We start from the raw sequence: 55,867 nt of genomic DNA, 5'->3' as shown, positions 1-55,867 counted from the left end.
CTGTTATTTTAAAGGGTTTGAGTGGGTGTATATCCTAGTCTAGCAAATTGATGTATAATGGTATACTTCTAGCATTTGAGGTTTGGGGAGAGCTCCAGTTTTACCGTTGTGAAGAATGACACTAAAATGCTCTTTGCAGTGTAATGTGGTTCAACCCAGAGTCTCAGAGACTGGGCGGATCCTGCTAGTGTATGGGCTGTGTTAGTTTGCCCCTAGATGAACTTACCAGATGAAATCCACGATGACCTGAAATGTGATTTCGGAGAAACAACGTTTTCGTATAAGTAGGTTCCGTGGAATATGTGAAATACAGCAAAATGTTGCGTATCCGTAATTCAAATGTCAAATACAGAGCATCCTGCATTTTTATTTGCTAACACTGGCAACCCAACCCTGGACAAATCTTTGGTTTTCTCGTCTATGAAATGGGAATGACAATAGGGCCTATTTTACAAAGCTGTGTGAGTGAAATGAGATAATCAAGGAAGAGTACTTACCACAGAGTATGGAACATAATGGGAGCTCAATTTTCACGCAGGTGTATGTTAGGATAAACTCCTAGATGTATGCTTTAGCTACAGAACTCCCAGGCTTACTTTAGGGCTTGTCTGAGCATTTGATCATACCAAAAACTGTGTTTTGAGAAAAGCTTTGAGAGGGTTAGCAAATATTCCTCAATTAGCTCCAGAACATAAATCAGATTTTTAAGTTTCCACCTGAAATAAAAAGTTGCCACCTACAGGCTAATGTAGATTTCCTTTCAATCACACCAAATACTTCGATGTTGGGTTGTTTTTTGGTTTTGTTGTTTTGAGAGAATGCGCGCGCGCGCGAGAGAGAGCGCACAAGTGGAGAAGGGGCAGAGGAAGAGGGACAGTGAGACATGTGAGCAGGGTCCATGCCCATGGTGGAGCCCAATCTGGGGCTCGATCTCACAACCGTGAGATCACGACTTGAGCCTAAATCCAAGAGTCAGATACTTAACCAACTGAGCCACCCATGGGCCCTTGGATGTTGGTTCTGGTTTCTATTCCAGAGTCAACTGAAACAGTATTCAAAAGAACTTGTTTAAGCAACACACTACATCATTTCTAAGACCAGTCCCCATTATGTAGTACCTGAACCAACATTTAAATTAGAAAACTAAGACAATATTAGTTTTGTGACTCTAAGAACATTTTTTTTGGCAAAGATGGAATTTATAGCATCCTCTGTTATGCTTACCAAAGAAAACAATTATTCTCAAATTTCAAAACTAGAAAAAGTTATTTCAAGATAATACTCTTGTATTTACTCTCTAGTATTTATACTAGAATTCTTTTCTCCTGTTAAAGATTTCTGTTTTGTACTTTACACTAATTTTAATAGACTCATGGGTTTATTATAATCATTTCTATTGCTTTCTAGAGGCAGAGATGGTATAAAAATGGGCCAAGAACAAAATCATAATGTGGTGCTTATTTTGTATTGCCAGATTGACTTTTCAAAGTCTCAATCAAGATACCCTGGCCATCTGTAATATCTGAGCCCAGGTCTCCCGATGTCTATCTATCAATAGATTTTATAGAGTATCTTGCTAAAATACATATGTATAAAGAGATTATACGCTGGTTCTTTCATCTTCACATTATATAGATTATCCCAAAGAATACAAGTTCCATGAAGGGAGAGATGTTTTCCTGCTCCCTCACTTAGAAGGATACCTAGCCCTAGATAACCAACTACTCAATTATTGATTGAGCACAATAGATAAGTTGTTTCCTGCTGTAAAAACTAGCTTCTATTTTCTTCAACGTAGGCTAGGTTTAGTGATCCCACCCTAAGTCTCCCCCAGTCCTTTTATTCCTTTCAGTGTGTTCTTCCCCTCATTTTCTCCTTGTCTTTGTGAATCAAATACGTTTCCCCTCTCTAGCCACCTTCACCAGGGTGAACACAACAGCCATCCCTCTAACCCAAGAGAAGTACTTTAGACATTCGGGAGTGTGTTCACACAGGGTAGATAGGGAGCCTATCCACTCCTTCCCCCAATCCCAGCTAAACAGGTCTGAGTCAGAAAATCAATCATCAACAAAGTGCAGAATGCAAGAAGTGATAGGACACTATAGGCCAGAGCCATAGGAGAGGAGAAATATGAACAAGGCAAAACCAGAAGCAAGGCAGGGGGACTGTCTCCAAGTGACAAAGGGACTGACAGCCACAGACAACAAGGCTGGTCTACAGGACCGGACTGGGCCACCAAGGCAAGTGGACGGGACATCTGGAACTCAGGAACCCAAGCAAGCAAGAAATCAGCACCAAAATCGACGCTAGCAGCAAGAAAAGGATCTAGACACAGTTGAGCCAACGTTGGCACGTGTCAACCAAGGCTCTCTGTGAACGTCTTTCTGAGTTCTAGAGTAGGAATGGACAAAGCCTCCCAGAGTGGAGCATCCCCTGTGGTCTAACGGGACCAAGCGAGTTGGGCAAATTCTAGAGACAATACACTTCACCTCAATCAATGGTGTGATAGTTTGCACTGTGTGACAGCGTATCTTTCTAATGTTCACGGTTTTGCCACCCCAGAAATTCAGTGACGTGTAACGAAGGGTTAAGAACTATCATCAAAGCAAGACAGAAAGGCACTCTTATTCTAGAGCACTCTGGTTGTATTTCTTACTGCATTTCACACAATTTCTTGATGTTCCGGACTTTTCTCCTCTATGTTGAAGACATAGGGGTTTTTTAACCCTTTTTTATTTTTTTTTTTTTAATTTTTTTTTAACGTTTATTTATTTTTGAGACAGAGAGAGACAGAGCATGAATGGGGGAGGGTCAGAGAGAGGGGAGACACAGAATCGGAAGCACGCTCCAGGCTCTGAGCCATCAGCCCAGAGCCCAACGTGGGGCTCGAACTCATGGACCGCAAGATCGTGACCTGAGCTGAAGTCGGACGCTTAACCGACTGAGCCACCCAGGCGCCCCAACCCTTTTTTAATGAAAATGATTTATTTGTGTTTCATCTGCTGCCCTCAGATGCCTCCAGTTCTGGGAAGACATTATCCAAATACCACTGAAATGATTTGCAACCCAATCGTTTCCTTAACTCAACACGCTCGCTAATGTTTCCATAGGCAACAGATTTCAGGCCAGGTCTTCGTAAAAAAAACTGCTCCTAAATGGAAATAGAGAGTAATTTCATTAAAACCAAACAAATCTTTGGTAATCAAATCGTATCTAACATAGCAGTGTATATTTTCATCACCTGAACTAAAAAAAAAAAAAAAAAACCCAAAAACAGAACAAAATATCTTCCAATTTCATCCATATGGTGTGGGCAGAGACCCACGTGGTACCTGGAATTCACTCACTCTGCGCATATTTGCAGGATGTGCTGTGATGAACCACAACACGGAGGTGGTGTAGTGGGATCTAGGAAGGTTGGGTCCTGCTTCTTAGGAGCCCAAGAATCACAGCCACCTATGTTGTATGTCTCCTTTCTCTTGCTCTCTCAATACTCAAGGAAAACCCTCCCTCCCTGGTCCCAATCAACACTTCCGTGGTTTCAGAAATGAGAGATGGTGTAGTGGCTTAGGGCAAATGGACTGTGGGGGGGAGACAGCCCGGGTTCGAATTCTTGCTCTGTCATTTATTATGTGACCTTTGCCCTTACCCTCATGAGGTTGTCCTGAGGACGGAACAGTGTAATATGTACGGAGCACTGGGTAAACGCAGGCTGACACAGGGTGTCACATCAGCACTGGCCATTGTTATCACCTGGTTAGTCTTCTACGCGCTCTGGATTTAAGATAGTACTGAGCACAAAAGTCTAATGGATTCAGTCTGCCCTATATTCAAAGAGCTATCCTAAAGAGACCAACGCCTCCTTGAAAGCAGAACTCTGTTCTGTGTCTCCCTCTCTCTCTGCCCCTCCCCTGCTTGCACTGTGTCTCTCTTTCTCTCTCTCAAAAATAAGTAAACATTAAGAAAAAAATTTTTTTAAACATGAAAAAACTTTAAATGTTATCATGATTATGTATTCACGTCTTTGCTCTTCCTTTTAGCTTTGCTATCTAATTATGAATACATAAATTGTATGCCTTAATTTTACTCACTTTTAACATAGAGACATGGAATAAATCAGTATATTGCGTTGGGCTGCTTTTGTTCACCATGATGTCTGTTTTTATTTATTTAAAAACATTTTTTTTAATGTTGTATTTATTTTTGACACAGAGAGAGACAGAGAATAGCGGGGAGGGGCAGAGAGAGAGGGAGACACAGGATCCGAAGCAGGCTCCAGGCTCCGAGCCGTCAGCACAGAGCCCGACGCGGGGCTCGAACTCACAGACCGTGAGATCACGACCTGAGCCGAAGTCGGACGCTCAACCGACTGAGCCACCCAGGCGCCCCTGTAGGCCTCACGCCCAGTCCAGTGCAGGGCTCGAACTCACGACTATGAGATCGAGATCTGAGTCAAGGTCAAGAGTTGGATGCTTTACCGACTGAGACACTCAGGTACCCCCAGCAAGATTTAAGATTTACTGTACCGTTGTGTGTGTATCTCCAGTTGGGTAATTTTCATGGCTGTATAGAATTATATCAGCTAAATATAACCCATTTATCCATTCTGCTTTTGATGAGCAGCTGGGCTGTGTTTTGTTTGGGCTCACATCCACCATGCTGTTTCTAAACATTCTTGTTCATGTCTTCTGGTTGCCCAAAGGCATGCCTTTCTGTGGTGTGCACACAGAATGGAATTGCTGGATCATGGGATACTCATGATCTTTACTTGACTTTGCCAAACTGTTTTCCAAAGTGAGTTTGTAATAATACGCCTACCAGCCGTGTCTGGGAATTCCTGTGTTTGCCAATACTTGGTCCTACCAGACGTTTGACATTTTTGCCAATCGAAACGGCCATGTAGAAATATTGACGTTTTCAAAAAAGACTATTATTCCTTTTATAATTTAAAACAATAAAGAAATATTAGATTGAAACCAGGACATATAATATCACAGCAAGTTCTCCCATTTTTCTCCCCATATATCTGAAAGGAGGTCTTGGGGCTACTGCTGTCTATGTTTGTGCGTGGATCCTGCAGGGACACCTTTCAAGTTCAAATGGGGCCATGGCTACATGTTCTCTGTGTGTGCACCCTTTTAGGTCCTGGCCAGGGGCTGCAGCCTTGGGGAGACGTGCAGATGAAGGGGTCTGGCTTTGATAGAGAAATCGACTGTCGGTAGAAGAGAGGTAGTGAAGTCTCTCGCGTGGTCTCCAGACCACAGTAGCTACACCCTTGGGAACTTGGTACCAGAGGAAGAGAATCTAAATTATTGCCTGTGGGGATGGGAACAGCGGGAGATGTTTGCTTCAGAGGGGGGATCCCACAGGGTGGGGGGCGGGAGGGACATAGATCTGGGCCAAACAAACCAAACTTCCTGGGTTGATGAATTTACTTCTGAGAAACTTGAGTTTCCCCAGCAATTGAAATAAAAAGGAACGTTCAAGTGTAGTGGGTTCGAATGAACTAATTGCGAATAGGGTCTGGGGAAGGTGGATGAGGGGTTGAAGGTGTGCCAAAAATTTAAGGAAACTTGTTATCTGGAAAGGCAGGAATGGGTTCCTGGGTGCCAAGCCCCGTTCTGTATTCTTGCTCGTCTTTCCAAATCAGAGACATTTCCCTCACCTTGTATTCATCCAGCCAAACGTGCGCCAGTCTGAGACTGTTATATGTCATGGCTTCTGCAAACTCAGGTTGATTTGGAAAGCGCTGCTTACTGATGTGTCCTACCCGCGAGCAGGGGAGTACAAAGAGTTGGCCTCCACACATCCAGATCTAGATGAAAACAGACAACATTGACGCATGTGTGCTGGTACGAAGCAACTGCTGAATTTTTTTTCACAACCATAGCAATAGCTAACATTTCTTAAGTTGTTTATTTAATCCTAACAGCCCTATAATATAGGTCCGGTGACTATCCCCATTTTACGGATAAAGAAATGAATACGTATATTGGCGAAGAAGCTTGCCCAGTGACACCGAGCAGAGTTTAAGGTCGGGAGGTCTGGCCTCAGAGCCAACACTCCGAATGCTAAGTGATTCTGTCTCCCTCATACGTGACCAGTTCCGAGGCTGCTTACGTAGGAAAAGTGGCGGGCTATTTTGTCCTAAGGTATCCTCAAGAATACTCTGAGAATAATTAAGTATCGCCGGATGTCAACAGGTAATGAGAGAAATGGCTAAATTCGATGATTCACGTGTTCTGTACTTAACACACTTTGTAATGCTTATTTTTAACAAAGTCTTTACTACACAAAAGTAAACTATGACCATTGAAAAATCAGCAAACGGGGGCGCCTGGGTGGCGCAGTCGGTTAAGCATCCGACTTCAGCCAGGTCACGATCTCGTGGTCCGTGAGTTCGAGCCCTGCGTCGGGCTCTGGGCTGATGGCTCGGAGCCTGGAGCCTGTTTCCGATTCTGTGTCTCCCTCTCTCTCTGCCCCTCCCCCGTTCACGCTCTGTCTCTCTCTGTCCCAAAAATAAACGTTGAAGAAAAAAAAAAAAAAAAAAAGAAAAAAAAAAGAAAAAAAAAAAAGAAAAATCAGCAAACGTAGAAAAGCACAGAGAAGAAAATAAAGATCACTTCTTGTCCTAACGCTTGGTAGGTCACTATTTAACCCAGGTCCCCTGTTCTTACACACATGTATACACAACATTGAGATAACTTGTGGTTTTTTCATTTAAAGCTATGTGAAGTTATGGGGCGCCTGGGTGGCTCAGTCGGTTAAGCATCCGACTCTGGATTTCCGGTCAGGTCATGATCTCACAGTTCATGGGTTCAAGCCCCACATCGGGCTCTGCAATATCAGTATGGAGCCTGCTTGGGATTCTCTCTTTCTCTGCCCCTCCCTCGCTCTCTCTCTCTCAAAAATAAACATTTTTAAAAAGTTACGTGAAGTTATTTTAAAAGTTTTGTATTGTTTGGCTATTTTGGTAGTTTCCAATTTTTAGTATTATAACTAATAACACAAAGAATGTGCTTATAGTATAAATCACGTGCACGCCGCTTACCTATCTCACAGTATATTAGCCATGACTTCCTAGTTTACTCTAATTCAGTGATTCTTGCATGGTTCGCCAACTAAAAGCATCCTATCACTCGGGAACTTCAAAATGCAAAAGCCTCGGGCCCATCCAGCCCTAATGAATCAGGAACTGTGGGGCTGGGCCCAGTGATTTGCGTTTTAACCTGGTCTTCAGGTGATTTTGGTCACCTTAAAATGAGAATCACTGTTCTGACTGATCAAGATCATACATCCCAGCTTTATAGCCACTTTTTAATAAAATCCATCTAATCATTTAGGAAATAAGGCTTTCACTGAAACAAATACTCAGACTTGCTTATGAGAGCAATACTTAAGGTGACGCATATCAATTGAGTAGTCAGAAGGGATTCTGTTTAAGAAAATGAAACTTCTGGGGCGCCTGGGTGGCTCAGTCGGTTGGGCATCCAACTTTGGCTCAGGTCATGATCTCGTGGCTCGTGGGTTCGAGCTCTGCGTTGGGCTCTGTGCTGACAGCTCAGAGCCTGGAGCCTACTTGGGATTCTGTGTCTCCCTCTCTCTCTGTCCCTCCCCCGCTCACACTTTGTCTCTCAAAAATAAATATTTAAAAAATTTTTAAGAAAATGAAACTTCTGACATAACATGAGACGTAATGACTCCCTCACCTCTAGAGTTCGTTAGAAATAGCCGGAAATAGCCCCTCAGAATGTCGAGAAAAAAATATCGATGGAACTCGTTTTCCTTAGGAAAACCCTTAGATCAGAACTCTGAAGAATTAGGTTCTTTTATCATATCTGCCCCATGTTTATGATCAGACCCTTCCTCTCTGGATCTCATTTTCATCTGAAGCTGAGAACTACATAGTTGCTCATTTAAGCTACTGTTTGGGGGTGCTTTGTTATACAGCCAAAGTCAACCGCTACTGGCTATAATGTCCTATTCTTTTTTTTCAAGTGAGAACCTAATGAAATTTGGAAAATCATGAATATCTGTTCAATAACTAGACTGCAGACAGCACTGTTTATTATTTTTGGTATATTCTTACATGTTTGAAATGTTTACAAAAATTTTTTTAATGTTTACTTTTGAGAGAGAGCGAGAGCATGAGAGAAAGAGACACTGAGCAGGGAAGGGGCAGAGAGAGACGGAGACACAGAATCCAGGCTCCGAGCTGTCAGCACAGAGCTCGACGCGGGGCTTGAACCCACGAACCACGAGATCACAACCTGATCCGAAGTCGAACACTCAACCGATTGAACCACCCAGGCGCCCCGAAATGTCTCTTTATTGGAAAAGAAATCTGGCCATGAGTGCAGAATAGAAAATCAAAGTAATCAAAGTGATAAAAGAGGTACAAGAGTAAAAATTTTATCAAAAACCTTTCTTGAAAGTCAAATTGAAGGAAGCTATAGCAATGTTGCCTAACCTTCATAGGGCTCATGTGTTTGTTCTTCTACTCAATGCATTTGTGTCTCAGTTTCCTCATCCAGAAAGTGAGAATAACAGTACCTACCTCACGGGGTTGTTATGAGCATCACATAACTTGATACCTGTAAAGTGTTTAGAGTTTTTATTTTTCATATTGTTTTTAATTTAAATTTTAGTTAACATCCAGTGCAGTATCGATTTCAGTAATTCATCACTCACGTACAACACCCAGTGCTCATCCCAACAAGTGCCCTCCTGAGTACCTATCACCATCTAGCCCATCTCCAACCTACCTCCCTCCGTCAACCCACGGTTTGTTCTCTATCATTAAGAGTCTCTTGTGATTTATTTCCCTCTCTTCTCTTCCCCCCCTTCCCCATATGTCCATCTGTTTTGTTTCTTAAATTCCACATGAGTGAAATCATATGGTATTTGTCTTTCTCTCATTGACTTATTTTGCTTAGCATAATACATTCTAGCTCCATCCATGTGATTGCAAATGGTAAAATTTCATTACTTTTGATGGCTGAGTAATATTCCATCGTGTGTGTGTGTGTGTGTGAGAGAGAGAGAGAGAGAGAGAGAAAGAGCATGAGCAGGGGAGGGGCAGAGAGAGAGAGAGAGAGAGAGAGAGAAAGACAGAGACAGAATTCCAAACAGGCTCCAGGCTCCGAGTTGTCAGCACAGAGCCCGATGCAGGGCTCGAATGCACGAACCATGAGATCATGACCTGAGTCCAAGTAGATGCTTAACTGAATGAGCCACCCAGGCGCCTCTAGAATAGTTCTATTTTTAGTTTCTTGAGGAGTCTCCACACTGTTCTCCAGAGTGGCTGCACCAGCTTGAATTCCCACCAATAGGGCAAGAGGGTTCCCCTTTCTCCACATCCTCACCAACACCTGTTATTTCTTGTGTTATTAATTTTAGCCATTCTGACAGGCGTGAGGTGGTGTCCCATCATGGTTTTGATTTGTATTTCACTGATGAGTGATACTGAACATCTTTTCATGTGTCTGTTAGCCATCTAGATGTCTTTTTTGGGAAACCGTCTATCCATGTCTCCTGCCCATTTATTAACTGGGTTATTTGTTTTTTGGGTGTTGAGTTCGATAAGTTCTTTATTTTGGATACTAACCCTTTTTCCAATATGTCATTTGCAAATATCTCCTCCCATTCTGTAGGCTGCCTTTTAGTTTTGTTCATTGTTTCCTTCACTGTGCAGAAGCTTTTTGATCTTGATGAGGTCCCAGTAGTTCACGTCTGCTTTTTTTCCCCTTGCCTTTGGTGACGTGTCTAGCAAGAAGTTACTCCAGCCAACGTCAAAGAGGTTGCTGCCTGTGTTCTCCTCTAGGATTTTGATGGTTTCTGGTCTCACATTTAGGTCTTTCATCATTTTGTTTGGTATTTTTATTTAATATGTTTTTTTAAATTTACATCCAAGTTAGTTAGCATACAGTGCAACAATGATCTCAGGAGTAGATTCCTTAATGCCCCTTACCCATTTAGACCATCCCCCCTCCCACAATCCCTCCAGCAACCCTCTGTTTGTTCTCTATATTTAAGAGTCTTTTATGTTTTGTCCCCCTCCCTGTTTTTATATTATTTTTGCTTCCCTTCCCTTATGTTCACCTGTTTTGGATCTTAAAGTCTTCGTATGAGAGAAGTCACATGATATTTGTCTTTCTCTGACTAATTTCGCTTAGCATAAAACCCCCTAGTTCCATCCACGTAGTTGGAAATGGCAAGATTTCATTCTTTTTGATTGCCTAGTAATACTCTATTGTATATATATACCACATCTTCTTTATCCATTCATCCATCGATGGACATTTGGGCTCTTTCCATACTTTGGCTATTGTGGATAGTGCTGCTATAAACATGGGGGTGCATGTGTCCCTTCGAAACAGCACACCTGTATCCCGTGGATAAATACCTAGTAGTGCAATTGCTGGGTCATAGGATAGTTCTATTTTTAATTTTTTGAGGAACCTCCATACTATTTTCCAGAGTTGGCTGCACCACTTTGCATTCACCAGCAGTGCCAAAGAGATCCTCTTTCTCCGCATCCTTGCCAACATCTGTTGTTGCCCGAGTTGTTAACATTAGCCATTCTGACAGGTGTGAGGCAGTATCTCAGTGTGTTTTTGATTTGTATTTCCCTTATGATGAGTGATGTTGAGCATTTTTTGTGTTGGTTGGCCATCTGGATGTCTTCTTTGGAGAAGTATCTATTCATGTCTTTCGCCTATTTCTTCACTGGATTGTTTGTTTTTTGGGTGTTGAGTTTGATCTTTCATCCGTTTTGAATTTAATTTTTGTGTATGGTGTAAGGAAGTGGTCCAGGTTCACTCTTCTGCACATTGCCGTCCAGTTTTCCCAACACCATTTGTCAAAGAGACTGTCTTTTATCATTGGATATTCTTTCCTGTTTTGTCTAATATTAGTTGATCATATAGTTGTGGGTCCATTTCTAGGTTTTCTATTCTGTTCCATTGATCTATGTGTCTGTTTTTGTGCCAGTAACATACTGTCTTGATGACTACATCTTTGTAATGTTGCTTGAAATCTGGAATTGTGATGCCTCCAGTTTTTTCTTTTTCAGGATCGCTTTGACTCTTCAAGGTCTTTTGTGAGCCCATACAAATTTTGGGGTTGTTTGTTGGAGCCCTGAAAGACATCACTGGTGGTATTTTGATGGGAATTGAATTAAATATGTAGATTGCTTAGACATTGTATCGACATTTTAACAACGTTTGTTCTTCCAATCCATGAGCATGGGATGCTTTTCCATTTATTTGTGTCTCTTCAATTTCTTTCCTAAGTGTTCTATGGTTTTCAGAGTATAGATCTTTTCTCTCTTTAGTTAGGTATATTCCTACGTCTCCCGTGGTTTTTGGTGCAAATGGAATCTATTCCTTAATTTCTTGTTCTGCTGCTTTATTATTGGTGTATAGAAATGCAACAGATTTCTGCACATTCATTTTATATCCTGACACTTAGCTCAATTGGTGTATTCTAGAAATTTTTTGGTGGAGTCTTTTGGGTTTTCTACAGCGAGTATCATGTTGCCTGCAAATAGTGAAGGTTTGACTTCTTCCTTGCTGATTTGGATGCCTTTTATTTCTTTTTGTTGTCTGGTTGCTGAGGGTAAGACTTTCAGTACTATCTTAAATAGTAATAGTGAGAGTGGACATCCTTGTCTTGTTCTTCACTGTAGGGGAAAGGCTCTGTTTTTCCCCATTGAGGATGATATGAGCTGTGGGTCTTTCATATATGGCTTTATGATGTTGAGGTACATTCCCTCTACCTCTATTTGGTTGAGGGTTTTTATCAAGACTGGATGCTGTATTTTGTCAAATGCTTTGTCTGCATCTATTGATGGATCATATAGTTCTTATCCTATCCTTTCTTCTTTTTTTTTTTTTTTTTACGATTTATTTTGGAAAGAAAGAGAGTGGGCACGAGTGGGGAAGGGACAGAGAGAGAGAGAGGGAGACACAGAATCTGAAGTGGCTCCAAGCTCTGAGCCGTCAGCACAGAGCCTGATGTGGGGCTCAAACTCATAGGCTGTGAGATCATGACCTGAGCCGAAGTTGGATGCTCAACCTACTGAGACCCCCAGTGCCCCTCCTTTCTTTTATTAATGTGGTGTATCATGTTGATTGATTTGTGGATATTGAACCAGCCCTGCGTCCCAGGAATAAATCCCACTTGATCATGGTGAATAATAATTTTAATGTACTGTTAAATTCAATTTGCTAATATCATTGAGAATTTCTGTATCCATGTTCATCAGGGGTGTTGGCCTGTAATGCTCCTTTTCAGTGAGGTCTTTGTCTGGTTTTGGAGTCAAGGCAATGCTGGCTTCATAGAATGAGTTTGGAAGTTTCCTTCCATTTCTATTTTTTTGTTTGTGTTTTTGGAACAGTTTGAGAAGAATGGGTATTAACTCTTCTTTAAATGTCTGGTAGAATTCTCCTGGGAAGCCATCCGGCCCAGGACTCTTGTTTGTTGGGAGACTTTTGATTACTGATTCAGTTTCTTTGCTGGTTTTGGGTCTGTTCAAAATTTCTATTTCTTCTTGTTTCAGTTTTGGTGGTTTGTGAGTTTCTAGGGTTTTGCCCTGCGTTGGACTCTGCTGACAGCTCGGAGCCCAGAGCCTGCTTGGGATTCTGTGTCTCCCTCTCTCTTTGCCCCTCCCCTGCTCACGCTCTGTTCCTCTCTCTCTGCCCCTCCCCTGGCTCACACTCTGTCTCTGTCTCTCAAAAATGAATAAACGTTTAAAAAAAAAAAAGCCTTTCTGAATAATTACATCAAAGCTGTAACTATGGACTGTGCTGGTAGGAAGGAGCAAAGTGGACAGAGATGAATGATGGTTTAGACCTAGATCTAACCACACATGATGAAGGAAAGTGGGGCATGAAAGGGAGATTGGAGTCCAAGAAAGTACTCCCGGGGGCTGGATGGTTGCGGGCGGGTAGAGGGCATCACATTATCCACCCGAAGAGGAAAGGACCATGGGAGGAAGAATGGGTTCGAGGGAGTAGAAAGAGCTCTCTTTTTGAAACGTTGGGGTTAGGATGCCTATGGGACACTCATCCTATAGGAGAGTAACCTGTAGGCAGTGAGATGCGCAAGCTTCTGGCACAGAAGGACCTGGGAAGGAGCTAGAACTGTGTCACTGGCATGTAGTCATTGAGGTACGATGCGGATGAGGCTACTGAGAAGGGGAAGGGAGAAAAGAAACAGGGCCTTGGGGAAACCCATGGAGTCAATGGCAGGGTCCCAGGTCTAGAGCAGTGTACCTTGCCCGTATCTGGGGCCACCAGGATGGAGTGCCAAGCGACGCAGGCTGTTGGGGACAATTGGAGGCCAGCCTCCAGTCCACCAGGAAACCAAAGTGCAGATCTGAAGCCTGGTTAGTACCATCCCGAGGCTGGGGGTCAAGCTGCAGCTCCGTGGGCACCCAGCCAATCCCCACTTTCCCGAGTGACGGTAACACTGAGGTCAGGGCAGCTAAAACAAATTCAGAGCTTTGGAGGCTTCCAGAAATGACTTAGAATAGAACCGAGCTGGTGAGGTCTCCAGGCCTGCCGTTCAGTAGACAGTGGAAAGCAGGACAGAATAGGCTTGGGTCATATACCTCCGGTTCTGCGAATTGAGCCAAGTTGCTGGAGCGCTCAGAGCCCCAGTTTCCCCCTGTAAGTAGGAGATCCTGGTGGCACCCACCTCACAGGTTTATTATGAAGACTGAGTTGATATTTGCAAGATTTCAGAGCCGTGCGTGTCACACAGATGAGCACTTGTTAAACAAAGGAAACGTATTTTTCTCCTTTACCCCGTGACTTAAACATGCCATTTCTGCAGGGAAGGCCATCTAAGACACACACCTCCCTCAACACAAGTCTAGATTCCCCTCTCATATGATCTCTTGGTACCCTGTACTTCTCCTCCACTGTATGTATCAAAAATACCTAATCATCGGGGCGCCTGGGTGGCTCAGTCAGTTGAGCGTCTGACTTCGGCTCAGGTCATGATCTCACGGCTCGTGGGTTCGAGCCCCGCGTCAGGCTCTGTGCTGACAGCTCGGAGCCTGGGGCCGGCTTCGGATTCTGGGTCTCCCTCTCTCTCTCTCTGCCCTCTCCTGCTCATGCTGTCTCTCTCTGTCTCTCAAAAATAAATAAACATTAAAAAAATAAAAAAAAAACCTAATCATCTCTCTCTACTTCAACAGAATGGAAGCTCCAAGCCATCGGAAGCCACGTTTGCACTGCATGAGGCTGCACTGCACACAAGGCACAGCCCTTTGCGCATAACGGGTTCTCAGTATTGTTGAGTGAATGAACGAACGAACGAATGAATGAACGGGCGAGGGTTGTGCCTTCTTCCGAATGCCCAGCATGTGGCAGAGCCTCACATAGGAGGTGTCCCTTAAATGATGGCTACGTTGACCCCAACCAGAACTCCCGAGAGAGTCTAACCTAGCAAAATACAGATCTGGGTACTGTCACCATACAGGCGTTAGCTACGGCCTCGGGAGTAGATACAGGTATGCCACAGCCCCTGGCCGGTCAGCACGGAGGTGCTACACCCAGTCCTGGTGACCTGTCCTGCCAGGTGCTGTCTCTTTAGTCTCTGGATCATGGGAAGCCCACAGGTCTCCCCGGGAGCAGGTGCACTTCCTGTGGGAGGCTATCAGTTCAGAATTGAGGTTCTTGCCCACCAGATAAGGAAATACTGCACTATATTAAGTCAGCCCAGAGGAGCACATGGGGGGAGAAGGGACAGCTGATAAGATAACAGTCCTGGGAATACCCACGCTTCAGAGATAGATGCACAGAAGAAATTCCTGCAGAGGAAACTGAGAGCAACAGAGCTATGGAGGAGGAACCAGAACACTGTTCTACAGTGCCAAATGTTGCAGCCACCTCCAGTACATAGAAGAACAAAGCCGTCCACTAGGAACATCAATATTAAATGGGTGACAGTTCCCCGAGGGATGTCCCCGAGTGCCGAGGGCCGCCAGGATGCTGATTTATTGGAAAGGAGTGAGGAACAGAGACGAACGTACAGGTGTCAATGGTCTCGTATCAGGAAAGACAGGGCCCCTTATCTCGGTTAGAGACCGCTGCTGATGTCAAGAGAGCTCTCTAGCTATTTATTAACTTACGTGTTTGTGAAAAGAGAGACTCACACATACTTAAAAAAAATATGAAGGGGCCATTAGGAACGGAGCAGTCGACAATACTGAAGCAAGGATAATTAGTACCTTTGAATAATAAGGTAGCTGCTATTGGCTATCTGGAGGGAAGAGAGAGCCAGAAAAAGGAAGACACCCCCTCTTCAAATATGTACGTATCATTCACGAAATTGATTTTATTCTGAGACAAACAATGTGCTCATTAAGATATTAGGTCCTGAAAGGGGGAAACCCCATATACCATATTCACAAAGAGCGATGTAATAAAACAGGGAGTAATCAACCAAACAATGAAAAGCACTAAAGGCCTGGATATTCTAAAATAATGCCTGCATCAAAAGGGAACATATGATTGGGGCTGGGGCGGGGGGTTGCGGGGGAGAAGCAATAAAAAATAATCAGCTCACAACATACTGCCGAAGTATGTTATGTATTGCTCTAGATATGTTTATATTCAGAATAAAGTGTCTGAAGCGTTACGAAAGAAGTCTGTGCTTAAAAGAACACTAAGCCAGTGAACAAAGCCAAAAGAAGGAAGTGGGAGAGAAAAAGTCAGAAAAAGAAAACACAAAAAAGCAATTACAGTAAACATTTTAATGCATCCTAAGAAAATATATGCAGTTCCAAGTATGATCTCCGCAGATGATTTCAGAATGTAAAGAACAGATGGCAACATTTAAAGAATAATTATAGCTGTCACTTATTAAGTAGCTCCCATAAATTATCTGTCTTTACAGCTTTGTAATAAAGATCTTTTTCTTTTTCTGTCTTTTTTTTTTTTTTCATTTTACCCGCAAGGAAACTAAAGCTCAACCAGAATTTTTTTTTTTATAATTTTTAAAAAAAATTTTTTTTTCAACGTTTATTTATTTTTGGGACAGAGAGAGACAGAGCAGGAACGGGGGAGGGGCAGAGAGAGAGGGAGACACAGAATCAGAAACAGCATCAGCCATCAGCCCAGAGCCTGACGCGGGGCTCGAACTCACGGACCACGAGATCGTGACCTGGCTGAAGTCGGACGCTTAACCGACTGTGCCACCCAGGCGCCCCTGGAATTTGAATTTAGTCATTGATTAAGCTGTTTCCTCTACACCAGGTTGTCTCTGTTGGGAAGAGACAAACAAGGCAGAGAAAAGTGAGAAAAAATTAAGGGTGATAAGGTGAGCGCACAGCCCAGATTTTCATGCACAGTTCAAAGTGGCCGTTATAAAAATCTATTAGAATTTAGTCAAAAGCCAAAACTTATCTATGATAAACACACAGTAAATATCTGAACAGTACCTTAGTGTTTTCTTCAGACTCTCTCTCCAGGAATATTTACCTTGTACTTTATTCTCTACCCCAATTATTTCATTAAATCTTCACAAAATTGGAATTTAAGAAACCAAATGAGCAAAGGAAAAAAAAAAAAGAAAAGAAAGAGAGAGACAAACCAAGAAACAGACTCTTAACTCTAGAGAACAAATTTCTGGTCATCAGAGGGGAGGTGGGCCAAGGGGTGGGTTGAACAGGTGACAGGGTTCAAGGAGTGCACCTGTTGTGATGAGCACAGGGTGAAGCATGGACTTGGTGAATCACTATATTGTACACCTGAAACTAACATAACGCTGTGTGTTAACTATACTGGGATTAAAACAAAACAAACAAACGGGCGCCTGGGTGTCTCAGTCGGTTAAGCAACCTCCTTCGATCTCACAGTTTGTGAGTTCAGGCCCCGTGCTGGGTTCTGTGCTGACAGCTCAGAGCCTGGAGCCTGCCTCAGATTCTGTGTCTCCCTCTCTCTGCCCCTCTCTCACTCGTGCGCGCACGCGCGCTCTCTCTCTCTCAAAAATATATTTATTTTTGGGGCGCCTGGGTGGCGCAGTCGGTTAAGCGTCCGACTTCAGCCAGGTCACGATCTCACGGTCCGCGAGTTCGAGCCCCGCGTCGGGCTCTGGGCTGATGGCTCAGAGCCTGGAGCCTGTTTCCGATTCTGTGTCTCCCTCTCTCTCTGCCCCTCCCCCGTTCATGCTCTGTCTCTCTCTGTCCCAAAAATAAATAAACGTTGAAAAAAAAAATTAAAAAAATATATATATATATTTATTTTTAATTTTTAAAAATTAACTTTAATTAAAAAAAAACCCAATATTCACAAAATCCTGAGAATGGCATTTACATTTATTCCTATTTACTGGGTGAGGAAATGGGAAATTCGAAAAATTAATGGCTGACCAAAGATCCTACAGAGCTGGGACCCATTCTGACGTCTAACGTCCACTGATCTAATATCACGGGAATATTTACAAGCCAAATCTACGTTTACATTTGAGATATAGTTCACATTCCACAAGAAATTCACCCTTTTACAGTATACAATGAGTATTTTCACGAGGTTGCCCGATGATCACCACTCTCTCATTCTGGAACATTCTCACCACCTCACAAAGAGCCCTGGGACCTATCAGCACTCACTCACCTACCTTCTGTTTCTATGGATTTGCTTAGGCTGCACCTTTCCTAGGACCGGACTTAGTCATATAAATGTGTGGCCTTTTGTGTCTGACTTCTTTCACTCACCATTCTGTTTTCAAGGTCCACCATGCTGTAGCAGGTATCCCGGGATTCAAGAGTTGAAAGACCAACCCAGACATCCCCTACCAAGTCCTCTCAACTTGCAGATAGAGAAACCGAGGCCTAAGATAGCCCACAGATTTAGTGGCACCCAAGTCCTCCACTGTCTAATTCTGTTATTTCTACCGCACCACGACCGCCAAGAAAATCGGTGTAACAAAAAAGAGTTTTCACAAATAAATAAAAATATTGCATTAGGTCAACACCTCATACGTTAGAAATAAAACAGCATACAGTAATATAAGCTGATATTTTACTACTGTCAAATTTTGCAAGGAGCCCCCTAGATCCTTTATTTCATGTGATGCGGGAACGGTACGGGATGTTCAGGCAGGAAAACGGGGCATAAATACCACGGCACGCCTCTGGACTTGACGTCAGCTCTCACTCTCTCTGTACAAAGCGAACTATTTAGAAAGCAGAGTCTGAATTACCCTTAACGAAAGCTCCAAATTTTCTGCTCCCCAGAGGTTCATGCCCTTGTCATACTGTCCGATCTCACGAAAGTAATGCCTATTTATAGCAAAAATTCCCCCAGCCATTGCAGGTGACCTAAAAAGGATACATAAATATTAAATCACAGGTTCAGCCATTATGGATTTTTGCCAAAATTACGGTGAATGTTAGCAATAACATGAAAACTAGAAAACGACGATATTAATACCAAAATCGTTAACTTAATGTGTATTTAACTTGATGGATATACATTACATTGAATGTAAAATTAGTAAATGGAAGCCATAACTACCTAAAAGTAGGCAGTAACTTTCCACTTAGCTCTCACCAAATTGTGTAAGCTATATATTCTAAATGTTTTTTTCTTTTCCTTTTTTTTTTTTTTAAGTTTATTTAGTTTTGAAAGAGAGAGAGAGAAAGAGAGAGGGCATGAGCAGGGGAGGGGCAGAGAGAGAGGGAGACACAGAATCCGAAGCAGGCTCCAGGCTCCGAGCTGTCAGCACAGAGCCTGACATGGGGCTCGAACTCATGACCTGTGAGATCACGACCTGAGCCAAAGTCGAATGCTTAACTGACTGAGCCACTCAGGCGCCCCAAATGTCGTCTTGTTCTTAAAAGGGAACATCATCTTTAGAATGTGAGTTTCCCCTGGAGATAACTACTTGACTTGGGGAGCAGAGCTTACAGATCTCGCTTTCTAAGCACGTTAAGTGAATATACTATTTACTTCTGGGAAAACCATGAAGTTACAAAGCATCTTTTTTGTTTTGTTTTGTTTTGTTGTCCCACGACAGCAAGGCCCAATAACACCGAACTGAGTAGTAGGAAAATAATTTCAAGTTCATTTATTCATTCGTGTTTGAAAAAGTACACATGAAGCACCTGTGATGTGTTAGGGAGAAGTTAGTGCATCAACGGGCCAAGATCCCAGCTCGTGCGGGGGACCAGGGTGGAGGGAGGGACACTAGTCGCTGCAGTGGTGCCAGAAAAAGAAGATGGAACCGTGGCTAAGGTAGCGGGACGCGGCCCAGTGTCTGATGTATTTTGAGGACGGGAGCCAGCAGGTTTGCTTACAGGTGGGGGGTGGGGTGAAGGAGGAAGAGAAGAGTGAAGGCTCACTCCAGCGTGTTGGCCCAGGGACCTCACATCTGCACTGAGATGGAGACACCGAGTGGGCAGGTTTTGGGGGGAAGATTCAGCTGGGGACATGAGTGAGCTCTCCATTCACTCTAGTGGAGACGCCAGTAGGCAGGTGCATGGAAGCGTCTGGCACTCTGAGAGTGGCCAGGGCCAGAGACATAACTTCGGGAGTCCTCAAAATAGGGCGGATACACAGCACTCTGGCAGCGAGGGGGGGGGGGTGGAGGAGACCACGAAGAACTGTCCCCGGGCACCGTGACAGCAAGAGATCGGAGGGAAGAGAGGGAAAGGGGAGCCACCGGTGCAGGAGGAAGACCGGAAAACCGTCTGCCGATGGGCCCCGAAGTGAGGACTGAGAACCAGCGCGGCACCGACACGGGAAGACCACTGGCGCGTTCTAGCGGGTGGGGGCACAGAGCCAGATTCAAGCGAGTCTGAGACACCAGAGTTCAGAGTTGGAGATCGTGACACAGCCAGCTTTTTCTAAGAGGCTTTAATGCAAAGGAGAGCAGAGGAAAGGAGAGGCGGCCGATAAACGAAGATTGTTTTTTGTAATTGGGAGAGGTGACGGTGGGCCTCGAGAGGAGCGGTTCTCATCGGGTGGGCCAGATGCGACCCGCCCCGTCTGCGCCCTGGGTCACCGTGGTCCTGGCCAAGCCAGGGGGCCCCGCTGCCACAGCGTTGCATTGAAATTACATCTCTACCCGACATCCTTCGCACTGGACTCTACACCCTCGAGGGCAAAGGCCACGTTTTCTGTTGTGACCACAGTGTCTGGCAGCAAAGAGTTGTTAAACTCATAACTGAAGCAGGTTCACAAACCGGTCTTTAAAGTTAGGCCGTAGGTTCTGTTGAAAATAGGGTAAAAAAATACTTACAGCTCAGAGAACCCAAGTTACACCCTCTCAAAAGGGAAAGCTTTTATTCTAAAAAAAAAAAAAAAATCTCGAAACCGCTGGGAAGTGTGTGCATGTGTGTGTGTGTGTGTGTGTGTGCACGTGCGTGTGTCTTACCGGAGAAACGTTGAGTCGTGGTGCTAACTCGGGCACGTCTGAGACACCGGGAGAAAGGATAAAACGTCATGATGCGCCCTTGAAGAGGCCCCGGGTGGAGTACAGGGGGCACGTCCCTTGGTAGCAGTGATCTCCCCCCACCCCTGCACGTCCCCTCCCTGGGGAAGCTGCGGGGGGAGCCACTGGTGTGAGCTCAACGCCACAATTCTCCTTGCTTGCTCTAAGTTTGCCAAAATTCCCTGCATCTACATTTTTTTTTTTGAGCTGTTGCAAATGTGAAGAAATGTATCTTCAGATGTGAATGCTAATTAATGCCATGGATAATACCTAAAATTCATTTTTCCTTTTAACCCTTTAAAACTACCGACTTTTTCTTACGTTATCATACATTATCCTTATGATATAACAGTCGAGCGTTGAATCACATGAGTTTGAACTGTGTGGGTCCACTTACATGTGGATTTTTAGATAAATACAGCACAGTACTGTAAGTGTATTTTCTCTTCCTTCTGATATTAACTTTTTTTTTTTGCTCTAGCTTATTGTAAGAATACAGTATGTGATACACATGGCATTTAAAACGTGTTAATCAACTGTTTATATTTATCAGTAAGACTTCAGTCAACAGTAGGCTCTTAGTTAAGTTTTTGGGGAGTCAAAAGTTAGTATGTACAATATACATTCTATAAATAATTAGTATCATACTGTTTTTTATGGCCTGAGTTTTTATTTAGCCTATTGTGAGAATTTTCCTTTTACATTAATTAGCTTTCAAAACCTTTGTATAATATTCTGCAGAGTATGAATATAGTTTTTAACCATTTTAATATTGAACGTTTATGTTGTTTTTATTTTCTAACTGATACGAATGTTGATACAATGTGTGTCTCTGATTTACTTCTCCTTAACTCCTTAGGGAAACATTTCAAGAAGTGGGAGTGTTGCGTTAAAGAATAACATAAGATTTTTAATGTATATTGTCAGATTGTTTTCAAAAAGCACATGTGATTATGTGTATACTAACAGTGTATTAGAATTCAAAAAACGTTACTACTCAGCGACTATCAGGAATATAATTTCCCTAGTAAAATTTTTAGAGCCTAAAGCATGCCTGATGTGTGAAATATGGAAACATTACAAAATTATGTAGATCTTTTTTGTAAATGGAATACTTCATTTTAAATTAAATAAGTTCATTTTGAGATGAACTCCAAAGATCGATGGTTTATTATTTTTTTTTTTTTTAGTAAATTAAGATGTCTACGCACGACCTTTTATTTATTTATTTAATTTCAAAATTTTTTGAGTTTATTTATTTTGAGAGAGAAAGAGAGAGAGTGAGCAGACAGAGGGGCAGAGAGAGAATCCCAAGCAGGCTCCACGCTGTCAGCACAGAGCCTGACGCGGGGCTCGAACTCACGAACCGCGAGATCATGACCTGAGCCGAAACCAAGAGTTGGATGCTCAACCGACTTGAGCCACACAGGCGCCCCACGTTACCTTTTATTTAAATACAATGTGTCTTTGTCCCTTTTCATTTCGAAGTCTCTAACAGTAACAACAGGAAGTATGTATACTGATCACTTCCCCTGTGTCAGGCCTTGAGCTATGTTCTTTCCAAGTGGCGTCTCACTTAATCTCCTCACTAAAGCAGAGAGGCATGTCTTTAATATCATCACCATTTCACAGGTGAAGGTACTGAAACTGAGAGAAGTAACAGACCCAGCAGAGGCTACCTTACTGCACAACTCCATGGATGCCAATCACCTCTAATCTTTATGAACAGTACCTTCTGGAGATGAGCAGTACACAGCCTATACAGCTGTACACAGCAGCCCTGAACAGCTAACAAGTGATGGCTGGAGCAGAGCAAAGATCGGAGTTATACACAGTGGAAGGCGCGTGAAGGGATTATCCTAAAAGCAATGGAAAGACATTGGGTGACACGGGCAAAGTGGAGTTTTAAGAACCATGAATGTAGCCAGAGAGAGATTGGCCTGAGGGAGGACAGCCTGCAGGCCAGACTGTTCCTTACAGTGAGGGCCTGGACCATGGGGACAAGCAGAGAGATGGACAGATGTGGTCGCGAGTCGTCACAATGGATGGGGCACCCGGAGCGGGTTAATCACTGGATTAGAGTAGGCAGTGGGAGACTGCAGGTGTGGTCATGCTTATGGCTGTGTAGCATTCCATTATGGTTCCAGAGTAAGGTACTAAATAATTCCCCAGTTATTCCTCCCGACTCTTAGTCCTTATCTCATCCTCGAATTAGGAGGCCAGGTTGCGTCACCAAGGGCAGGGGCTCAGGGTGAGGATAGGTACTGGGATCAAGGGAAGTGATAAGGTTTGGAAAACCCACTTGGAGCAGTGAGTAAAGGGACTGTGGAGAAGCACGAGACTGAAACTATCAACGTGTAGAAGCGTTAAGTTCATGTCTCTTAAAGGAACAAAAAACAGATGGCGGGCTTGGTCCAGAGTTGGAGATTCGCAGGGCTACTGTGGCAGAAGGGGAGAGGGATGTGGCAGTCGAAGGTGTTGGCAAGAAGAACCGTGAATTTCTAGATCAGAAAGTCTAGGCCACAGAAGAAGAAAGAAACCGTGAACAGTAAAAGCAGAAATCAAAGAACTGGGGACCCTGATGATGTCCAGGGGGAGGTGTGGGCAGAGCAGAGCAGGAAAAAGTTAGGAACACCCCAGGCTGTGGCCAAAGAGACGATATCCGGTAATTTAGAAGAGAAGGTGCAGGATATGGCTGTAGGAATAATAGTAGCTAACAGGTATGAAATAGCTAACATATATGTAGTACTTACTATGATGGACAGATACTGCTCTAAGCTTTGATATACACTGAGTCATTTAATTCTCCAACAACCCTGTAACATATTGTCATTATCCAGACTTTACACATAAGGAAATAAGGTGCAAAGAGGTTAAGCAACTTGCATAAGGTCAACAGCTCTAGTTAGAGACAAAGATCAAGGACTTGCTAAGCTATAGTGTTAGAAAATTGACTCATGTGGTTTGTGAAATGGAGAGGCTAGTAGTAAAAGAAGAGAAGGAGCCTGGCGTCAGAGTTTTCAGGAAATGTGGGGAGTGACCTGGAGGAAGTCTCCAGCAATAGCCTCACAGATGCAGTTAAAAGTCCCAACATCAAATTGTTCTCACATGTAGAAATACATTTTCCCAGACCAATAATCAAGGAAAATCATATTCATCTGTATAAAATTACTGACGAAAGCACTGAGATAAATATTTTATATATGAATTTAGCAAAGACATCTACTTTTGCTGAGCTATCCACAGCACTAGCATTTGGTTCATTGACCACATACAACTTGCTCCTGAGAACCATGGCCACCTTCTAAAGACGGACACCTGAAACCAGAGGGACACTATCCATGGCGGTGTTTTCTTTCTCTCTCTCTCTCTCTTTCTTTCTTTCTCTTTCTTTCTCTTCTTTCTTTCTTTCCTTTCCTTTCCTTTCCTTTCCTTTCCTTTCCTTTCCTTCCTTCCTTTTCTTCCTTCCTTCCTTCCTTCTTTCCTTCCTTCCTTCCTTCCTTCCATCTTCCTTCCATCTTCTTTCCTTCCTTCCTTCCTTCCTTCCTTCCTTCCTTCTTTCCTTCCTTCCATCTTCCTTCCTTCCTTCCTTCCTTCCTTCCTTCCTTCCTTCCTTTTAAGTAGGCTCCACGCCCAACGTGGGGCTCAAGCTCACCACCTGTGATCAAGAGTCACATGCTCTACTGACCGAGCCAGCTAGGCGCCCCCATGGCAGTGTTCCTAACCAGGGTGAGATGCTCATTTCCAATCAGAGAAACTGAAAATCTACCAAATTCTATTATTATAGATTTTTAGAGACAACGTAAATGACAAAATATTTCTCTTCATTAAGCCCAAGAGATGGAAAAAATAATCTCTGAAAGCTTCTCCCGGCCCCCACCCCCCAACCAGGTCTCAATACATATAGGATATTTCCCTGTCACCTGAAGGAATCTCACCGAATGGGTAGAGTGGGTCCTTCTGGTCCATCCATCTCATAAGAGAAGACATTATCCCATTTAAATTGTAGGTGCCAGTTGAAAGCACCCCTTACAACAGGAGAGGGCCAGTATTCTAGGGTCATAGAATCAATGACATCTATCAGAGGACACACCACCATTTTGGGGTCCTTGGCAATGGCATGCAGCAGGGGCTCCAGCCACACTTTATTCACCTCGCAGTGGCTATCCAGGAACACCAGAACGTCCCCTGGGGAGGCAAGAATAGGCTAGTGTTAGTGCATATGGACGAAACATCCAATGACCCAGATCGAAGTTCAATGCAAGGAGTACCTGTTGAGCGTTTACTATGTGTTTGGCTTTTTTTTTTTTCTTTTTTCAACGTTTTTTTTATTTATTTTGGGGACAGAGAGAGACAGAGCATGAACGGGGGAGGGGCAGAGAGAGAGGGAGACACAGAATCGGAAACAGGCTCCAGGCTCCGAGCCATCAGCCCAGAGCCTGACGCGGGGCTCGAACTCACGGACCGCGAGATCGTGACCTGGCTGAAGTCGGCCGCTTAACCGACTGCGCCACCCAGGCGCCCCTATGTGTTTGGCTTTTATGGTGCATTCCATTTCATTGGCGGTGGGTTGGGACTAGAAACTAATATTTTATTTTGTGCAAAAATGTGGGCCATGATGTGTCATAGAAGTTCAGAAGAAGTTGGTGAACTGTGGGTTAGAGAGTAGTTTGAAGATTCTAAAGAAGCAGGTGGGGGGCACCTGGGTGGCTCAGTTGGTCAAGTGAACGGCTCTTGGTTTCAGCTCAGGTCATGATCTCACAGTTTATGAGTTCAAGCCCCGCATCAGGCTCTGCGCTGATGGCTTGGAACCTGCTTGGGATTCTCTCTCTCTCTCTCTCTCTCTCTCTCCCCCTCCCTCCTTCCCACTCTCTCTGCCCCTCCTCTGCTCACACACACACACAGTCTCTCTCTCAATATAAATGAAACTTATAAAAAAGGTTTTTCTCAAGCTGTCATCACAGAGCCCAACGTGGGGCTCGAACCCATGGACCACGAGATCATGACCTGAGCTGAAGTCAGACACTCAACCCACTGAGCCACCCAGGGGTCCCGATGCATAACCATTTTTGTTCTTGAGTTCAAGCTTTAATGAGTGTCTGCTTAGAGAACATGGGGAAAATTGGCATGGCCAAAGTAAAGAAAACATGTTGCTAAAGTACATTAGGTGGACTCAGATTGGAAGGGACCTCAAAATTCAGGTGCAGAATTCAGACTTTTTCTTGCAGCCAACATAAAATCATAGGAAGTTATGAGAAATAGCCCATGTTTGATGAGAAGAGTTAATATTGTTCATATGGTAATAATCTCTAAATTGATCTATAGATTCATACAATCCTTATCAAAATCATACCTGGTTCTTTTTGCAGAAACTGATCCCAAAATTCGTGGAGAAAGGCAAGGACCCAAATTAGCTAAAACAATCTTGAAAAAAGAACAAAGCTGAAGGACTTCTGGGTTTCAAAACTTACTACAAAGCTATAATAATAAAACAATATGATACTGTCAGAAGGAAAGACAGAAAGGCCAAAGGATAGAATTGAGGTCATAGACATAAACCAAATATCTGTGGTCAACTGATTTTTGACAAGGGTGCCTAGACAATTCAATGGGGGAAAAACAGTTTCTTCAATAAACAGCCCTGACCCAAATGGACACCCAAGTGACAAAGAATGAAGTTGGACCCCCTACCTCCTAGAAAACACAAAAATTAAGTCAAATCAATCACAGACCTAAAAAGGTCAGAGCTGAAACTATAAAACTTTTAGAAGAAAATATAGACATACATTTCTGACCTCAGGTTAGATGTGACACCAAAAGTAGAAGTGACAAAACAAAAAATAAGTAAGACTTCATCAAAATCAAAACCCTTTGTGCTTAAACAGACACCATAAAAAAGTTGAAAAAAGTCCACAGAATGGGAGAAATTGTTTGAAAATCACATATCTGATAAAGAACTTGCGTCCAGAATATATGAGGAACCCTTCCAAGTCAATAACAAAATGACAACTTAATTAAAACATGGGCAAAGGATTTGAATACAGGCGCCTGGGTGGCTCTGTCGGTTAAGCATTCAACTCTTGATTTCAGCTCAGATCATGATCTCACAGTAGTGGGATCGAGTCCTGCATCGGGCTCTGTGCTGAACATGGAGCCTGCTTGGGATTCTCCCTCTCCTTCTCTCTCTTCCCCTTCCCACCTCAAAAATAAAATAAAAGTCTTAAAAAAAAAAAAGGATTCGAATAGACATTTCTCCAAAGAAGATGGACAGATGCCTGATAAACGTACGAAAAGGTACTCAACATCATTAACCATTAGGAAAATGCTAACTAAAATCACAGTGAAAGAATACTTCACATCCACTAGGATAGCTAAAATCAGAAAGGCAGAGGATAACAAGTGTGGATGAGATTGTGGAGGAATTAGAACCCTGTCCTTCGCTGATAGCAATGTAAAATGTTGCAATCTCTTTCAAAACTTACCTGGTCGTTCCTCAAAGTTACACATACACTTGCTATACAGCCCAACAATTCCACATCTAGGTACACACATACCCAAGAGAAAAGAAACAGGTTTATACAAAGTCTTGCGCATGAATGTTCATAGCAGCATTCTTCCTAAGAGTAAAAAAGTCATAACTTAGGGGCACTTGGGTGGCTCATTTGGTTAAGTGTCCAACTCTTGATTTCTGTTAAGGTCATGATCTCATGGTTTGTGGGTTTGAAGCCTGAGTCGTGCTCTGCACTGACAGCACAGAGCCTGTTTAGGATTCTCTCTCTCCCTCTCTCTCTCATGCTCTGGAAGGAAGGAAGGAAGGAAGGAAAAAAGAGAAAGAAGAAAGTTAAAAAAAAAGTCATAACTCAAATGTCCAACAATGGGTGAACAGATAAACAAAATGTGAGATATCCAGGGGCGCCTGGGTGGCTCAGTTGGTTAAGCATCCAACTCCTGATTTTGGCTCAGGTCATGATCTCATGGTTGTGGGATCGAACCCTGTGTTGGGTCCCTTGCTGAACATGGAGCCTGCTTAAGATTCTGTCTCCTTCTTGGGGGGCCTGGGTGACTCAGTCAGTTGAGCATCCAACTTTGGCTCAGGTCATGATCTCATGGTTCATGGGTTCAAGCCCCACGTCAGGCTCTGTGCTGACAGCTCAGAACCTGGAGCCCATTTCAGATTCTGTGTCTCCCTCTCTCTCTGCCCCTTCCTCGCTCATGCTCTGTCTCTCTCTCAAAACTGAATAAACATAAACAAACAAAAATCTCACTCCTCTCTGCCCCTCTCCCTCACTTACATTCTCTCTCTCTTTCTCAAAATAAATAAACATTTTTTTAAAGAGTCCCATTTTGGGGTACCTGGGTGGCTCAGTTGGTTAAGTGTCCGACTCTTGGTTTCAGCTCAGCTCATGATTTCACCGTTTTGTGAGTTCAAGCCCCATGATAGGCTCCGTGCTGACAGTGCGGAGCCTGCCTGGGATTATCTCTCTCTCTCTCTCTCTCTCTCTCTCTCTCCCCCTCCTCCACTCACGCTGTCTCTGTTTCTCTCAAAATAAATAAATAAACTTATAAAGAGTCCCATTTTGAACACATCTAATTTTTTCATACTATTGGAAGTACACACAGTGTTCAACACTTTGCATTTTTCACTTCAAATAGCTTCTATAATATTACCCAACATTAACATTTTCAAAGCATGTCTGCTAATTTGACAGGTGAAAAATTAACATCCAGTTCTCAAGAGGCCATCTACAAATGGCCAACAAGCACATGAAAAGATTCTCAACATCATTAGTCGTTAAGGAAATGCAAATTAAAACCATAGTGAGATACCAATTCATCTCTACTAGGATGGCTGGAATTTTTTTAAAAATTTTTTTAACGTTTATTTATTTTTGAGAGACAGAGACAGAGACCTAGCATGAGCGGGGGAGGGGCAGAGAGAGAGGGAGACACAGAATCTGAAACGGGCTCCAGGCTCTGAGCTATCAACAAAGAGCCTGACGCAGGGCTCGAACCCACGGACTATGAGATCATGACCCGAGCTGAAGTCAGACGCTTAACCAACTGAGCCATCCAGGCGCCCCTAGAATTTTTTTCAAATCTTTTTTTAACTTTTATTTATTTTTGAGAGACAGAGAGAGACAGAGCATGAGCGGGGGACGGGCAGAGAGAGAGGGAGACACAGAATCTGAAATGGGCTCCAGGCCCCGAGCTGTCAGCACAGAGCCTGACGTGGGACTCGAACCCACGGACCACGAGATCATGACCTGAGCTGAAGTCAGAGGCTCTACCCTCTGAGCCACGCAGGCGTCCCTAGAATTTTTTTTTTAAGACAGAAAATAACAAGTATTGGCAAGGATGTGGAAAAATGGCAACTCTTCTCCCTGGCTGGTAGGAATGTAAATGGTACGGCTGCTGTAGAAACATTTAGCGCTTCCTCAAAACGTAGACTTCCTGTGCGACCCAGTAATTCCACTCCTAAGTACACACTCAAAAGAATTCAACTACACGTATGACTGTGTTCCTAGAAGTACTCCTTACAACAGTGAAAAGGTAAAAACAGCCCAAATGTTCAGCCACAGATAAATGGAGAACCAAACTAAGGTATATTTATCCGACGGAATATGATTCGGCCATAAAAAAGAATGAAGGGCAGATACATGCTACCTGTAGAAGAATCCCCAAAACGTTGTTGGATGAAAAAGCCAGACACAAAAGGTATGACTCTATTTACATGAAGTATCCAGAATAAGTAAATCTAAAGACAGAAATGAGATTACTAATCTACCAGGGGCCGAGAGAAGGAAACGTGGGGAGAACCTGCTGAATGGGGTTTTCTTTCGGGGGTGATGCAAATGTTTTGGGACAGGACAGAGGGTGTGCTTACAGATCACTATGAATGTACTAAGTGCTGTTGAACTGTTCACTTCAACATGGTTAATATCACGTAATGCAAATCTCACAACATTGAAAAAAATGACGTCGGCCAAAGAAGACCTACAAATGGCCAACCGGTACGTGAGAAGGGGTTCAACATCACTCATCATCAGGGAAACGCAAGTCCAACCCACAACGAGCTGTCGCTTCACCCCGGTTAGAATGACCGTTATTAAAAAAGAGAGGAAACGAGTAGTGTTGGTGAGGATACGGAGAAAAGGGAATCCCTGTGCCCTGTTCGTGCGGATGTAAATGGGTGCGGCCAGTGCAGAAGATAGTGCGGAGGCTCCTCAAAAAATTACAGACAGAACTAGCACGTGATCCAGCAATCCCACTTTTGGGCATGTATCACAAGAAAATGAAATCACTATCTTGAAGAGATATCCACACCCCCGTGTTCATTGCAGCATATTTACGATGGCCAAGACATAGAAACAAGCTAAGGTGTCCATCGGCGGATGAAAGGATGAAGAAGTTACAGTATGTACATGATGGGGTATTATTTTCATGCCAGCTATAAAAAAAGAAGAAAATCCCACCACTGGTGACGTGGATGGACATCGAGGGCATTATGCTCAGTGAACTAAGTCAGAGAAAGACGAATACCGTATGATCTTCCTTATGTGTAAAATCTAAAAAAGACCCTGAACTCTTAGAGTCAGAGAACAGATGGGTAGTTGCCAGAGGTAGGGGGTGAGTGATATAGGTGAAGGTGGTCAACACGTACAAATTTCCAGTTATAAGATAAATAAGTCCCCGGGACGTAAAGAACAGCATGTTGACTATCAACAACACTGTGTTGGTATTTGAAAACCGCTGAGAGAGTAAATCTTAAAAGTTCTTGCATCACAAGAAAAAAATTGTAACTCCGCGAGGTAATGGACGTTAACTAGACCAGGTGGTGACCATTTCACAATATATACGTGTATCGAATCGTTACGGGATATGCCTAACATGGATTCGATGTCATATGTCGATTATATCTCAGTTAAAACAATAAAAAATCTTGTTAAAATTATAGCTAGTGAGGTTCAGCTCTTTTCAGGTGATTGGCGATCTGTAAACGAAATGCTTATATTCTTTGTCCATTCAGGTTTTGGAACCATAGATTGTTTCGTTTTTTAACGGCTTTGTAGATACATTTTACGTACTGAGAATATTAACTGTTTTCCTGTGAACGTGGTACTAAGTCTCCTAGCCTCGAGCTACGTCATTGTATCATTCTTTGTCCACAACCGTGTGACTGTTTGGGGAGTCAGCTCTGTCCTTTCCCTCAGGTTTAAGCTTCGAAATGTCTACTTTATTCATAGAACAGATGAGTACTGGTTGAGGGTTTGTTTTTTTTTTTAATTCTTATCACGATTTAATGGTTTGATTTTAAAAACTAAAATTAACGATAGAACTGGAACTTAAATTTGAGTTATGGTATGAGACGAAGATGAAAATTTTTCCCAAATTACTAATTGCCTCCCAAATAACTGCCCCATCATGGCAGGGACAACGGAAAGGGCTTCCTTCCCATGCTGACTTGTGGTGTCCCATTTTTCAAATGCAGTGTACCCTTGGCACGGAAAGATTTAAATATTTTCAACTTTGGCAATTTTTTTATGGTTTTACTCAAAATTTTTTTTAATTTTGTTATTTATTTCTTTAAATTTACGTCCAAATTAGTTAGTATATCGCGCAACAATGATTTCAGGAGTCAATTCCTTAGTGCCGCTTACCCATTTAGCCCCTCCCCCCTAAACTTTGACAATGTTAATGTCCCAGAAAGACAGCAAATGCAAAATAATTTGAAATTACTCAGTGTGCCGTACCGAGCTTCTCTTCGTTCTGAGTTAAACTGGGAAGCATGTGGGAATCAGCTACTGACACCTACATTCCAATGAACTTCACGGTTTTTACACTCATCACAAAGCATTTTATGGGGAAATTTACACACCATAACGAGGGCGAAGGGGCATGGGGTGCCTCTTGGCTGAGTCCTACACTCACAAGAATATTCTGTGGGGATCTTCAGCTTCTGTTGGTTCAGTTAAAGAAAGGAGAATACTCTTTAGTGCTTACAGGGACAGCCTGTTCGACTATCTGAATCCCATCTAATCCCAGATTGGTATCTTCCCAGATTAAGCCAACTTCTCCGCAGGGTCTAGAGTGAGTGAAGGGCGTGAGGTCAAATCCACCTGATAAGGACCTTGCCCAGCTCCCTCCCAGAGAATGTGTGTGGGCTGTACTAACAACCCCTGATAGCTCAATCCATCTTCCTGGGGAGAGGCTTGTTCTCTGCCCGCTGCCGGAAGATCCACACTTTCTCAGGGGCCCTGGCGGCCAGGTCTGTTTTCAGAAAACAACAAATGCCATGTTGGCCTCACGAAGTCTCCTCCTCCTCCTTCATTTCCTTTTCTTTCCTGCCTGTCTTTAGTTTCTGCATTTTTTACATTTAAGCATAGCTCATTCGGGGCGCTTGGGGGGCTCAGTTGGTTAAGCGTCCCACTCCCGGTTTCGGCTCAGGTCACGATCTCACAGTTTCGTGAGTTCAAGCCCCACATCGGGCTCCACGATGGCAGCATGGAGCCTGCTTGGGATTCTCTCTCTCTCTCTCTCTCTCTCTCTCCCCCTCTCCTGCTCACGCTGTCTCAATCTCTCTCAAAATAAATAAATAAACTTGAAAACAATTTTAAACATAGCTCATTATATTTTATTTATCTTAAATAACTTTTTTAAAAAAATATTTAAGAGTGTGGTAAAAAAAAGAATGTGGTATGCAAATTATGTTTTGGAGGGGCGGGGAATTTACAGAGAATCTTTTTGTGCTTGAGTGAAATGATCAACTCTGGTAAAGTATCTAAGCATGTTCACTTAATCCGCACTGTAAATCTGTTAAACATAGCCACTCGGCTCTTGTACCAAACAATTCAAGTGACTATCCTACTTGAATTTCTAATTTCTGTTTGTTTGCTACATTCCCACAGCCTGGAACTGTGATGCATCTACCCCCGCGGAAATTGACATCTTGGGTCTGAGTCCTGAGGTCTGGGGGCTGGAGAAAATCTCTGATCTTTCGGGAATTTAACCTCTTTCACTGGCAATGAGGCTCGTGCGTTCTAAAACCTCCCAGAGCCTTTTCACCATTGCTATTCTGTACTTTTATTACTTTGGCCCTGAATTTCTTCTAGTTTTTCTGTATGTATTTTGTTATCATTCTGGAGCATATAAATTCAAAATTTATATTTTATGAATGTATTTGTACCAGTCAGTGTATGCTGAGCATTTTGTTTAACACTTACTGCTAGAGAAGGGAATGTTCCGAATTACCTCATTTAATCATGGCAACAACCACGTTAGATGCCACTGTCCCCACATCACGCGTTGGGAAGCTGAGACTCAGAGAAGTGACTTGCCCAGGCTGCCGTTGCTGACAATGAGCATGTGAAGATCTCGAAACCCAGGCTCTGGCTTGAAACCCAGTGTTCTTTGCATGGTCCCACGTGGCCTCCCTTTGCTGTTTGTGGCCAAGAACCAGCCACTGCCTTTGCAGAGCTCAGCTCTAGGGTCCCTCTCCCCAAAACCACACGACCCCTCTGCATCCATCTGTAAAACTTCCTAAGCAGCCTGAGCGGCTGCAATTCTAGAAGCAACAGAACTGCCAAAAAGTCAGATAATTACTGCACTCCAATTCCAGGCCAACCGCCTGCAGAGAGAGGTCTCCTTCTAGATATACTGGAGTTCTTTGCCACCGAGTGGCTTACAGCAACATAAATGTATGATCCTATAGTTCTGTAGGTCATGTAGTCAACACAGGTCTTCCTGGGCTAAAATCAGGGTATCGGTGGAGCTAAGACCTTTCCTGGAGGCTCTAAGGGAGCATCATGTCTTTTCCAGCTTCTAGAAGCTGCCTGCATTCCTAGGTCCCCTTGTCCATCTTCAGGGCCAACCACAGAGGACGGAACTGTCCCGCACAGCTCTCTGACCCTCTCTGCCCACGGCCTGCAAGGTCCTCTCGTTGTAAGGGCTCCCAAGGTCAGAGTGAGCCCACCTGCATAGCCCGGGCTAATCTCCCATCTCAAGGCCCTTAATTTTAACATTTTCATATTTTTTATTTCACAACTTTTAGTTGCAAGAAACATGCACACCAAAAAAAAAAGAGATAAAATATAAATGTAGAACTTAATGATGTATCATAAAGCCAACACAAATATAACTACCCCTTCATCAAAACCTAGAACATAGCGTCCTAGGATTTTGTTCCCCAGCTCCTACCACCTGATTCCACACGCTGATTTAACCAGGCGTGGGGGCGCCTGGGTGGCTCAGTCGGTTGAGTGTCTGACTTCGGCTCAGGTCATGATCTCGCGGTTTGTGAGTTCGAGCCCGGCATCGGGCTCTGTGCTGACAGCTCAGAGCCTGCTTCTGATTCTGTGTCTCCCTAGATCTCTGCTCCTCCCCTGTTCATGCCCTGTCTCTCTCTCTCTCTCTCTCTCTCTCTCTCTCTCTCTCTCAAAAATAAATAAACATCTAAAAAAATTTTTGTTTAACCAGGTGTTTATGGCAATAACTTCCCGGTCTTTTTTCCTTCAGTTTTTCATCAAATTACGCATCCATACACATTGTCTTTTAGTCTTGCTGATTTTCCAACTTTATTCTTTTGCATTTAGCTTCTTTTGCTCCCTCAAAACGATAGGTATTCATCCATGTAGTCGTGTATGGTGTAGGCCATTCATGGTTACTGAAGTATTCTATTATTTGATTATCACTAGTCTGTCATTACCTGGTGAGTCGGGACCTATGTATACTCCATAACCAAGCAGTTCCACTCCTAGATCTGTGCTCTGTGGAAACGCTGCCCATATCTACCAAGAGACAGGCATTCGAGTACTTGTATATTTGGGGAGAGCCCCAAACGGAAATGACCAGAATGGGATTCAGCAGTAGAATGGAAAAATAATGTAGCATCATCAAATAATAGAGTCCCTCGAGGCGTTTACTTCTGACCACACGTGCCACAAAAGGTGCCAAGCTAGCGGACCCTGGGGGGATTAGGACAACCTCCTTGCGGGACGGCGTTATTCTGTCCACCACGCCAGACAACCAAAGTCTCTCCTTCCTTGTGAATGTCCAGCACCAATGCCAGCTCTCGACGCCATGCTAGACTTTAAACCTTCGCTTTGAGGATGTCAGTTGAAATCAACACCTCATCTCTGCCTTCTTGGCTGCTTCTGGACCGTCCGAGCCAATTCAGTGAGAGATCCTGTCCCGTGTTCTCACCCCCGCGGCTGCCCTGTATTTGTTCCCTGAAACCTTTCCTTCCACTGCGCACCACCCTCTGACCTTTGCCAAGGGTCCCTCATTCAGAGTAAACTTCTCTACGCTAATTTTTCCCCCCACAAAATTCTCCTACAGCCTTCTTGCCTCACGTACACGCTGACCCTGTCTAGAAGATGTTGCCTCCCCCACGGACGTTCCAGATAGGAAGCTCGTCCTTCTCGCCAACGGCAGGAATTCTTGGGTCCCGGACAACACTGGCATTTCCTACCTACCCACGGCTGCCCCGAGCCGCACCGACCCTGCTCCCACGCAGACTAAAATCCCCTTCCCTTTGGATTCATGCCATGTGACGATGGCTCTCTCCTCATCTGCAAAACCCCTGCCTTCCGATTCTCCCGATGGAGGTCTCTCCCCAGTCCTTCCATTTCTCCTTCATTTCTGGGGGGGGGGCAGACAACAGAGAATCCACAGCAGCTCTGTCTCCACGCCTAGTTTACGGACAACTCGTGTCATCCTGTGGGCAGTACCACCAACTTAGACAAGCTGACAGGTAGCGACAATCCTAGGGTGCTACGTTCATGAAGAAGAATCAGAGTAAGGGTGATGGAGGGAGATAGGGGTTTGCTGTTTTATGCGGGTTGCTTTGGGAAGGCCTCTGATAGAGTAGCCTTTGAACAGAGAACTGAACAAAGTCACGTAGCAGGACACGCGGAAACATGACGAGAATCCCAGGGGGACGATACCATGCGCCGGGGCTCTGAGACAGGAGCACGACTGGGGTGTCTGAGGAGAGTAAGAAGGCCAGTGCATCCGGGGTAGGGCGAGGGGAGAGGGGTAAGAGGCTGAGTCTGAGTGACAGCCGGGGAACGGATCTGTAGGCCTCCGCCAGGGACACGGTCACTTCGTGGTAAACGCAAACACTAACTCCTCTGGAAGAGAACAGTGCTACACACGCGCATACACGTTAACATCACGTGAAAACCCACATCCGTGTTCGGCGGGTCTCATTTATCTCACGAGAGTTGATACAATGAAGAAAACAAGAATAAACGTGCATGGGTAGCACATAGCAGGGGCTGGACGAATCCTGGACTGGACGAGTGAATACACGAATGAATTAATGAGGGGCCCCGAGCGGCTGCCTCACCTGCCCACACCACAGGACCCCAGAGCTTCAAACCTGGGAGCAAGCCCACGTCACCGGCGGGGGCGACAGGCAAATACAGGTAGATGGGCAGACAACAAGCACGGACCAAGTTTTGAGGAGAAACGGATAGACGAATCCATAGGCACCGGTGAAGATTTTCGTACAAGTCTATCAGAAATGTACGGATTGAGCCCAGTTAGATGGATCGGAATATAGAGTATTGGAAAAACAAAATTAGACACATGTGGAACCTACGGCCACAAAGGTAAAATTTATTCTTTGGAAATCCACATAGATATTTTGAAAAATTGACCCAGCTTTAAGACACAAAGGAAATCTCAACAGAACAACAGGCCACAAATTCCACCCACAGTATGAATTAAGCTTTCACAGTACGAATTACTCAACAATTAAAAGACAATTTAACACATCCCGTTATGTTTCAAAACTTTAAAATTCACTCCTTAAAAAAAATACCTGGATTAGGGGCACTTGGGTGGCTCAGTCGGTTTTGATTTCGGCTCAGGTCATGATCTCATTGTTCGTGAGTTTGAGCCCCACATCGGGCAGAGCCTGCTTGGGATTCTCTCTCTCTCTCTCTCTCTCTCTCTCAAAATAAATAAATAAACTTAAAAAAAATACCTGGATGAAAGAGGAAACCAAAAAAGATACCAGTGCCTTGACAGCTTATAGGACAATTTTACGGAATTTTCCAAACACAAATCGTCTGTTTTACATAGATATTCAGAAAAAAAGGATAAGAGGCGGGGCAAGAAACATACAATTCATTCTATAAGTCTAGTAAAGCAAAATATAAGAAAACAGTTCAAAAAAAGAGAAGTATAAGCTGATCTTACTTTTTTTTTTTTAAATGTTTTATTCATTTTTGAGACAGAGAAAGAGCATGAGCAGGGGAGGGGCAGAGAGAGGGAGACACAGAATCCGAAGCAGGCTCCAGGCTCCGAGCTGTCGGCACAGAGCCTGACGCGGGGCTCAGACCCACAAACTGCGAGATCATGACCTGAGCCGAAGTCGGACACTCAACCCACTGAGCCACCCAGGCGCCCCGATCTTACTTTTAGACATAGAAGTAATGTGTGTGTGTGTGTGTGTGTGTGTGTGTGTAGGGGAAGCGATGGCAGGGAAAGAGAGTATGTGTGTGAGTGGAGAGGGTATTGTAAGATATCAACATCTCGTGGATCTTTATATAAGTGTTCTATGGGTTTGAAACTTTTCTAAATAAAAAGTTAACAAGACTTTCTCCTTAACAAAACAAAACAACCCCATCCCAAACTCTCTGGTAGTATTGTGTGTTGAATTGTGTCCCCCAGAGATATATTCAAGTCCTAACCCCCAAGACCTCAGAATGTGACTGTATTTGGAAATAGGATTGTCGTAGACGGCATTTGTTAGGACGAGGTCCTGCTGGAGGAGGCGGGCCCTTGATCTGAGGGGGATTTGGACACAGACAGACACAGAGAGGAGGTTATGTGACCACAGAGACTGGATGTAGCGATGCCCTTCAAGACAGCCTGCAGGGAGGGGCCGTTTGACAGCCTCCCAATCTTTGGGATCTGCTCAGTATTCACCCCAAGGCCACGGCCTCCCGGGGACTCCAGCCAAGGACGAAGCACACGTGCGTATTGGGGGCAGAGGCAGAGCGGGGCCGTTTGGGCCTCGAGGCAGGACTGTGCTCTGGGGCTCCCCACCAGCCCCGCGACCTACTGACAGCCACACGGCCCAGACCTCCTTCCTTCCCTCTCCCCCGTGGCGGGCTTCAGGCCGGAAGCTTCTGGTGCATGCTCTCCCTCTCTCCATCCTGACACTCTCTCTCTTCTCATTTCGTCTTGGCCTTTGGTCCCCACCTGACTTCAGGGTTTCCCTGTGGGACAGGTAGCTGCACCAGGGCCCCACCGTTTCTAGAAACTCTTGCTCTCCTGACTGCATGTGGAGCTCCAGGCCAGAGTCTGTATCTGGGGGGATTCATCCTGTAACGGGATCCAACCTCATAGCTCCTGCAAAAACACACCTTCCATTTGGAATAACAAAGCGGGGGCGCCTGGGTGGCTCACTGGGCTAAGCGTCCGACTTTGGCTCAGGTCATGGTATTGCAGTTCATGAGTTCGAGCCCCACGTCGGGCTCTGTGCTGACAACTCAGAGCCTGGAACCTGCTTCCGATTCTGTGTCTCCCTCTCTCCGCCCCTTCCCTGCTCATCGTGCTCTGTCTCTGTCTGTCTCTCAAAAGTGAATAAACATTTAAAAAAAATGTTTTTAACAAATAAATAAAAAATAAAAATAAATGAAATAACAAATCGACATCTTAGAGTAGAATGTGTACTTTCAGAGTCCAAAGACTCATATGGCTGAAACACACATCCACTCTTCTTCTTGTGCCAGTGGAGACTTGGAGGGGCCCCACGAGAAACTATCTCTGCACGGGCAGGAGGGTCTCTGTGATACAGACACGGGGTCAAGTCCCAAATGGAAGGCTCATACCTGAAGCACGAGAGGCCCCTATCATCCGTGATCGGATCAGTCCCTCTCTCTTTTTGTTTCTTATTAATTTAATCTTTCCCCGAAAAATTTCCAGGTGGTGGTCTAGTTTTTCTTTCAAATCATCTGGAAAAAAAAAAAAAATCCAACGCTTGACAACCTAGAAACTAGAACTACAGACAAGATAGCAATGTATCACAATTTTGACGGATTGCTGAAAACCATGTTCTGCCACAGAAGTGCTAACGTTACAAATGTTATCCTATGTGAGGAAGGGAGAGACACGTGATTCAGCATTGAAATCAACCGTAAATATTCTTCTAGGTTTCCAGTGAAATACCTCTATTTCGATAAGTCACTGTTAAGAATTTAATAGAAAAAGCGTGAGTCTTGGCGCTTTGGAGCAATCTGACTTTCTCACTAACATGTCAGCTCTGGACATGTCTCTTACACGCTCTGGGCTCTGTGCTGACAGCTCGGAGCCTGGGGCCTGCTTCGGATTCTGTGTCTCCCTCTCTCTCTGCCCCTTCCCTGTTCATGCTCGGTCTCTCTGACTCTCAAAAATAAATAATAAACATAAAAAAAAAATTTTAAGCCACAGTCTAGCAGAAGGTCTCCCGCCAACCCCCGTCCCTTGCTCAGGGCTTTGGGGACTTCTCGCTCAGCATGCGGCCAAATGTGCTGCCCGGTGCTACTGATGGGATAAGGACTCTGACCATCTCTACACATCCCCTCCTGTGCACAATAGTAGAAATAAAGAGTGGTTCTCGGAGAAGTCACGTCATACATGGTAGTGCCTGGCCAACGTGTGAAATTCCTAAGCGTAGCTGACGTTGGCTTGAGTAATCTTCAGTTGGACAAAGTAGGGTCACTTCCCCACGGGTCAGGCTCCTGGAACATGCTCTTTTGTACCCCTGCCTGTTCGTCTCCCTACTCTCTCTCCTTTTTTGCTTTCCCAGCCCGCAGGGGGTCAGATTCACAGATTAGGATAACTCTTCTGTAGGAAACCTATCCAATACTGATATATTGCTTCCAAGGGAAATGGACCCCTACAGGGACTTACAGACTCCAAGCTCTTCACTAGTCTGGGTCCTCTTGGTTTGCCTCAGGTTTATAATTAAGCTGTAAAACGGATAACGCATCAGATTTTGTATTCATATCACGACTCTTTGAAACCAACGAGCAGAGGAGAGCATGCTCTTGACTGCAGTTGGTCTGATGAGAATTCTTTCACGAGGACTTAGGTCCTGTCTCTTCCCTGCATTAAGCCTCTGATAGCACTCCATTTCTCCAGAGAAAATTCAACCAGAGTCCCTCATGAGCGGCGTTGCCTTTTGGTGGCTCTGGCTATATCTCCACACTGTCTCCCAACGCTATACTCATATGTAAACTACAGGAAGTACAGAACTATCCCAAACTCAGGATGTTACCTCTGGGCCTTGACAACGCTATTTCCTCTGCCTAAAACACTTTCTCCCTCCTCTCCATCTAGGTACCTCCAACTCACCCCTCAGACATGGGTTTAGATGTCACCTCTTCCTGAACAGCCTCCATGACCTCTGAAGACCAGGTTGGTGCTCCTAGATCTACCTCATGGAAGCACTGATCGCCCGTGAGCCCAACACCGCGGGGCAGGGACCGGCTCTTACATCCCCACCGGTGAGCCAACGGCGCCTGCCTCCACACCCATCAAATGTGAAATGAGTAATAAAAGAACCCAAGCGCCATCAGGGATCGCCTTCAGAGCACATGACATCGATGGACGGAGTTCTGTCTTACCAGAGTCGCTCATGTCGTCTACCAGAATAATTTCTTCAAGGAAGTGGCGTGGGGTGAGGTTTACGACACTGAACATGGTCCGAAACAAGGCGTTAAACTCCTCGTTGTGGAAGCAGATGACAATGCTGGCAGTAGGTAGGTTGGCTGGGTAATGTTTTTGAAAACACCTGCGAGGATAAGTAAAGGGAAGAAAATGATTTGTGGTCTCACTGACGCAAATCATTTACGGTTTTTCCTCTTTATTCCCGTAATGGATGATTACGATAATAAGGTGACCGTACATTTGAAAACACCAAAATTAAGGTACAAAAGTTTTTCTAACTTCTTATCTATTCTAATATTTTCTCTTAAAAACCTTTTTTTAACATTTATGTATTTATTTAACGTTTATTTATTTGTGAGAGACAGAGTGCAAGTGGGGGAGGGGCAGAGAGAGAGGGAGACACAGAACACGAAGCAGGCTCCAGGCTCTGAGCTGTCAGCACAGAGCCCGACGCGGGGCTTGAACTCACAAACTTCGAGACCATGACCCGAGCCAAAGTCAGATGCCCAACCGACTGAGCCACCCAGGTGTCCCAATATTTATGTCTTTTTGAGAGAGAGACAGAGAGAGACAAGAGAGAGGGAGACACAGAATCCGAAGCATCTCCAGGCTCCAAGCTGTCAGCATAGAGCCCCACGCAGGGCTCGAACTCACAAACTGCGAGATCATGACCCGAGCCAAAGGCAGACTCTCAACCGACTGAGCCACCCAAATGCCCCTAAGTCATCCCCCCCTTCTTCATGCCAGCAATAAGTGCTCTTCCCTGGAGACTCTGTTTGGACCATCTTAATTCAATTCGAACACAGTGTAAACGTGACTCATACGGGTATTTTGGTTTCTATTATTAAAGTGTATTAACACGCTGATTCACACTGAAAGGCACAAATCAACCACATTGCACTGTCTGCAAAGAAAATCTGGTGCCTCAGTTTGTTGCAACAAAGAAGTGCAGTGGATATAGCGTAATTGGATTTCTTCCAGGGATTTGACAAAAGCGTGTCATTATTTTCGTGCATAGGAGAGAAGAACAGAAGCTGAATTGTAATAATATTAGTTATTAGCCGTTGATTAGCGTTTGGATTGCTGCATCATGTGGTTGTATTGTGAAATATTTCGGTTGTAAATGGCAACCCCTCCCCCCGGTGCTAGTTTAAGCAAAAGAAAGGGGAGTACATTGGAAGGGGACCCCCCATGCCCCACAGGACCTGGTGACAAGTGTACAGGCAAGAAGAATGACTGGAGCCAGAGGCTTGAAAGCCACTTGGACACTCTGTCCACTCCTGCTGTTGTCTTTCCACCTGGGAATAATAGTAACTATAACAAGACCAGCCTTCCTCATAGGTTGTGTGGGTTCAATGAGTTGCTATGTCAAACGCTCAGAACGGCGCCTGGCAGACAGTAAGTATTACATCAGGCTCGTTATAGGATTCTTATCCTCTGTCTGCAACCTGACTCGTTTGCACCTCTTTATTCCACGGAGTGGGAATTGTGGCCAACATCAGCACCCAAGGAGAAACTGGTGAGACTTTCTCTCTGGCTCAAAATGCACAGTAAGGATTCACTGGCCCAGCGCAACTCAGGTGCCCGTCCCTGGGCTAACAGACTGTGGCCAGACAGGCAGTAGGTGAGAGAGAGTGGGGTGGGGGCTAATGGAAGGATAATACGAGGGATGTGATGGTCCAGGGGGAGCTCGTGCTACTTAGGCCCGTCTCTAACGTGACATTCAGTCCTGGGCATATCATTTGAAGAAAACTGTGGATAAATGGAAGATAGACCATGTGAGTGGAGGAGCCTGAGACTACGTCCCACCAGGACCCGTTAGGCCCCTGTGTGTATGAGTTTCTCCAAAATTAACTGATAAACGTTGCTGTGGTCTTTTCTGACTTAAACGGTTCTTACCTAAGCAGGCAGTTTTTCAGGGTAAAAGTAATTTGGACAAGACCTGAGTTTGGTCATCCTTGGTTAGCTGCTCTGTTCTTTGCTGGTCATATAGGTGACCAAGAGTCCGGTAGAAAGCAGGACTATTGTGCGTTGAATTGTGGCTCCCCCAAATTCATCTGTTGAAGTCCTCACCCCCAGTTCCTCAGGATGTGCCCTTATTTGGATATGGGGCTGTTGCAGAAGCAATGAGGAAGATGTCATTAAGGTGGACGTAAGTCCAATAAGACTGGCATCCTCGAAAAAAGGGAAAATTAGGGCACAGGGACAGACACAGAGTGCACTGGGTAGGGGGGAGATAGTTGGGTTACGCCTTGTGCACTAAGAAGAAAAGACTGTAGGACTGGGGGCGTGCTGACTTGCCCCTTGTGTGCTTTTTGATATTTGCCAGGTTTTCTGTAACTAAAATGTAAAAGAAAGCTACCCAAGTTATTAACTACAAAAGGATAAATAGTAATTTTGCAGTGCAGAAATCCGACACCTTCTGTTTTGGTCAAGTGATCAAAAGTATCTTCACCCCCAGTCACCTCGTTAGTAATGGGACAAATGGACATCAAGTGCCTCCTAACATGATGCTCGAGGAGGACATAACATCACTTCTATGGGATTCCTACCAAAAAGCATGACCAGGATTTGATCACAAGGAAACATCAAACTCCAACTGAGGAACATTCCAGAAAAAAACTGGTTAGCTCTCTTAAAAAGTGTTATAGTCATGAAAGATAAAGACTTGGGAACAGTTTCAGATGAAAGAAAACCGAGGGCATGGGAATGCCGCAAGTCATCCTGGGTTGGACCTTTCCAGAAAAAGGACACTAGTGGGGCAGCTGTAAATATTTCAATTGTGTCTGTAGAAGATATTAACATTTGGGGAACCTAAGAAAAGGCTATACAGGAATTCGTTGAGAGATTTTTTTCAACCATTTTGTAGGTCTGAAATTATTTCCAAACTGAAAAGTGCAAAGACAAAAATTACATCAGAAGACCAAGCAACATAAAAATGGTCTCTTCAAAGATCTGTATCAAATACTTCAATAGCTAGTGAAAATAATCATACGAACTTTAAGGCAAAGCTGAAATGGAAATCCCATTTAGTGAAATAACAAGATTAGTACAAGAATGGCTGAAAACCGAATTTCCTGTCAAAGAAGTTAATATTCTGAATATGAAAACTTCCAAGTTCACTTCTCTCTTTGGACAATGTCTCTCTCTAGGGGGCCTGGGTGGCTCGGTCGGTTGAGCGTCCGACTCTTGATTTCAGCTCAGGTCATGACCTCGTGGTTTGTGAGATCGAGCCCCGCATCGGGCTCTGGGCTGACGATGTAGCATCTGCTTGGGATTCTCTCTCTCTCCCTCTCTCTCTGCCCCTCCCCTGCTCTCTCTCTGTCAAAGTAAATAAGTAAACATTAAAAAATTAAAAAGAAAGAAAAAGAAATATCCCTTTGTCTAAATGTCCTCATTGGTAATTTAGTAAAAATATCTTGGGGGAGATGCAATTCTTATAAATACCTAGGATACACTTGGTGCAAATGAGGAAGGTATTCTCAACTGCAGAATTTTGAAACTATCTACTCCAAGTCCCAAAAATAGGAACCTATATTACAAGACTGCTAATATGCCAAAATTAAAATCTGGTTAGTAACTGTTTATTTAAAAACTTAAAACATGTTCGTTTTGACTTGTACACTGAAAGCTAGAAGACATTAATAAAAGAAATTAAAGAAGACACAAATAAGTGGAAGGGTGTTTTGCGCTCAGGGGTTAAAAGAATTTGACACTGATGGGGGCCTGGGTGGCTCAGTCGGTTAAGCATCCGACTTCGGCTCAGGTCACGATCTCACAGTTCGTGAGGTTAAGCCCCACGTCAGGCTCTGTGCTGACAGCTCAGAGCCTGGAGCCTGCTTTGGATTCTGTGTCTCCCTCTCTCTGTGTCCCTCCCCCACTGTGCTCTGTCTCTTTCTGTCTCTCAGAAATAAGTAAACATTAAAAAAATTAAAAAAAAAAAAGAATTTGACACCATGAAGATGTCCTTACTACCAAAGAAATCTACAGATTCAATGCAATCCATATCACAATTCCAATGGCCTTTTTCATAGAAATAAAACAAAGAATCCTCAAATTCATATAAACTACAGAAGACGCTGAAGAGGCAAAGCAATTTGGAGAAACAAGAACACAGCTGGAAGCATCACATGCTCGGACTTCAAACTCTGTTGCAAAGCTGTAGTAATGAAAACAGTCTGGCATTGGCATAAAAAGAGACTCATGGATCAATGGAACAGAGTAGAGTGCTCAGAAAGAAAATAAAATCATCCATTTATGATTAATCAATTAAGAAAAAAGCCAAGAATACACAACGGGGAAAGGACAGTCTTTTCAATGTTGCTAGCCACATGCAAAAGAATGAAACTGGACCACTCTCTTAACACCATACACAGAAATTAACTTGAAAGAGATGAAAGACTTGAAGGTAAGACCCAAAACCATAAAGGTCCTAGAAGGAGACAGAGGTAGTAGTAAGTTTCTTGACATCAATCTTGGGGATGATGTTTTGGATCTGGCTCCAAAAACAAAGACAACAAAAGTATAAACCTGTACTGAATGGGAGAAAATCATACACGCGATAAGGGATTAACATCTAAAATATACAAAGAATTCGTAAAACTCGATACCAAACAAACAATTCAATTAAAAAATGGGCAGGAAATCTGGGGTGCCTGGGTGGCTCAGTTGGTTGAGTGACCGACCTCGGCTCAGGTCATGATCTCACCATTCGTTAGTTGGAGCCCTGCATCGGGCTCTGTGCTGACGGCTCAGAGCCTGTAGCCTGCTTCGGATTCTGTGTCTCCCTCCCTCTGCCCCTCCCCTGCTCACGCACTGTTCCTCTGTCTGTCTCTCAAAGAATAAATAATCAATAACAAAATTTTTTTTAAAAATGGGCAGAAAATCTGAATAGCTATTTTTCCAAAGGCATACGATGGCCAACAGGTACATGAAAAAGTACTCAATGTCACTAATAATCAGGAAATGCAAATCAAAACCACAACGAGATATCATCTTGTACCTGTCAGAATGGCTATTATCAAAAAGACAAGAAATAACAAGTGTTGAAGAGGATGTGGAGAACAGCCTTATGCACTGTTGGTGGGAATGGAAATTGGTGCGGCCAAAATGGAAAACAGCATGGAAGTTCCTCAAAAAATTCAAAAGAAAGCTAACATATGATCCAACAATTTCACTGGCAGGTATTTACCTGGAGAAAATGAAAGCGCTAACTCATAAAGACATACGCACCCCAAGTTCACTGCAGCATTATTTACAATAGCTAAGACACAGAAACAACCTAACCGTCCATCAGTGGATGAATGGATCAAGAATGCAGTGTCATATACACAATGGAATGTTATTCAACATAAAAAAAGAATGGAATCTTGTCATTTGCAAGAACATGGATGGACCCTGAGGGCATTACACTAAATGTAATAAGTCAGAGAGAGATAAATACCATATGATCTCACTTATATGTGGAATTTAAAAAACAAACAACCAACCAAACATCCCCAACCCAAGCTTATAAATACAGAGAGCAAACTGGTTGTTGCCAGAGGAAGGGGACGGACAAAACAAAGCTCCATTATAAAATAAACGCATTGTGGGGCTCCTGGGTGGTTCTGTTGGTTAAGCGTCCGACTTCAGCTCAGGTCACGATCTCGCAGTCCATGAGTTCGAGCCCCGCGTCGGGCTCTGTGCTGACGGCTCAGAGCCTGGAGCCTGCTTCCCATTCTGTGTCTCCCTCTCTTTCTGCCTCTCCCCCATCCATGCTCTGTCTCTCTCTGTCTCAAAAATAAATAAACGTTTAAAAAACAGATTTTTTTAATAAAATAAAATAAAATAAATGCATCGTGGGGATATAATGTCTATATGGTAACTATAGTTAATAATACTATGCTGCATATTTGAAAGTAGCAGAGAGAATAGATCTTAAAATTCCTCATCACACATGCAAATATTTTTGGTAGGTATGTATGGTGGTCAATGTTAACTAGCCTTATTGTGGTGACTATTTTGCAATATATGTAAATATCAAATCATTATGTTGCACACTTGAAACGAATATAATCTTATTTTTCAACTATACCTCAATAAAAAACTAGGAGAAACATACTTTTTATTTCTGGTATCTGGCACTTCTCTCTCACTGCCCAAGCTTTTACTGAGAATGGTGTTAAATCCATATTTTAAAAATCCATCAACAAATTCTGAGCTTGAATAGTTAAAATCCTTACCTGCAAGAAAGGGTAATGAGAGTCACGTAAGTAACAAGTTTACTAATGTCGCTTTGATCAAGGACCATGAGAACAACTCTATCCTGAATTCACTCCTTTTATAATGAGTCAGAGTCATTTTCCTGGAACCTAACTACCCTCCGGATGACAAGGTTAAAATCAGAGCAGATTCCTTAGAAAAGTATGAACAACAAGCCAGTCTTTGGTCACTCAGTCCCTCTAGGGAAGGAAGTGTTCAGCCTCCTTGGTCCCATCATGATTCACAACGGTCCTGAGATTGTAACTGAGGGATTTCCGGAAGGGGGCTCAAACCCCTCCCCCCCCCACATTCCATTGCAGAGAATAAAAAAATGCCACTGGCCATTTTTTAATAGCAAGATGCCAGGGGTGCCTGGGTGGCTCAGTTGGTTAAGCATCCGACTTCAGCTCAGGTTATGATCTCATGGTTTGAGTTCGAGCCCCGCGTCGGGCTCTGTGCTGACAGCTCGGAGCCTGGAGCCTGCTTCAGATTCTGTGTCTCCTCCTCTTTTGCCCGTCCCCAACTTGTGCTCTCTCCATGTCTCTCAAAAAATAAATAAATGGAAAAATAAAAAAAATAAGATGCCAGAGGCCACCCCCAAATTACCAGTCCTAACACAAAACGAAGTTGGAGTAAATTTCCTCTTAAGAGAGAAAAACTCTCAGATGTCAATGAAGAAATAAAATGTAATCACAAGAGATAAACAGAATGAACTAGAATGGTTAAAAGAAGGGTCTAAGAAGGCAGGAGTCAAAATATCATTAAAAAAGTACAGAATTCATCGGAAGCAACATCCAGAAAGTCATTTTATACTCACAATAAGTCATAATAAAGACTAAATAATAATGAGCTTGCAGACACAAAATAATGCTACAGCAAAATACGTTAAAATCATTAGAGATATCAATATATACTGCTACAAGTAGTAATGGAATATTTTAAGAACAACTCTAAGTCAGAGAAAAAGTTAGAAAGAACTTGATAAATGTCATTAGCACTATTTCCTTAGTGGATTTGAATGTTGCTTTGGTTTTGAAGAATGAACTTTCTTTTCCAATGCCTACGGAGTGCTTTCCAAAACCGATATAAAAGGCTATATTATATACAAAAGGGATTCTCTTCAGGATGCAGTAACCCCATTTCCCCTAAGCCCTCTTTCCTGCACCTGAGAAATCCTGAATGTAACACAATAGATGAGCATAGGGGGGCTCAGAAAAGGGGGAATAAGGAGGCAGATGCCTCAGGACTGGAGGAAGGACATGGGAGCTCCTAAATTCCTCGCTGCCTCCCAGACAGAGGTCTGTAGAAGCCTCCCAGTAGAACCACCAATGGCACAGGCCAAAAAGCCTCCCAGATAAGTCTGTTCCCTCCAGCCACAGGGCTGGTGGGGGGGGGGGGGGGCAAACCAAGAAATCCTTTGGCCGAACCTAATCTAGTCAAGTCAAGCAGAAGTGGGAGAACCACACCACCCCCCGGGGCAGGGAGGAGGCCTTCCACCACACCCAAGGGAGTAAAGGGCAGTGGTGTGGGTGGGACTGAGCAGAACCCACCCTTCTATCCCCCTTCACGGCCGAAGCAGCAGGGCTCTGATTACCTGGGGGGTGCGGGCAGCCTGGGCGGGGCGCCGGCCTGGGGGAAGCAGGTGGCACTCTCATTCTCCCCCAGATAGCACCGTGGCAATAGCAATGCTGAGCCTCCAAGCCCAGCCGGCAGCGACGAGGCTTCTGGAGGGGACGCAAGGTGGGACTCGTCCCCATTCCACATAGCCCCTGCCCCTCACGTTAGCAGGGCCCAGTGGAGAGCTAACCCTCTACCCCACCCGGTGGCGATAAGAGAAGCAGGCTATGCAAAGCTGGACCCTGACTCTGCTTCTCCTGTCTCCTAACTGGCTGTCCGCGAGGCCCACTGGGGAGCTAACCCAGAGACAACAACTTCATGCCCGTCTGTGCCTCATTTTACCAAAGCGGGAGCTGAACTCCTCCCCTCCCCCAGGGTGATCCCTGGCTGCCGGAATGGTGTCAGCAGACCCAGTGGGGAAACTGAGAATACCTCCCACCTGGCCCACCCTTGTGCTGCAGGGGATGGCCCCTAATAAAGAAGCTTAATTAGGACCCAAAGGCCCAGAATACAATCGAAAACCCTTTCTCACGCCAAGAACCGGGGATCTCAAATTGAATGAAAAGACAATACAGAGATGAATCAGAGGTCAGAATGATCTGACTTCTCATGCTAAAGCAGTCATCAGAAGAATGCTTGGAAACAAATGGAAAAGGGAAAATCTCAGCAAAGAAACACAAGCTATATTTAAAATTTATTTTTCAACGTTTTTTATTTATTTTTGGGACAGAGAGAGACAGAGCATGAACGGGGGAGGGGCAGAGAGAGAGGGAGACACAGAATCGGAAACAGGCTCCGGGCTCCGAGCCATCAGCCCAGAGCCCGACGCGGGGCTCGAACTCCCGGACCGCGAGATCGTGACCTGGCTGAAGTCGGACGCTTAACCGACTGCGCCACCGAGGCACCCCCACAAACTATGTTTTAAAAAATGGAAGATATAGAACTAAAAAACACAATGGTCTAAATAAAAAAACCTCACTGGACCGGCTTAATAGTAGAGCGATGATGGCTGATCAGTGAAATCCACCGAATCCGAACAACAGAGAAAGCAGACAGGAAAAAAATGCAGAGAGTTTCAGGAACCTGCACGCTGACGACGAAAAGAGCTGATCCTTGTGTTATCGGAGCCCTGGGAGGGGAGGAGTCAGAGTAGGACTGAAAAAGTACTCTGGAAATAAGGCTGGAAACTCCCCAAATTTGGTGAAAGTTGGACATCTATAGACTCAGGAGACTGAACAAAACCCCAACAGGATAAACCAAAGAAATGCATGTCGGGACACATCATAACTAAATCTCTGAAAGCTGAAGGCAAAGGGAAGACTTTTGAAAGCGGCCAGAGAGAAGAGAAGTAAGACTCACAGAGGATCAATCTGAATGGCCGTGGATTTCTCGTTTGAAATCGCGGAGGAGGCGGGGCACCTGGGTGGCTCAGTCGGTTGAGTGTCCGACTTTGGTTCAGGTCATGATCTCACGGTTTGTGAGTTCTAGCCCCGCATTGGGCTCTGTGCTGACAGCCTGGAGCCTGCTTCAGATTCTGTGCCTCTCTCTCTCTCTCTCTCTCTCTCTCTGCCCCTCCCCCACTCACACTGTCTCTCTCTCCTTCAAAAATAAATACACGTTAAAAAAAATTTTGAAATCGTGGAGGAGGGAAGGAAGTGACAACATTTCTGAATGCTGCAAGAAAAGAACTGTCAATAGCAAATTCTATACCCCTCAAAAATATCCTTTGGGAAATGTGAGAAATTAAAGATACTCCTAAGTGAAGAAAAACTAAGAATTTGTAACCTGCCCTTAAAGAACAGCAAAAGAAAGTTCTCTAAACAAAAAGGAAATGATAACAGAAGTGTGGAACTTCAGATAAGAAAAAAGAACATCAAAATGGATAAAAATAGGGACAAAATAATGGGCTGTCCTTTTCATGAGTTTCTTTTTTTCATTTTTTTAATGTTTATTTATTTGAGAGAGCAAGACCGAGTGGGGGAGGGACAGAGAAAGAAGGGAAGAGAGAGAATCCCAAGCAAGCTCCGCCCTGTCCATGCAAAGCCTGATGTGGGGCTGGAACTTAGAAACCATGAGATCATGACTTGAGCTGAGTCAGGAGTCAGACGCTTAACCGACTGAGCTATGGAGGCACCCCTGTCATGAGTTTCTTAAATCCTATTTGGTATGTGAAATGACAATTATAACACCAGGTAATGTGGCGCTCAATACTGAAGACAAGTAAATTTTTTTTTTTTTTTTTTTTTTTTTGGGACAGAGAGAGACAGAGCATGAACGGGGGAGGGGCAGAGAGAGAGGGAGACACAGAATCGGAAACAGGCTCCAGGCTCTGAGCCATCAGCCCAGAGCCTGACGCGGGGCTCAAACTCACGGACCGCGAGATCGTGACCTGGCTGAAGTCGGACGCTTAACCGACTGCGCCACCCAGGCGCCCCAAGACAAGTAAATTTTTTTTTAAAATTTTTTTTTTTTTCAACGTTTATTTATTTTTGGGACAGAGAGAGACAGAGCATGAACGGGGGAGGGGCAGAGAGAGAGGGAGACACAGAATCAGAAACAGGCTCCAGGCTCTGAGCCATCAGCCCAGAGCCCGACGCGGGGCTCGAACTCACAGACCGCGAGATCGTGACCTGGCTGAAGTCGGACGCTTAACCGACTGCGCCACCCAGGCGCCCCGACAAGTAAATTTTTTAATTGAGGAGGGCTAAGGGACTGCTTACGCTTTACTTAAAGTGGAAAAATATCAATTCAAGGAGACTGTTAAGTTACAGGTGGATTGCATAATACCTACAGCAACCCCGAGCGAAACCGTACAAAGCAATCTGTTGAAAAAAAAAACAGTATAAAATAAATCAAAACGGAATTTTGAAAAAATGTTCAAGTAACTCACAGAGAGGAAAGAAAAGGGAAACAGAAGATGGAGAAACAGAGGGAACAAATGAAAAACAAACTGGCTAAGAAACTCTGACATCAATAACTGTCTTAAATACAAATGATCTAAATATACCAATTAAAAGCCTAGATTTACAGAGTAGATTTAAAAAATGTTCCAATAATATGCTATCTACAAGCACCTTACTTCAATGAAACATAGGTCGATTGATAGTAAAAGGATAGAAAAGGATACATTTGCAAATATTAATCAAAAAAGCAGCTCCTGGCTGGCTCAGTGGGTAGAGCCTATGACTCTTGATCTCGGGGTCATGAGTTTAAGCCCCACTTTGGGCATGGAGCCTACTTAAAAAAGAAAAGCAGGAGTGGATCTATTAATATTAGATAAAATAGACCAGAGAAAATTACTAGAGACAAAGAGAGACATTACCTCATGATAAAAAGCTCAGTGCACCAGCAAGACATAATGATTCCAAATACAATCACGTCAAAAAAGAGCCTCAAAACACACGAAGCAAAAGCTGATAGAGTTAAAGTAGAAACTGACAAACCCATAAATACAGTTGGGGTCTTCAACCCCCACCCTTAGCAACTGACAGAACTATTAGCCAAAAACTCAGCGAGGACACAGAAGAACTGAACAATACAATCACCCAACAAGATCTAACTGATGTGGACGTAAAGAACACCGTACCCGAAAAGAGGAAATACGCATTTTTTTCAAGTGTGCATGGAGGAGCCACCAGAGACGGACCATATCCTGGATCCTGAAACAAACCTCAAAAAAAAAAAAAAAAACCCTAAAAGAATTGAAATCATAGAGTATATTTTCAGACTATAAATGAACCAAACTGGATATCGGTAGTAGACGCTAGAGAATTATTCCATGAGTTGGCAATTTAAAAACCCATTTCCAAATAATCCAAAGAGAAAGTCTCAAAGGGAATATAAAAATATACAGAACTGAACGAAAATGAAAATTCAACATTTCAAAAGTGGAGCCTGCTTGGGATTCTCCCTCTCTCCTTCTCTTTCTGCCCCTCCCCTGCTTTCTCTCTCTCGAGACAAAACAAACAAAAAAAACACAAAACCCAGCAGGCTTTTTTGTAGGCGTTGACAATATGTTTCTAAAACCTATATGAACAAGCAAAAGATCTAGAATAACCAAAACAGTTTTTTCAAGTTTATTTATTTATTCTGAGAGAGAGAGAGAGAGCGCATTGGGGAGGGGCAGAGTGAGAGGGAGAAAGAGAATCCCAAGCAGGCTCCCAACTGTCAGTGCAGAACCCAACGTGGGACTCGAATTTGCAAACTGTGAGATCGTGACCTGAACCGAAATCGCGGCAGCCACTTAACCAGCTGAGCCACCCAGGCACCCCGAAACAATTTTTGAAAAGAATGAGAATAGAGTTCAGAAAGACACCCAACAAAAACAGTCAACTGATTTTTGACAGAGATGGCAAGATGGAAACAGGGAGCTTTTTCAACAAGTGCTGCTGGACGAAATGGATATCCACCTAGGGGAAATGAACATTGATCCTTACCTCACATCATGGCCCTGATGTAAAATATAAAGTAAAACCTGAACTTTCTATAAGAAAACACAGAAGGGAATCTGAGAACTTGAGGTAGGCGAAGGTTACTTTGATAAAACATAAAAAACATGAACCGTACGAGAAAATGGGACGGACTGAACATCAAAATTTAAAATTGTTCTTCTTGGAGGCACCTGGATGGCTCAGTTGGTTAAGCAGATGATTTTTTTAAATATTTTTTTAACGTTTATTCATTTTTTGATAGAGAGAGACAGAGCATGAGTGGGGAAGGGGCAGAGAGAGAGGGACGCACAGAATCCGAAGCAGGCTCCAGGCTCTGAGCTGTCAGCACAGAGCCCGACGCGGGGCTGGAACTCACGGACCGGACCGTGAGATCATGACCTGAGCCGAAGTTGGACGCCCAAACGACCGAGCCACCCAGGCGCCCCATAGCATCTCATTGTTGATTTCAGCTCAGGTCATGATCCCAGGGTTGTGGGATCGAGCCCTGAGTAGGGCTCCATACTGGCTGCTTAAGATTCTCTCCCTCAAAAATAAATAAGTAAATAAGTAAATAAACAAATAAATAAAAATAAGTGAAATCAATAAGTAAAGCAGAATAAATATAATATAAAATAAATAAATAAAGCCAAATAAGGAAAAATAGAAAGTAAAAGGATAAAATAAAATTGTCCTCCTTGAATGACACCACTGAAAAGAGAATTTAAAAAGTACAGCATAGTGACTATGGTTAACAATGCTATATTGTATATTTGGAAGTTGCCAAGACAGATCTCATCACAAGAAAAAAGATTTTAACCGTGTGTGTGATGGCTGTTAACAAAAATCATTGTGGTGATTATTTTGCAATATATATACATATCAAATCATTATGCTCTACTCTAAAACTAATACAGTGCTTTTTGTCGATAAAAAAAAGAGAATAAAAAGACATGGCACAGACTTGTACTATTTGCAACTCACATATCAAAGGCCTCAAATCCAAAATACATTTTAAAAAGTCTTAAAAGGGGCGCCTGGGTGGCTCAGTCGGTTAAGCGGCCGACTTTGGCTCAGGTCATAATCTCGCGGTCCGTGAGTTTGAGCCCCGCGTCGGGCTCTGTGCTGACAGCTCAGAACCTGGAGCCTGTTTCAGATTCTGTGTCTCCCTCTCTCTCTGACCCTCCCCCGTTCATGCTCTGTCTCTCTCTGTCTCAAAATAAATAAACGTTAAAAAAATTTTTTTTAATGAATAAATAAATAAAAAGTCTTAAAAATCGAGGCACCTGGGTGGCTCAGTCAGTCTCTCTCTCAAAATAAAATAAAAACATTAAAAAAAAATTTTTTTTTAAGTCTTAAAAATCAGAAGACAAACATCCCAATTTAAAAATGGACAAAAGACAGGAAGAGACATTTTACAAAAGATGATATATGGGTGGTCATTAAGCACATGAAAAGGTGCTCAAAGTTATTAGTCCTCAGGGAAATGCAAATTAAGATCACAACGATACCATTGCTTACCCATTCGAATACCTAACACCTAAAAAGCTGACCGTGTCAAATGTTGGCGAAGATTTGGAGCAAAGGGATTCTCATATGCTGCGGGAAGGGATATTAAATGGCACACCTACCTTGGAACACACTTCGTCATTTTTTTTAAAGTTAAGCATATATCTACCTAAATCCCATCTGTCCCAAACCTAGGTGTTGACATAAGAGAAACAAAATATGTCCACATGAAGCCTTGTAATCCATGTTTACCTCAGCATTGCAATTCATTGCAGAGTATCTACAAATACATTAAAAATGTATAATATTGCAGGGCGCCTGGGTGACTCATTCCGTTGAGTGTCCGACTCTTGATTTCAGCTCAGGTCATGATCCCAGGGTTGTAGGATGACGCCCTGTGTCGGGTTCCATGCTGAGCGTGGAGGCTACTTAAGATTCTCTGTCTCTCCCTCTGCCCTTCTCCCCTGCTTGTGCCTTCCCTAAAATTTGCATGTAGTAAAAATACTTCCCCTTAAAATGGCTAACGGAGAAAATCAAAATACTTACTCCATTTGAAAAAGGATTTCTGTGGTTTGGTTTCTTCTTCATCAGGACTTTCAAATCTCACATATGGTCTTGGAATTTCCTCTGAGCCATGAGTAACTTGCCGATGAAATTTTTTTTCAAGGGACCAAATTGAGGCAGGCTCCTGGGTTTTCTTCTCCAAGTTGCTCACATGATTGTGGTTAATAAATACACACAACAGAGCTGTCCAGATCCCAAATGTCAAGGATCCATACAGTAAAGTTTGAATTAAAATGCCTCTCATTGTAAACCTCGCATTTTTGAAGGCTCATTTGTTAATTTCCTAAATCAGAAGAATTTAAAAGAAGCTATGTTAGATATTCCCATGCCTTATAGATCATCTACTTGGTTTGAATTCAATTTTCAGTGTTTTAAAAACAGAAACATTTCTACGTATGTATCATATACTTTGATGCGCTAAAGTCGATCTCATTTTCTATTAGCAAAACCTCTTAAAACGGGTATTCAGAAGATCACTTCACACCAAGGGAAGTGACCCAAGATAGCGGATCCGGCCCAGGAAAGAGGTAGCCCACATTGGAATGGGGGCTCTGGTGAGCTCTGGCACTCAACCCCTCCCCTAAAAGGAGATGGGTCAAAAGAATATCAGATTTGATAGATTCTTTGGGGCAGGCAAGTGCAAGTCGGTGTCCTATCTGGTGGTAAAAATTAAGGAACGATGTTTGTAGAATGATGAAGATGTAGGCACTGGCTACCGTATTAATCAAAACATCACATAGATTCATGGGGAAAATGTGGCAGCTGTGGGATCACGACCTGAGTTGAAATCAAGAGTCGGATACTTAACCCACGGAGCCACCCAGGTGCTGGGGTGGGGGTGGGGAAAGCTAAGATTAAAAAAAAATGGAAGTCACGTAAGAAAAATGAAGTTAATGTGCAAAACAAGCCAAGAAGCAGAAGCCTAGGAATATTATTTAAAATATGAAGGTTTAACTGTCATAAGAAATATATTAAAAGAGTCTAAAGCCATTGCTTTTGGAGAGTTGAACTGGGGATTAGGGTGGAACTGGGCAGGGGCCCGCTGACTCTCTTTATAAGATTTGGTTTTATTTTTTTGTGTATACATTACTTTGGAAAAAAAATTTAAAATAAGGATTGCAAACTGTGTCTATCAAATGGCATCATTGTAATAAACACATGCGTATATAGCAGCGTTTCTCTCCCACCCCAACCTTTTAAATCAAGTGACTGCCTGGCGGCTGGAAGAGGGAATCAAGGATACGAACCCCAAGCTCCCCAGCATCACTCTCTTTCTAGGACCTCCTGGTGTGGGTCCTCCTCACGCTCTGACTCAAGTATCTTCCTCCACATTTGACCATGTAGTATCGTCTCCCATTTTTACCCTTTCTAGGACTCGAGGGAAGAGGCGGGCTTCT

At 43.7% G+C, this 55,867-nt stretch overlaps 1 protein-coding gene across 1 annotated transcript; it reads right to left on the bottom strand.

The window, feature by feature from the left end:
• Window positions 1-2,995: 2,995 nt before the first annotated feature.
• On the bottom strand, window positions 2,996-54,714 carry GALNTL5 (polypeptide N-acetylgalactosaminyltransferase like 5). The gene is made up of 8 exons (XM_047097682.1): window positions 54,453-54,714; window positions 46,214-46,334; window positions 40,068-40,234; window positions 38,292-38,414; window positions 24,387-24,636; window positions 18,217-18,334; window positions 5,666-5,815; window positions 2,996-3,151 (listed from the first exon to the last, which is right to left on the bottom strand). Exons 1-8 carry the CDS (start codon window positions 54,712-54,714, stop codon window positions 2,996-2,998), a joined length of 1,347 nt encoding a protein of 448 aa, XP_046953638.1.
• Between the last annotated feature and the right edge of the window lie 1,153 nt (window positions 54,715-55,867).

This window comes from Lynx rufus, unplaced genomic scaffold (assembly GCF_022079265.1).
Source record: "Lynx rufus isolate CCGP_SWC_20201006 ecotype Redwood Valley unplaced genomic scaffold, mLynRuf1.p SCAF_4, whole genome shotgun sequence".
Classification (NCBI taxonomy): Eukaryota; Metazoa; Chordata; class Mammalia; order Carnivora; family Felidae; genus Lynx; species Lynx rufus.
The sequence above is the reverse complement of the archived record's forward strand: the minus strand, read 5'-3'. Positions and strand labels throughout refer to the sequence as shown.

Excerpts from the sequence above, each read along its gene's own strand:
- GALNTL5 (XM_047097682.1), bottom strand. The coding sequence starts at position 54,714 with ATGAGAGGCATTTTAATTCAAACTTTACTGTATGGATCCTTGACATTT. Across the intron at positions 40,235-46,213 it reads CCAGATACCAGAAATAAAAA|GTGTTTTCAAAAACATTACC; the intron begins GTATGTTTCTCC and ends TTATCCTCGCAG. Across the intron at positions 24,637-38,291 it reads AGGGGCCTCTCGTGCTTCAG|GGGACGTTCTGGTGTTCCTG; the intron begins GTATGAGCCTTC and ends TTGCCTCCCCAG.